The sequence below is a fragment of the Camelus bactrianus genome, chromosome 5, assembly GCF_048773025.1.
Source record: "Camelus bactrianus isolate YW-2024 breed Bactrian camel chromosome 5, ASM4877302v1, whole genome shotgun sequence".
Taxonomy (NCBI): domain Eukaryota; kingdom Metazoa; phylum Chordata; class Mammalia; order Artiodactyla; family Camelidae; genus Camelus; species Camelus bactrianus.
Window position 1 is genome coordinate 15,950,500 of NC_133543.1, and position 72,089 is coordinate 16,022,588.

The window sequence follows — 72,089 nt, forward strand, 5'->3', positions numbered from 1 at the left end:
TCAGCACTCATCTCTCCTGTGCGAGGTGTCCTGTGACTGCTCCAGGCTGCACCGTGTGCTCCTCTTCTCCACTCACAGCCACCTGCGGAGCCTCACCACCAGTGCTGGCACCCCGTCACTCTTTGATAACTAGGTGACAAATGAACGGAGGCTTGTTAGATCGACATGTCAGCATTCAGTACTTTAATTCCCTTCAGTTAATAAATACAGTTCATTTTCCCCAATTAGATGATCAGTTTCTCAGAGGTTTAAAACAGTTCTCTATGGAGATTTACAAAGTGCCTAGGCTAAGGCTGGACACAGTAGAAGAACCATGTCTCTGACCATTCACCGACTGACGAAAAGAAACAGAAAAACGACAAACTGCTGGGTGCGAGCTGAGCTCCTCATTGTCCCTAAAGGACAGACGCTGTTATCATCAAGAACACGTAGTTTATCCCTCCCACTCAGCCTTGCCGCACAGAGTGAGCTGGAAGACTGTTGGGTAGAAATGACATCTGGCTGGGCCCTTTTGAGGACACTGAGCCATTAATATTGCGAACAGTCCGTGTGTTAGACTTGGCCCAACGTGGGCACCAGATGAGTCCTTCCAGGCCACCGGGGGACCCTTCTGATGGCTCTTCCAGTCCAGGCACCTTGCATCTGCTTCCACTCAGGCAGCCTGGCTGCCTGGCACAAGGCAAAACTTCCATGGCAAGAATGAACCCCCTCTCAGTGTGACTCTGCTTCATGAAAAATGAAAGTAGCTGGGGGGTTAGGTCCTGCCGTCAGACCTGGCCAACAGATGGTGCGCTGCTGATGACAGGGGACAGCTTCTGCAGTCCCAGTACAAGGAGCTAAATTCAGCCAGGATGTGTTCACAATTGTGTGCTGCCTTGTGTCTAGCGCTGTGGTCAGGAAAATGGGAGAAGTCGAGAACCCTTCGAAAGATGCAATAATGGACTTGGACAGCGTGTAATCAGACCGGGAATTAAGTTCCCCTGTGGGGGTCAAGAGTTAAGAATTTTTAAGCTTTCTGCCAAGGGATTCACAGACATCATTTATTTTAATACTCACAACCATCCTGTAAGCAGATACTAATAACTACACTTTCCAGATAATGAAACCAAAGCTGAGAGGTTGTGGGACCCAAGGTCAGACGGGTAAGGTCAAGATTTAAACGTTTGATTCTGAAAAGCACGCTGTTAAATTTTACAGGAGATGCTGAAGGTTATTGAGTTCAGAAAAGGCAGGCTTAGCATGTGACTACTAATAAGAAACATTTACATAGCGCTCACGGACACTCTGACACCTTTCTCATAATAACTCATCTAACCTTCATGGCAGCTCCATACATTAGGTACTAACGTATTTTCCCTTTACAAATAAGGTAACTAGGGCACAGAGCCTTTAAGTAATTAAGCCAAAGTCCCCCAACTACGGGGAGTGGAAACTTGAACCCAGATGAGGACAGCGCCATTTCTTGCCCACTGCATGGTGCTGAATAGCCCCGGTAACGTTCTCACCTCCGCTCCCCAGAATGTGCCCTGGTCTTTTTGTTCAAGTGGATCATTGGTTAGTTTCATCTGTCTTGGCTCAAAACAGAAGTTCCCAAACTTCTGACAGTCTTCTCTGGCCTTGGTTTTCAAAACCTAGAATGCTCTATTTACAGCTGAGGCCCTAGGCTTGAGGGCACAAGGGTGCACCCTGCTATGTGAGGACACACCAGGGTCCCAGGTAGAGACGCTAGCTTTCCCCTGCTGGGAGCCCAGGGCCTTCAAGCTTAGGTGCAGTCGAAGTCTATAGATACATAAGTTGTAAACAGATGGTAGACAATTTTTAACTTCTGCACAAGCTGGGAAGCCAGTGTGGGAAGCAGCAGAAAATCCCACAGGGGAAAGGATCAATTACTCTGGCCCTAATTCAGCACCCAGAAAAGATGGTAGGACTTCTGATAGCAAAGCTGCATGGAAGAAGGACTGGGCATGAGACGAAAACCCTCCCAGCCTCACAAATGATCGCTTCGTACAAGTCTGACACAAAAGCATGCAATGCTGTCGACTTCAAGGAACCATGTCGCTTTGAGCGCAATGTGCTCCTGCTGACCATTGTGGACAGAAGACCACAAGGCCCCAACCAAGTGTTCTGGAACGTGGCGGCCCTAAGAGCTCTGACATGATTCTCGGGAGGGTAAGAGTTCTCCAAAACAGAAGGACAGTAGGTTTCCTAACTACTGTGACAAGAAAGGGGTTAGAGTCAGATTTAATTTGATTTAGAACACGTAAAGTAATGATGGGTTCTTGGATGTAAGTAAATTAGAACCCTTTCAGTGTGTACATATAATCTGGAAGGTCTGCAGATTAAATATTTGGTACAGTATTCGTTTGAATATATGGAAAATGTTTCCCTTTTATTTTCTCTAATTCACACGTGCGCGCACACACACACACACAATGGAAGAGAGGAATGGGAGGAAGAATAGCAAGCTAAAAGACTTTTGGTGGCAGATGCAAAAGTGAATACCAACTAGTTTTCCAAGTGATGGAATCAGATGTTTGGTTTAGCAAGAGTCTGTTGTGTATCTAATTTTTCCATTAAGACTTTCATAAACAGAGACCTGATGATCACTTTCGCAGAGAATACTGAGGAGGTGTGCTTGCTTGGTTGAAGGGGAGGAAAATGAATATGGGCATTTAAAATTTTTATGATTACATTTTTACGGAAGGGAGGAGGATGACTGTAGTTTCATAACGACTTTAATGCAATTGGTTCCACTTAGAGGAGATGACATGTTGAAATGTGATGTGTGAAGATATGCAGAATGCTTCCCAGTAATTGGATTCAAGTAAAAATAAAGCTGGGCATTGTCAAACCCTCTGCAGCCTTTTTCCAAAGGTCTCCTTCCTTCTTCTGGGGAAAAAACACACATATTACAGAGCACCATGACCTTACCCAACAGTTAAAAGGGAAATTAAAAATTATTTCACCTAAATGCATCTGCATTGGAATCAAGCATAACTAAAGTTTATGCAACTTCTAACTGCACAATTTTTTCTCCTCACTTCCTCCTGTTATAAAAGCACAGGATTTTAGAGCTGAATGATGTATTTTAGGAGTAATTTTAGTGTCACATCCTCATTTTGGAGATGAAGGAATAAAGGCCTAGGGAAGGAAAATTACCTGTGGGTGTATCATAAACTGATGGCAAAATCGGGACCATGCTTAGAACTCCTGATTCTGCCTCTATTATAGTCACAGAGAAAAGGGTCAGAGAAGCAGGGGTGAATGACAGAAGTCACGTGAAGAGAGGGTGCTGTGATCTAAACATTTGTGTCCCCCAAAGCATCATGTGTTGAAATCTTAGCCCCAGAAGGTGATGGTGTTTGACGGTGGGGTCTTTGGGAGATGAGTAGGTCATGGGGATGGGGCCCTCATGAATGAGATTATGCATACACACTAATAAAGAGACCGCCACAGAGCTCACTAGCTCCTCCCATCCCGTCGGGGTAAGTCTGTGACCTGGAGGAGACCCTGCTCTGGGACTTCCATCCTCCAGAACTGGAATCAATACATTTATATTGTTTACAAGCAACCCGGTCTGTTGGAGTTTTTTCTTTTTTCCTAGCAGCCCAAACAGCCCGGGCAGAGGGCTTCAGGGAACCAGGGACCAATCCCCTGGGGAAACACCAAGAACAGTTGACAGAGGATGAAAACTGATGAAAGGTTCTTGGGTTTTGAAAGCAGATCACTGATGATCTGTTTAGTCAGGACTCGGTCACAAGAGACAGAAAACAATCTAAAACTACCTCGCACTCAAGAAAAAAATGACTTCCTCATGTAACCAAAGGCCAGAATTTAGAGGCGATGTCAAGTACACCCGGACTCAGGTGCTCAAACCACAATCAGTGCTTTGTCTCAAGCTCTGTTGCTTAGCTCTCTGCTTTGGTCTCACTCTCTCCTCTATGTAGAGCCTTCTCCAGTATTGAGGACATGGACCACCTGTAATCCCATATTCAAAGCCTCTCTGCTTCCCAACCTCAGTTGAAAAAGGTTGATCACAGGGCAAAATGTGAATTTGCCCTGCGTGGGTCATACAGCAACCCTAGAGTCAAGAAATCAGTTAGTGTGATTGGCCATATTTAGGTCACATTTCTGTCCTATAGATGGCGTGATCTGGAGGAGTTTTATTATTCACTGGCAAACTGGGAGCACAGAAAGGGAAAACAGTAGCTTTACAGAAAGAGAAAATGTAAATGGAAGAAACAGGGAAGAAATACGCTAAAACATAAAAACAACATCTTGAGTTTTCCTTTAGGGACCAGCAAGCACATCCACCCTGTCAAACATTCACTTCCACCAAACAAATTACAAGCAGCCATGTACAATTAAATCACGCTCAGCACTTCCCAAGGAGTTACAGCCCTACGTCACTTCCAGGTGTTTCTATATTAACATCATGTCGTGAATCCACTGGGTTTGCCATCCAAGGGACACTCATCCTGCCTCTATGCCTGTTGAAATCCTATTTCAGTATTCTGTCGTCTGTGAATAGAGTAAGTGATCAATTTAATCATCCAAAACATACCAGCCCGAAAGGAAAATAACATAACAATCCAAAATATCCTTATTTAGAAAGCAGAGAAAGAGGAGTGACGTAGAGAGAGTCTTGATCCTAGGCAGATTGCGTCTCCTAGACAGAGGACGACTCTCTTCCTGCACTAGTCGGGGAGTCTTTGGCTAGTCAGTCCAGCTGCTCCACTTCCATCCTCCGGCACCGTTAGCACCGTGGCCATGCCGGACAGAGGCACAGACACAACTGACATTCTAGACGTTCTCTCACTTTAGGTACAATTGCAGGGATCTTCCAAGGGTTGCCTTAGAAACTAAGAAAACACATTCCTATTTGACAAAATTGTGTTTCTCTGCCAATATGACTATTTTAAAACCCCAGTTGACTGGAAAAAAAAATTATTACACTCCTATGAATAATGGTTAGTAACCAACACTGGGACATTTAAAAAGATATGATCCATGAGTGTAGGTCACAGCCTGGTCAGTTGTCTGTGATAGAAATTGGCCTTCATGCTCAGTGGTAGTGGATGTCCTTGGGCCCCCCCCAGAATCCCTGTCTGAGACTGAAACCCTCATTTCCCTACTGCTGAGAGCTTTAGCAGCTAATGCCTTTTCACTAAGTCTCTCTCTAGAACTTCGCATCAGCTCAAGAGAGCTGCCCTGCACAGGTTTTGCCCCTTTCTGGGTTTAGCCTACATGCACTGACTGGTCACGGGAGAGGAATAAATGTCCGATCTCGTTGTCTAATCTCGGACAGCTCAGAAGGGGAAACCATCTTGATAACTCCAGGTAGGACTGACTGAGGACTTCACGTTCCTGGATCACTCTGCCCAGGGCTCACTCTGCCCAGGGCTCACTCTGCCCGTCCTGCCTCCTGTGTTCCCCCCAGAGGTCTTGATTCTGAAAACACTCCTCTCAACAACTCCTGCTTGCAGTCCCCATCTCAGAGTCTGCTTGTCAAGGAACTCCACGTGTGCTAGATGGCACCAGGAGTGGCCCCAGAGAGAAGACTTGAAAATGAGATTTTGGAGCTAAGTGAGCTCACCTGCAGGCTGACAGGCAGTGAGGACCCAAAAAACAGTGGTGGGAGGAAGACCAATAGTCCTTGGCATGTCGGAGCAGGGGAACCATTAAAACATCCTCCAGGGATAAACCGGGATGTTATACCAGGAGAAGGGAGACCACTGATATATGTAATACATCAGATGATTGAGAAATATATTAGAACTAGTAATTATACAAACTATAGAGTTGGATGGATGTTGCTGTGGGCAATGAAGATAAAAATGAAATGAAAGGTCAAGGTGATTAATATCCAACAGTAGACTAAGGCCTGAGGGTCTCTCCAACAGCATGAAGAGACTCATCTCCTACAACGGGAGAGAAGGAAAGGCTGAGACAGGGCTCAAGACTCAGTTATAATAGCACCAGAGCTCGAGATGCACCTGAATTTACAACCTTAACAGGTCTGCTATGACAGATCAGGGCTTTTACTAGAAAGAAAAGGATTCTGGAAGAACCAAACCTGCCAATTTTTAGTAGAACTTTCTGTCAGTCAGGGTTCCACCAGAAAAGCAGACCAGTAGGATATATGTACATACATCATTTTGTGTGTGTGTGTGTGTGTGTGTGTGTGTGTGTGTGTGTGTGTGTGTGTGTGTGTGTCTCATGCAGGAACCGAAGCCAGAAACCATCATTTGTTCTCATATTCTTTTTCGTTATAGGTTACTACACAATATTGAATATAGTTCTCTTTGATGAACAGTAGAAAAACTTGTTGTTCATCTATTTTATATATGGTAGTTAGTATCTGCAAATCTCGAACTCCCAATTTATCCTTTCCCACCCCCTTCCCCCGCTGGTAACCATGAGTTTGTTTTCTAAGTCCGTGAGTCTGTTTCTGTTTTGTAAATAAGTTTGTTTGTCTTTTTTTTAGATTCCACATATAAGCGATATTATATGGTATTTTTCTTTCTCTTTCTGGCTTACTTCACTTAGAATGGCATTCTCCAAGTTCATCCATGTTGCTGCAAATGGCATTATTTTAGTCTTTTTAATGGCTGAGTAGTATTCCATTGTATAAATATACAACAGCGTCTTTATCCAGTCATCTGTTGATGGACATTTAGGCTGTCCATGCCTTGGCTATTGTAAATAGTGCTGCTGTGAATATTGGGGTGCACGTGTGTTTTTGAATTAAAGTTCCCTCTAGATATATGCCCAGGAGTGGGATTGCTGGATCATATGGTAAGCCTATTTTTAGTTTTTTGAGGAATCTCCATACTGTTTGCCAATAACAGCTATACCAAACTGCATTCCCGCCATCAGTGTAGGAGGGTTCCCTTTTCTAACACCCTCTCCAGCATTTGTCATTTGTGGACTTTTTAATGATGGCCATTCTGACTGGTGGGAGGTGACACCTCACTGTAGTTTTGGTTTTCATTTCTCTGATAATTAGTAATATTGAGCATTTTTTCACGTGCCTATTGGCCACTTGTACGTCTTCATTGGAGAATTGCTTATTTAGGTCTTCTATCCATTTTTGGATTGGGTTGCTTTTTTATTACTAAGTTGTATGAGCTGTTTATATATTCTGGAAATTAAGCCCATATCAGTCTCACTTTTTGCAAATAGTTTCAGGATTGGGAGAGATTTTTAATACCAGCCATAAAGAAGGAAAATGGCTAAGCTTGGTTCACTGGTGGGGCAGCTTGATAAATGGATAGAAGTGAAAAATGAACTGTCTAAACTATAGCCCCACTCAGGAGTGGACCTAAAGGCAGAGATAAATGTAAATCCTCAAAAATCTGTAATAGTTATCTCTTGCTGTGTAACAATATTACCACGATCTTAGTTGCTATAAACACTGTAGATTTATCATCCCACAGTTTCTGTGGAAGAATCAGGCACAGCTTACCAAAGTCCTATGCTAAGGTTTTATAAGGCTGTGAGCTAGGTGTTGGCTATGGCTGGTCTCATCTGAGGCCCAGCTGGGAAAGGCTCCATTTCCAACCTTACCTGGTGTTGATAGCATTCAGTTCCTTGCAGGTTCCTGGACCGCAGGCTTCATTTCATGGTGGCTGTCAGCCTCAGGCTGCCACACAGACTTTTTTTATTGACAGTTCATACTATAAACACCTGTTGCTTCAAAGTTAGCAAAGGGAGAGAAAGTGCTAATAAAATGATTATTACAATCTTATGTAACGTAACCACATGCATTTAATCACACACATCTCATCGCTTTTGTAGCCTTCTCTTGGTTAGAAGCAAGTATGGGGTCAATGAATAACATTTCCCACAAATTCATGCCTTTCCCACAGTCTCAGAATGTGATCATTTTGGAAATAGGGTCTTTACAGATGTAACTGGTTAAGTTGAGATGAGAACCCAGTGGAGTAGAACTAATACTACTGGAATCTTTATAAGAAAAGAAGAAATACAGACACCAAGACTCATAGGCTTAATGTTATGTGACACCAGAGAGAGACATCAGAGTGATGTGTCTGTAAGCCAAGGAATGCCAGAGATTATCAGAAACACCAGAAATTGAAGAAAAAAAAAAAAAGAAAAGAAAAAACAAACAGACATTGAACAGATTCTTACCCAGTCTTTAGAGAGAACATGGCCCTACTGACAGCTTGATTTAAGGCTTCTAGCCTCCAGAACTGTGAGATAATAAATTTCTGTTGTTCTAAGCCACACAATTTGTGGGAAACTAATACAATCACATGCTTAAGGGGAAGAGACTACACGAGGGCATGAAGTCTAGGAGTTGAGGACCATGAGAGACTGTCTACTGCAGTCCACCCTCTGACCCCATTGACACACTTCCCACATGGAAAATGCATTCACTTCCTGCTGATGTTCCCAAGGATCTTATTCCATCACAGCACCTGCCCAGGTCCCAGGTCTCATCATCTGCATCAGCTACACATGCAGTTACTGTCACCTGTCCATCTGTCCATCCAGAGACAGATTATCCTAATGTGTGTGGGAAATGGGAGACACAAAGGAATCACTGGTTCGCAGCAATTCTGGAATCCAGCTGAGAAATGCTGAGAGTTCCTGGATTAGGTTTCAAGAGCTGGGGATAATACTCTTTGGCCGTTGGCCCTGCCATCTGGACCCTGTTCGTCCTCAGTCCTCCTTCCTTTTTAAGGAAAGGCAGCACATTGTCCTGCTGTGTCTGTTTTGGGGAGTTTGTTTCATTTTGCTTTGGTTTTGTATATTTCTCTAATCAATCTGCTTCCTGCTAGTAGAATTTTTGAGAGATTGACAGCCCTCTTTCATTCTGTGCCCTCTCTGTCTCTTTCAGCCTTAGGTGGCAGTTTTTTAACTCAAATTATTTTCTCAAAAACTACGTGGGTCTTCTGTGAATTTCCTTGGATTTCAGTCCATAAGATGAAAGCTACACACACAGACTTTTGCAGACAAGCCATTCTCTTCCTTAGGCTTCTGCTAAGATGACTGGGGAACAACACTCCTAAACTTACTGGACACTGAAAACTTACTCTTAAACTTACAAAAGGGCCTATTATCTTCTTGTGAGGAATAGTGCACAATGCACATCCTTAATCTCTTGAAAAGACCCTTTCTGTAAATGAAAATTACACTGCCCTGCCAATATTTTTACAGTTTTAGCAACAGGTTATATAGTAATATCCTTGGCATCTTTATTTAGACCAGGGCTTATCTGTCACATCAGGTATTCAGAAGCCATTTTCAGTTTTAGCATCTTGTACCATCTAAGGAAGCTGAGATGTGGCCCAGTTCTAGAAAACATACTCATGGGCAGTGGTAAACGACCTGGTTGATCATTAAGTGAATTGAAGGAGAAAGATTGGAAGATTAAGAACAAGGAGGCCTTGAGGAGACTTTTGGTGGAAACACAACGAGACTCAGGGAGATGGTTGGTGAAGGCTCGTGAAAACGTGGCATGGAAAGCGAATAGTGTCTTGATCCTGCAGGGCCACACTGGAGAGACTCCGGGATCCTGGTCGACCGTGTCTGCTGAACTCCCAGACCACAGGCAGCACCAACTTCTGAATATGTGTGTGAGGGGTCGTGGAATGCTCAAGGATGCTGCCTGGTGCAACTTACACACAGGAAAGCTCTTGAATCTTAAGTTTTTTGGTAACCAGCCACTTTATTTGGATTTATTATCTTGGATTTTCGTGCTAGAGAGCCAGCATCTGAAAAAAAATTTAAATAATTTTTCCATTGTGCATATATTTCATTTTTCTTGTTCTGTTGACTTAGAGTAGCCAAAAATAGTGTTAAGTCAGAATATGCACAGCAAATGTCCTTGTCACGTTCCTACGTTATCAGTGTAACGCAAGGAAGCCTCGTTAACAGTAACAGCAGCCATCACTGGTTATTATTACATGCTATACACATAGTAATGGTAGATCCTAGTGTTTACAAGCAAAGAGCCAGAGTCCAGCTGTGCGGTGTTTACTCCCATCTCTGTTCTTACTGACTTTGACCTTGGACAAGTCATTTTACCAGTCTTCAGTGTGCTGGCCTGTAAAACAGGGGGAACAGTGATCCACTTAACTCACTGAGTCGTTACAGGGATTAAATGAATGAGTTAAGTTAGAATCACTTAGTGCGATGCCTGACCGTCAGTCAATGTTATAGGAGTGTCTATTATAATTAACCAGACTCTGGGCCAAGAGCTTTCGTACGTTGCTACACAAAGTGTTTACCAGCTGTCCATGAAAGGCGTATTTTTTCCTCATCTTCAGAGGGGGATCTGCGGCTCCAAAGGGTTAAGCAATGTCCCTCGTTGCTCAAAAGTAAATGGCAAAGGAAGAGTTTGAACTCAAGGCTCTCTGACCTCCTGGCTCAAGTTTTCTTCCAATGGTGTGAGTGGTATGCTTCCTGTCCTGGGCCACATACTTTTAAAAAAATGAAGAGAAATATCAGGCACAGCTCCCTCCCTCATGGGTCTTAAAACCCCAGGAATCAGTCAGAACCATCAGCAAATGCTCGGTGGCTGGGTCACTGCAAAGGAGGCAGAGGAGCAGCCGCAAGGCACCTGGCTCCGTCCAAAGGGCTACATTTTGAACATCAAGGAAAGCAGCTGCCTCGGGTTTCCCTGAAGAGCAATGACCCATCAGGTGCTGAGATTGCATCACACGAAGGGCCCAGGTTATCTCCCTGCAGGGATCTGATATTTGACCTCGGCTTGCTTTTATTCTGAAGCTGTAATGAGTGTCTGCGGTGAGGATGGCCAAGCAAAGGCCTGGCATGGAGGTTGGCTCCCCCGAACAAACTGCAGTGATTAGGGAGGGAGCACGTCTGGAGAGCTGGAAAGCAACGTTTCCATTTTAATGATACGTTATTTCAAACAGGCTCTCGCTTCAACCTTGACCTTCCTTATGATGCTCAGTTCCACATTTTCAGCTGCTCCCTTGATGGTCCCATTGGCAAGAACAATAATATCTTCCAAAATTGAAGTCCAGGTGAGAGTGAAGTCATCAACCATGTTTACCTTCCCCCCACCCCTGGACCTTACAGTCACTGACATTGTCATTCGTCTTGTTGTCCATGGTTAACACTCGGAAACCATTCTTGACCCTCTCCTACAGGATCATCACTGGCTTCTACTGAATTTTTTTTTCAATTACAGCTGTCTCTCTAGTTCACAGCCACATAAGCACACACTCAGATTGTGACTATTACTTAATGAAACTCCCTCCTTTCACTTCAAATCTTTCCTGCTCAGCATGCAAAAATAAGTCATTCAAAATACTCCTTAGTATTCAGGGTTTAACTACATCCTTTAGGAGGGAGGTGGGAAAATAGTACCATCACCGATATGCCATGTGGATGCCATGACCCCGTCATGTCATGTGACCAAAAAGCCTTCACCTCAGTCTAATCATGAGAAGAAGCACCAGAGAGACCCCCAGGCTGGGAGAAATTCTGCAGGACACTTGGCCAGCACTCCTTAATACTGCCAAGGTCATGAAAAGCAGGTAGAAACTGAGAAACTGCCACAGATCAGAAGGAACTCAGGAGGTATGACAATTAAGCACATGTGGTACCCTGATGCCTGCTATTCATCCTGGAACAGCAAGAGGACGTTAATGGAAAAACTAGTCAGATCCAAATAATGCCTGAAATCAGTCAGTGGTAAGGTACCAATGCCTATCACTTAGCTTTGACAAAGGTACCACGCAATCAAAGAGGATGATGGAGAAAACTAGTACCACACGTGGACAATAGCACGTGGCCCTTCTGTGGATGTCTCTGCCTTGTCTAGACATTTTATCTGTCAATGTCTGAAGTTAAACTATTTTCCTGAGACATATATTAGCGTTAAGATATCTTTTCTTAAACCAGCTAACCCTGAAGATAAGATTATGTCCACAGACGCTGAGCAAAAAATGAATTCTCAGCACGGGTGTCATCTAATTAACAGTGAACGCTGACATCTACTCAGCGCTCCTCTGCACTATCTCCATCCTTAAAGGCCAGCCCTCATTTACACAAATGTTCACATTTAGTCCCGATAATATTTATCTTGTCAAGCTATGAAAAATTGCTGAGACATTATTTTGCATATCTTTGAGCATTTCAGCCTGAGAGAAAAATATTTGAGCCTAACCAAGGATCCATTTGCCAGATAACATTTCACCAGGGGGAAAGTACTGTTTGCCAAATTCCGTGTTTCTCTCAAAAATTTTTAAGTAAATAATTTCTCCTGAACCTTCTGAGACATCAGCGTACCACTTTTCAAGTTGCGCAAAAGCTAAGACACCCAAACAAGAGAAATTTAGTTAGAGGGAAAAAAAATGTTGCTTTCGGGATCAGAAACTGGTAAACTATTCTCATGTCAGAAGTTCAATTTAATCTGAAAGGCAAGCAAATCCATCCATGTGCATTCAACTTGCTCACAGACCTGAGGGACGTTCTGCTGCCTCCTGCTTGACTGAGTGTTAGATGTTATTTGGTTCTTTCTATTCCTGAAACAGTTACTTTAAGGTGTACCGTGTAACTGAATTTCACATTCTTTTCCTTAGTCTGCACGCGTCTACATTGTTTTAAATGCTCCTTATATTTTTAACTGCAGGTAAATTTATTTAATCTTTTTTTCTTTAATGGAGGGACTGGGGATTGACCCAAGACCTCATGCATGCTAAGCACTATGCTCTACCACTGAGCTATGCTCTCCTCCTGGAAAATTTATTTAAAATGAGAGAGTGATTTTTTTTTTCCCCTCAGACAATGACATTCAGTAGCCTCGGGGAATCAGGCCACCTGGAGAGGGTTGCAACGAGTTTCCCTGCTTCGGATTTGGTGCCCCTTCCCGTACATGACGGGCTGCTGGAAGCTTTGCCGGGATGTGGTCCCTCGGCAATGCCCGCCTCGTCCAGGGGACAGTGGTCTGATGGAAACACATTGTGGGAAGAAGTAATTTTAGTGATGCTGACACAAAGACCAACGTTAGTAGCCGAGCCTGAAGTTCACTGTTTCCATTAAAGACGTAAGACTACTCAGGAACACAACTTGGAAACTTCCGTTTGATGAACAGATCTCAGCAAACCCTCAGATGAGCCCCACGTGAGTAGCAGTCCCGGACTCCCGAGGAAGGAAGCAACCTCCGTTTGTCAGACACCCGCACCTCCAAGGAACCACCCACTGACGGGCACTCTTATCTCCATTTTACTGAAGAAATTGAGGTTCAGAGAGTTTTAGTGACATCACCGAGATCACAGATGGTAGAAAAGTGAGTTAGGATTCCAGATCAGGGGTGTCACGCTCCAAGGCCCTTGATCTCTTTCCCTGAAGGTACTGAATGTTTGCACCTGACCCGCCACCCCAACACTCACATCAGCAGCAGTGTTTACACCAGCATCCAGAAAGGTGAGGAAACACAAGGCTGATTTCCAAGTACAAGCCATTCAAGAGCATGAAGAGTTGTTTTCGTTTGTTTGCCTGTTTCTTCTGTGACGATGTCCCTCACTGAAGAATTCAGCTCTAGGGACCAGGGGCTTTGCAGTCAGTCATGCCTCCACCAAGCCTCAGTTCTTTCCCCACCTGTGGCCGAGCAGCCTTGAGCAGGTGTCCCACCCTCCATCCCCACACCTCACTCTCTTCATTTGCCAGCTGGTGACAATGACTCTGGCTGTGGACCGTGTTTGAAGTCATCCTTGAATGTTGCCAGGAGTACAGGAGATGCTCTTAAACGTCACCTCAACTCTGTACTCTACACCATGTCCCTTCTCTCTATATAATAGGTTAAGCCTGAAAGCTTAGGCAGACTCTCCGGAGTCCAGAAACCCAGAAGAATCAGTTACCACGGCTAACAAAGTCCTCTTAGGCAGCCCCAGAAAACCCACCTGACTCTCAGTAGAGAATCTCATTTTAACTCGATGTCTCCTTTATCCTTTCAGGAATCAGCAGGAGCTTAAAAACACAAATGCAAAGTGAAGACACACAAATGCCCTGAGACTTGAGATTAGGTAGAATGTCAGCCCTGGAGTCGGAGTGGGAGGAGGCAGCCTTCCGCTTTGCCAGGCAGCTGGGCTCACCTTTCCCTCCCAGACCCTGGGGCTTTCCTGCAGGATTAATAGAGCCTCGGTGAACCCCTGATGGGTCTGACCTGTGGAGTGCTTCAGTGGCACCGTGCCTCAGATGCACTGAGCTCATCCCCTGTCCCTGCTGACATGTTTATTTCAGATGACAGCCAAGTGCACGGAGGGACCCACACCTCCTCAACTCCCCTCCCATGCGTTTTCTCAGAGATCCCGAATGTTTGCCAAAATAGCTGTTTATTTCTTGGCCAGTAAATTGGACCAAGTCTTCTGAATAAAGAGTCCACACCGTGGTAAGGAGCCTTTAGGTGGCCTCAGTGAGCCTCACCACTCAGAATTTATGTCTTCATCTTTGTCCCTTCCTTTGATAGAGGGCTAGACGTACTGACCTGCTTTAATTAATAAAATACAGCAGAAATGATAGGACTAGGTTACAAAAACGCTGTGGCTTTGTCTCTGGACGCCCTTTCTTCCTCTCTCTCTGGCTCTGACAGATGCTGACTGCTGTGGGTGAGCTGCCCTGCAGAGAGGACCTGAGGGAGGGCTTTGGCCAACAGTCATCAAGGGACCGAGGCCCTTGGTCCAAAAGCATGTGAGGAACTGGATCCTTCCGACAGCCACATGGGTAGACTCAGAAGCAGGTGCTTCCCGAGCCAAACCCTCTGATGAGACCAGAGTGCCCTCTGGCACCTTGACTGCAACCTGGTGAAGGTCAGAGGCACAGAGATAGCTCATGTCCAGAGTCATGACCACAGAAACTGCAATATAAAAAAATGTTTGTCATTTCAAGACATTAAGTTTGGGATCAATATGGCACATGGCAATAGAGAAAAAAATAAGTCACTCTCAGCAAATGCTCCCAAGATTCTGCTTACACAAAACAAGAGAATTTGCTTCAAATGAGTGCTTCCTCATCACCAGAAAGCAGCTCTAAATATGGGCAAGCATATCTCCATCCAGTTCCAGTGCGTGTTTTCTGAGGCAGGTAGAGTACAAGAATTAATTGCCCAGACTTCCTGGCCTTAAATACTGACCTCACTACACACTCACTCTGTGAATTTGGGGAAGTTCATGAGCTCTTCTGTGCCTCAGATTCCTCATATATGTAATGGGAATATTACTCAGCCATAAAAAGGAATGCCATGTGCAGCAACATGGATGGGCCTAGAGAGTATCATACTAGGTGAAGTCAGATCGAGAAAGACAAATATCATATGAACCACTTATATATGGAATTGAAAATATGATACAAATGAACCTATTTATACAACAGAAACACACAGACATAGAAAATGAACTTACATTTACCAAAGGGGTAAGGGGGAAAGGGATAAATTAGGAGTTTGGGATTAACAGATACAAACTATTATATATAAAATAGATAAACAACAAGGACCTACTGCATAGCACAGGGAACTCTATTCAACATCTTGCAATAACCTATATAATGAAAAAGGACATGAAAAGAATATATATGTGTATAACTGAATCACTTTGCTGTACACCTGAAACTAATACAACACTATAAACCAGCCATACTTCAATAAACATTAAAAATCATAATAATAACAAAAGAAAAGAACAAAAACATTTTTTTCTCTCTACTCAGCCCTGACTAGGGCAGGTCTTTGGTTCCATTTCTTTCAAGATCTTGCTCAAATCTGTCATCGAGATGTTGACTGTCAACTAATGTGAGAGCTAGTAAGTTTTAGCTTTTCCTGATATTATAAGCTTTAAAGGTCAAAAATCTTAAGACTAAATGATCTTCAACAGATAAATTAATAAAATCACCATTTCTTTCATCAAGAAGTATTTCTTTAGGGGTCATGAGTTACCCCCACCATAGTTAGTAGACGGTTCTGTTGAATCACGACTGCAGAGCGAAACAGACATTGCTCTGCACATTAACTCCTTTGGGTAAATAAAAATTCAACTGAACTCCAAAAAAAGAGAAATATTTCTTTCATTAATAAGAAAATGCATTGAGTACCTCATATCAGGCACTCTTTTAGGTGTTTGGAATAGATTACTGAACAAATTCACAAAGACCCCTGCCCTTAAGGAGTTTAGGTCGGGGGGAGGGGGCAGAAAAGGAAAAGGGAGAGAAAGTGGATAACAAACACATAAACCCACGTGTAAAATAGTGTAGTGGGTGGTGATGGATGGAAAACCACAGAGCAGCACGAATGGGACACTGCTGCTGAGCTGGTGAGCAGTTAACAGATTGACAGGTCAGGGCTGAATACGGTGCTCAGAGGGTCCTCAGAACCTATCATTTTACCTTCTTAATGCTCACCTCTTTTACTGTTTCATCAGGTCTCAGGGTTTCAAATATAATTTATATGCAAATGACTCCACAATGTATACTTCCAGTCCAGAGCTCCTCCATGCCCTCTTGATCTGTACATCCATCTTCCCCTCGGCATCTCCATTCTGGTATCTAACAGGCGTCTCCAGCTCAACTTTCAAAAGCCAGACCTGCAGCCCCACCAGCTCTCCCTGCCCACAGACCATGTCCCCCCATAGTCCTTCTTGTCTCAGTTGATAGCAACTCCGTCTTCTAGTTGCTCAGATCAAAACACCTGGGGGTCTTCATACCTCCTCTCTTCCTCCAATGCCCCTAACCTGATCTGATAGCAAATCCTGAAACTTCAAATGCTCACCCCAAATCCAGTCCTTATGACCACCCTGGGATTCCAGCCTCCACCCATTATGCTTGGATTATCACATGCTCTGCGGAGAACAATTTACTTTTATTCTTAACACCATCTGTTCACGACCCAGCAACAGAAGTGGTGTAGTTACCCATGAAGCCCCACCACCAGTGGCCCCACATCTCACTCCTCATCAAATCAAGTACTTCGCCCCAGTCTGTGACGTCCTTCAGGACCCAGCCCCACTGTCTCTCTGACTTCATCACTTTCCTTTTTCCACCTCTCATCCTTCTCCAAACACTGTATCCTCTGGTAATCCTGAGACACTCCAGGCAGGAGCCCACCCCCAGGAAGCTGCACCTGCCGCCCGGCTGTCAGATACATTCCCTCCAGCCCAGACATCCACCCTTCTCTACTCCTGGCCTCCACTGTAATGTCACACAGTGAGGCCCTCCTGGGTACCCAGTGCATCATAATTTCCACCTCCCAACTCCCTCTGCGTTAATCTTCTCCATGACGCATCATCAGCCCACACATTGCACATTTTATCACATCATTTCCAGAACGTCAGCTTCATGAGAGTGGAGGCTGGTGTCTGAATTCGTCACCGCTGTGCCCTTATTACCTAGAACAGCACCTACAACATAATGAATGATCCATCCACATCTGTCGCTCCAGTCACCTGTACTGAAATCAATACTGCATCAGGAAATGTACCTGCACGCATCATTTAATCCTTAGGACAACCTATGCAGTAGATCTATTGAGCCCTTGAGAAAATTGAGGTTCAGAGAACGTGGGTGACTTGTCCATAATCATGTACCTCCTACAGTTAGGTCTAGAATTTGGATGCATACTTGATGAACACTCCTGGAATATCCGCCACCAGGTTTTATGTCCCCTGGGTGAGCTGCAGCAGTTCCCTAACTCCCCAGGAGACTTTCCAAAACCAGCAGGCAGATCCAGCCCAGGTTCTTATGCAGTCACTCTCTCTGCCCCTGGACCTGGTGCACTTGAGGTCTCATGCATACTTCCCAAGAGAGTGAAGTCTCTGTCTCTCCCAGTCCTCTGGGGCCCCTGGAGTTAAGCCTCACTGGCTTTCAAAAGCAGATGTTCTGGATCTCCTCCTCCCACTGCCGGAACCCTGGGCTGGGGAGCCTGACGTGGGTCTCAGAACTCCCACCCCTGTGGGAGGGCCTTTGCGACTTAATTGCTCTTCAGCTTGTGGGTCGCCCACCCCGGGGGGCATGGGGCCCGACTATATCGTAAGTGCGCCCCTCCCACCTTCCTGCTGTGGTTCTCTTTCTTTGTTTCCAGTTCTTTTTTGCTAGGCTCCAACTTTTTTCTCAATGGCTGTCCAGCAGTCGGTTGTGGTTTCGTTGTAGTTGCCAGGAGAGGCGAGCTCGTGGTCCTACCACTCAGCTACCTTGACTGGAAAATCATGATTTTGGAGGCTGAGAAGTCCCATGATCTGTCATCAGCAAACTGGAGATCCAGGAAAGTCAGTGCGTAATTCAGTCTGGGTCTCCGGAATTTGGATGCATACGTGAAATGACTGAATGTGGTCTTGTAATTATCATGCTTTCTCATTTCTGTACTTGATGTTTTCACGTCTGAGACCTTGCTGATCCTGGAGGACTGCCCTTCCCAGGACTGGCTAATATCTAGGGACAGCAAACCACTCACCAGGGAGCACGCTTTTCAGGTGCAAAGCAGCCAGCCCAGAGCCCTGTGCATTCTCTCTGTTGCATGTTTGTTTCTTTTTAAAATTAATTTCTTTAATACGTTCTTCCTTCCACTTTCTTTGGTTTTAATCTGTCGTTATTTTTAAAAGATATCTTGACATCTATATTTAGACCATAAATTTTCAAACTCTTAGATTCTCTGATATGTGATTTAAGGCTATAAATTTCTCTTTAAGCACAACTTTTGCTATATACCACAGGTTTTAGAAATCATTTTAACCTCCATTGTGATTCCTTTCTGGAATCCATGACTTATTTAAAAGATTTTTGCTTAATTTACATAACTTTGAGAATATTTTAGATTTTTTGTTTTTAATTTCTACTTTAGTTCCACTGTTGGAGAACACACTCGAAGATTTCAATCCTTTTAAATTTGTTAAAATTGCTCTGTGATCCAAAATATGTTCAATTTTGTATAGTGTTCTATGGCCACTTGAAAACAATGTGCACTCTTTTTTTTAACATTTTTTATTGAGTTATAGTCATTTTACAATGTTGTGTCAAATTTCAGTGCAGAGCACAATTTTTCAGTTATACATGAACATACATATATTCATTGTCACATTTTTTTCTCTGTGAGCTACCATAAGATCTTGTGTATATTTCCCTGTGCTGTACAGAATAATCTTGTTTATCTGTTCTATGTGCATTCTACAGTTGTTCAAATTGTCTACACCATCTAATGAGACAGATTGTCTTAAAATGGTTCACTATGGTTGTAGGTTTGTCCATTTCTTTTTTAACTCTATTTCTGATTTATACATTCTGAGACTTTGTTAACCAGGTATATTCAGTTTAGAATTTTTATACATTCCTGGTAAATATGTAAATATCTTTTTTAATCTCTAGTGGTACTTTACTTCATAAAGTCTATTTTTCCTGATTTTAATGTAGTTACACTAACTTTCTTTTGGTTAGATTTTTCTGGATTCATCTCTTCTTCATCCTTTGAATTTCGATCTTCCAATAATCTTATATTTAAGTTGGATCTCTTCTAGGTAGAATGCAGTATTTTTTTAAATTCATCCTAGCGATCTGTGTGTTTGAGTCTCTAGGTGAAGTTAGAATTCCTCAAAGAGAATATACTATATTGAGGCCTCTGGGAGGCTGTTAGGGAAAGATTTCCTTAATCCAGTTAAGGATTGAGATGACTTAGGGCTGGATTTCAGTGCTTGTGGAAGTTGGTCTGTTTTGTTGCTGTTGTTTTACTGTTACCCTTGGTTATACCCCTTCAAAGACACCACCCCAAAACCTGGAGACTTTGCTTGAGCCTCTTCACCATGGAAGGTCCTGAATTCCAATTTTCAACGTCTCAGACCTATGATTTGCTGAAGGTTCTGCTCATGTTTTTACTTTATTAGCCTATGATGGCCATGTCGTGGATACAAAGTAAAGGGAACAATATGAGCAAAATCACAGTGGCAATAAAAGTACAGAATATTGTGCAAGGCAGAAATACAAGGGAAGAAGCAGAAGCTAAGGAAGGAAATTTAGGCAGATTGAGTTTCCAAGGGACTTAGGTGCCACAAGAAGCAGTTGGGGTTTTACACCATAAAATGAAAGCCAGTGCTGTTAGTGAAGTGAGTCCTTCTGTCCACACTTTACAAGTCTTCTGATGGACTGGTCCTCTACTAGTTTGGGTCAACTTCTCTTCCTTTTCCTTATAAAGGACTTAGTTGATTCAACGTGGAGGGAGCACCATGCCTTTAGGGCCAGCTCCTTTAGGGTTTCTTCAAGATAGGAGACAAGCCCCTACGTCAGAAGGCATTTTTCCACACACACTCCCGGAGATTATGTGACTGATACCTGAGAGAAAAGACAAAGAAGAGTCAGGATTTGCCTTTTGAAGTTTGAGATGTGAAATTAATCAGCCCTTTCGTAATTCCACTCTTGCCTGTGACAGATTGAGTTTTCAAACACATCAACTTATAAAAGGCAATCATTATCAGTAACGTTGAAATAAAGAGAAGCTTATTCTGAACATGTTCTGAACAGCAGGATTTTTTTTATCTTAACAACTTAATTATTTTGTACTTATTATTTCCCCAGGGCTGGAGATTGTCATTGTATCCTGCAGACATTTACAAGTTTGTTTTTTTATGTTGATTGGGTTAAAATCCCCCAACGCCTTTTCAGCCTGCTGCCAATCCCTTCAATTTAGAGAGATATAAATTAGTTATAATTGTTTCTGAAAACATTTATTTGAGTAAAAGATATTTAAATTTTTTTCAAATACATATGTGAGCTGAGATTTTTCTTTCATTGACAATAAATTACTTTGTTTCCCATCAAATTACCAACGTATTTCCTGTCATACTCTCCTTTAAAATGGTTTTTTAAGACTTTTTTCTGTGTGACACAGAAGGAATTGGGATCCCAAAACAGAAAGCTGTTCACCCTGGGACAAAGTTAGTGGAATAGTGTCCTTTATGCTTGGATCTGTACCTCTGGTAACAAGGATTCTAAATCTAGCAAGGTTTCTCTACCCTCAAATTTCCTCCAGATTGAAACAAAGTTTCTAAAAATGCTGATTATTTCTATGCCTACCTTTTGTATCATAAAGTCAGACAATTATCTGTAAGAACGATTGCAGGAGCTCCCAGCAGAATGAAATGGACAGGGAAACTGGTGACAAAAGATGAGTCTACTGTAATATGAACTTGGTAGAAACCTGACCAGGACTAGAGGATATGGATTAGAGCAAATGGGATGAAGCAAAGACACTGAGGACGAGGAGGCAGAATTCACTACGCTTTTCTCTCCCAACCCTCAGTGCAGTGTAGTTAGATGTCAGTGTGTCGGTTCTGTATCAGACAGAGCACGTGTTCTGTTTGTTCATGTCTGCACGCTCAGTGACTCTAACGAGCCTAGAACACATAGGATGCTCAACAAATATTTAAATAATTAGTGTCAGTTAAAGGGATAAGTGAGAGGTCCCATCATCCCAAGTCTTCTGTGCGTGTGTGTGGATGGTGTTTTAATATTCGTTTACTTTTTTTAAACATTTTTTATTGATTTATAATCACTTTACAATGTTGTGTCACATTCCAGTGTAGAGCACAGTTTTTCAGTTATACATGAACATATATATATTCATTGTCACATTTTTTTCTCTGTGAGCTACCACAAGATCTTGTGTATATTTCCCAGTGTTATACAGTATAATCTTGTTTATCTATTCTACAATTTTGAAATCCCATCTATCTCTTCCCACCCCCTACCCCCTTGGCAACCACAAGTTTGTATTCTATGTCTGTGAGTCTATTTCTGTTTTGTATTTATGCTTTGTTTGTTTGTAGATTATATTCTGTTTAAAGTTATTGAAAAACAATGCCTGTAAATCCTAGTGCTGTACAATATATATTTGTAGCTTATTTATTTTATACATAGTAAATTTGTGTCTCTTAATCTTAAACCTCTATCTTGCCCCTCCCTCCTTTCATCTCCCCATTGGTAACCACTAATTTGTTCTCTGTGAACAAACTAGCATCTGTAAGCTAACAAACACCTGTGAGTCCTTTATTATATACATTTATTTGTTTATTCTTTAGATTCCACATAGAAGTGATAACATAGAGTATTTGTCTTCTCTAAGTCTGTCTTATTTCACTAAGCATAATAATCTCTAGGTCCACCTATGTTGTTGCAAATGACACAACTTCATTCTTTTTTATGGCTAAGTAGTATTCTAGTCCTGGGGAAAATGTCCTGGGTTTTTTGATAAGAATTGCATTAAATCTGTGGATTGCACAGAGTAGAATGGACATTTTAATAGTATTAATTCCTTCAATCTATGAACACAGGATAGCTTTCCATTTCTTTTACCATTTTCAAGTTCCTTTAACAATGTTTTATAGTTTTAAGGGTACTACTATTGCTTTTTAGATTTTTTTCTGTCTGGATGATATGTCCATTGATATAAGTAGGTGTTAAAGTCCCTACAATTATTGTACTTTTGTTAATATCCCCCCTTATATCTGTTAATATTAGCTTTATATATTTAGGTGCTCCTATAATGGGTGCATACATGTTAATGAGTGTAATATCCTCTTCTTGTATTGATCTTTTATATCATTATATCATATCATTCTTTGTCTTTTGTTGTAGATTTTGTTTTAAGGTCTATTTTGTCTGATATGAATATTGCTACCTCTCACTTTCTTGTGGCTTCTGTTTGCATGAAATACATTTTTCCCATTTCCTCACTTTCGGTCTGTGTGTGTCTTTAGCTCAAGTGAGTCTTTTAATCCAATCAGGCACCCCATGTCTTTTGATGGAGCATTTAGTTTATTGACATTTAAAATAATTATTGATAAGTCTGTACTTGCTGCCATTGTATTATTTGCTTTCTGGTTGTTTTTATAGTTCTTCCCTGTTCTTTTCTTCTTATTTTTAGTTTCTTCTCTCGTGATCTGATGGTTTTCTTTAGTGACTTGCTTGTGTTCATTTCTCCCTTGTCTTTTTGTTCATATTGTAGGTTTTTTTATTTGTGGTTACTATGGGATTCATATATATTGACTTATAACTATATCTGTTTATCTCAAACAGGTAGTCATTAAAGTTCAGACACATTCCAAAATATCTACATTTTTTACTCCTTTCCACCACACTTCATGTCTTTGATGCCATCATTTACATTTTGATGTTTATCCCTTTACTGCTAAATGTAGTTACACATGATTTCACCATTTTTTTTTTTTTGTCTTTTAATCTTAGTACTAGCTTATTCGAGTGGTTGCTCCTCAGCCTTTACCCTCTATTTTCCTTTACTAGAGGCATTTTTTTTCTTTCCTATAATACTTACTTCTTGTTACAGCCTTGTCTTCCCCACTTAGAGAAGAACCTCTAACACTTCTTTAATGGTAGGTTTAGTATTGATGAACTCCTTCAGTTTTTGTTTGTTAGAGAAGTTCTCTATCTCTCCGCAAATTCTAAGTGATAATCTTGCTGCATAGATTATCTTAAGTTGTGGGGTTCCCTGTTTCAGCACCTTGACTGCATTATGCCCCTCCCCTCTGGCCTACAAATTTTCTGAAAAAAGTCAGCTGATAGCCTTATGGGGGTTCCCTTGTATATGCCTCTGTTTTTCTCTTGCTGCCTTTAGAAGTCTCTCTTTATCCGTAACTTTTTCTATTTTAATCATAATATGTCTGGTATGGGTCTGTTTGGGTTCATCTTGTTGGAACTTTCTATGCTTCCTGTACCTGGATAGCTGTTTCCTTCTTCAGGCTTGGAAATTTTTCAGCCATAATTTCATTCAATACATTTTTGACCCCCTTCTCTGTCTCTCTCTCTTCTCCTTCTGAGACTCCTACAATGTGAATGTTGGTATGTTTGATGTTATCCCAAAGATTCCTTAAACTGTTCTCATTTTTTTTAAAATTTGTGTTTCATTTTGCTGTTCCAATTGGTGGTTTTCATTATTTTGTCTTCCAGATGACTTGTCATTCTTCTGCGTCACCTGGTCCACTCTTCATTCCTTCTGGTTGTTTTTTGTTTTGGGGTTTTTTTTGTTTTTCCTTCGTTTCAATTATTGTATTCTTCAGCTCTTTGTTATATGTTCTAGTTCCTTGTTAAATTCTCACTGTGTTCATTTATTCCTTTTCCTAGTTCAGTTAACAGTATTACTTCTAAGCCTTTAAATTCTTTACCTGGGAAATCTGTTATTTCTGTTTTATTAGTCGTTTTTCAGGGGTTTCTCTTTCTCTTTCAATTGAGACAGACCCTTCTGTCTTCTCATTTGGCTTTTGCCTTTCTCTGTCTTCACAAAACTAGGCGAAGCAATTACCTATGGTGGCCTTGACAGGGTGTCCTTATGTGGGAACTTCCCTTTACAGTCTGCACATGCCCAGTGGCTTTGATGGGCAATGTCGACTTGACGTGAACACCGTCAAGTCTTTCCTCAGGGCGTGCTGTAGTTATCACTTTGGTAAGAGGTGGGGCTGGAGATGGAGGATCTAGAGCTAGAAATAGGTGTGAAGGGGGTGCTTTCCCACTGCTCAGTGGCCATCGCCACCCTTCTGAGGGTGGGATTGGATCCAAGTTGCTGGAACAGAAGCCCTGAAGTTTGGATCCAAGCTGAATCAGTTCTCTGTAAGTGTGTGTCCTTCCTCCTCCCAGGACTGATGCCCTCTCCTGGAGGCAGCAGTGAAGGAGCAAGAGGGGCCAATGTGAGTATTCAGCATGGGTCAGGCATGGGCTGTGATGGTTTGGTCACCATTAGAGATCTGGACTGCCCTTTCCCTGTTCAGACAGTGCTTAGGCTCTGAACCATCTCAGTTTCTCATGGCCAAGCTTTATCCTTGGTTGTGGCAGCCCTCACACATGTGTGGAGCTGTGATACAAGACCGGCAGCGCTGAAGCATTTGCTTGCCTCAGGTGAGGATGCACACCAGGGAGGTCGTGGGAAAAGTCAGCCACCTAAGTGGTGTCAGTTCACCCTCTCTGTCCTGCCTAGGGAGCAAGCAAGCATGTGCACAGTCCTCGTGAGCAGATTCCAAGCTCCCACAGCCTTCCTATTAGTCCCTCCGGTCCTGCAACCAGCAAGGGAGCTCGTGTTCCCCATGTCAGACTCCAGGCCTGGGGAGCCCAATGTGTGGCTCAAAACACTCACTCCCCAGGGAGTATCTCCACTGCGTGAGCCCCCTTTTCTTCTAAGTCTCCTCCCAGGGGCACTGATCCCAGCCCAGTCACTTCTTTTCCCTTCCTACCCAATTCTGTGTGAATTTTTCTTGTAGCTTTGATTATACAGGAGTCTTTCTGCTAGTCTCCAGTTAGTTTTCAGTGAGAATTATTCCACACATAGATGTATTTTTGATGTGTTTGTTAAGGGAGATGAGCTCCATGTCCTCATACTCTGCCACCTTGATTCCAGCCCCCATCATCACAATTCTTTAATTAGCTATTTCTAGTTGAATAAAAATATTTACACAATCTTAAAACTTTGTCCTTTAGAAAATTCCCCCAAATGATTGCTTCTCAGCCTTTTGGCTAAGATCAAATGTAGAAAATTTCCCAAAGAATTTACAGTTTCTTTCAGAAATGGACATAGACAGTCTTGAATGAAAGGCTGTGAGTTGATCATTGTCGAAACATCTCAGGATTCCCCCAGCTCCCAAGAGGCTCTCTCAGAACCCAGAAATTGCCTGGTTCAGTAAACTTTCTCCTTCTTGATTTATCTTGATAATGCCAAATCCCGTCTTTACTAAGTCCTTGTTCCATGAAGAATGAATTAGTAATGCAATAACCATTAGATTCTAAAAACTTTTTTCAGCAACTTTTAGAAAAAAATTCTTAAGTCAGTGTTTCCTGACAAGCATTGGGTCTTCAGTGATGATGCAATGAGGGGGAAAACAATGTGTTCTGGGGAGACAGAATTTTGAAATACTGAGTTAAACAGTCATAAAGTCTTTTTCTTTTGCCACTCATGCCCAAGGACCATTTAACATTCTAATGTCCAATGGGAGCTACAGCATTGCCCCTTACCCACTTCATCCACTTTGATAAGCATGTTCTACTGAACAGGACTCCATAGAACACCCTTGGGAAAACCCTCCTCTAAGGAATTTAAGCATCATATCTCTCAGTTAAATGTTTGATGAATATGAACAAGATTCTCCAATAATTTGTGGGCTAGTCAAAAACAAGTTAGAGTCATTCACTTATTTAAGTAAGTGTTGACTAAACGACTTATTTTCTGACTCACCAACTGACCATGTGATGAAAAGCCAAGGAACTGTACTTTGGGGAGGCCAGCAGGGAGTGTGTGAGAAGCTGCAATTCCTAAGATACCTGGGGCAAATTTCTCTGCTCTAAGTCTGCCTTGCTTCCTTCTGTAAACATTGAACTATGGTGTCAAAATCACTATTTTATAAAGTGAATTATTCCCTGAAGCAAGTGTAAAATTTCACTCAAAGAAAAATTGCAAAAGGAAGGCTATTTGTATCCTGTTTCTCTCAAAACCACACACAGATACACAGACACACCTGAGAGGGTACCTACACTCACCTGCTCAGGGAAACTGCCCATTTCTGAGTGAAGAATTCATTGCAGTGCTGGAAATCCAAAGTTGGGACTGAGGGATGGACCATCAACCCAGCAGTACTCAGGACTGCTGACCCTTCTCTGCACCTCCTGACCCCTAGTCCTTTCCGTGGTCATTCAGGGGAACTCCAGAGCAGGAAGAACTATAGAGCCATCTAACCACTGACATAGACTGTGGAAGGAGAGGATGATAAGAGCCTTATGTGGAAGAATTCCCACCCATTTTGTTCTCCCCACTGAGATGCCCACTGTTTGTCCTTACAGAGCCCCGGTTTTTCTTTGTTCTCCATGAGAAGTACTCCTTTCTGAAGGCAAGAAGGCAAGGGTGACCCCCAGGTGAGAAAAAGATGAAAAACTGAGAGGCTAAAGGTACTGAAAACAGACTTCTCTATTTATTTTGCCAAGATCCTGGGGGACTAATAATGTTCTTCCTTGTTGAAATGTTAGAAATTCTTCTTACTTCTCCTGCTAGTTGTCCCCTTATATTTTGCTTTAGGTGAAAAAGCAATGGAATTGTCTTAACGAAATAATTCTTGAAATGTTTATACCTTTTCAATACAACATAACATTTCTAAATAGTAAAAAACCAGGACAAAGTTCTAACAGCTGAGCCATAGAATTTCAGTGTTGACACTAACTTCTCAGTATCATTCTGAGACAGAGTAACTTAAGTGTGTGTTCAAGACAGAATAGGTTTGGGCAGCCTCTGATAACTTTCTCTGCTTAGATTGGCTAAGAGGAAATGCCCCGTGGACACCCAATAGAACTTCTCCCCACAGTTCTTCCATCAACACATAGGACCAGAAGGCTCGACTCCACCCAGGACACCTTCCTCCAGAGCATCCTAGAATATGGTAGCATGCTCACCCTCCCTTAGTCTCATAATAATAGTAACTAACAATCATGCTTATTATGTGTTGTGTTAAATGCTTTATGTGTGCAGCCTCATTTGGTCTCCATAATCACCAACATTCTTAATCTATAGGTGAGAAAATTAAAGATGTACGTGTCTTTCTCAATGTTAACATTGAAAGATTTAATTGCAACAATATACTGTCTCTTTCCCCGGGCTAAGCTATACAGCATGAACCTTAACAGCCATCATTCAAGCAGAATTTTTTCATTTTTACGTGAGGATTTGAGGTCTATCAACATTGAGTTCCTCCTCCAGAATCACAACCAGTCCACACATCCTCAGACTCCCATATAGAGTTCTTCATCCTACCATATTTGGCCATAATTCTTCTTCACTACGAACCTCTAAAATATTTATTTTAGGTGTCACCTTCTTGCTCTTGGCACCCTCCCATAGTAGCAAGGGGAATTAGTGCCTCAGAATTGCAAAAGTCAGTAAACGTAGAGAGCCCTGTGCTCTTTGTCTAGGCCCCAGGAGCATAGTGTGACTCAGTCTCTGCATGCAGCCCTGAATTAAATCAGTATTTCATCCCATTACCTTCAATGGGATTCTCACTGCCCTCCTAGAATAATTTAATTTCTCCCACTTCTCAAATTAAATGATACCTGCAAGGCTTAGGTGATGAACGTCTGCTGCTCTGCTGGAGGAGGTCTTCCTTCAGGAACATGAAACTTGCATCTTTTACTATTAGTGAAGACCGTTAGCTTCAGTGGATACCCTCTCCCTGACATCTACTACAGTAGTAATGCCCTCAGCCCCATAATGCAACTCATTTCCAAGGCTCTGGATGAATCAGAGCAGGATACCTGCAGTATTTTTTGACCGGGCATTTAAAGACAGTGTGTTGATAAAAAAGAGAGGAGCATTAGAAACTCATAGATTTGGCTCATTTATAGTAAATTTTTTTATTATTGTTGCTTACATTTGTAGAACTATAATATATTAAGGGCGACAATGATGCAATCCAAATAAATGGAAAAAAATCAGAAAACTAGAACTCATTCGAAATTCAAATTTTAAAAATGACATCGACATTCTAGGTAATGTTGGCTAATGTTTGCTGAGTGCTAGGCATTATTCTAAGTACTTTGCCAGCCTTACGTAACTTACTCTTCACGAGGTGAGTGACCTGCCGAATGTCACATGGCTAGTGAGTGGCAGAGCTGGGTTCAAGTCTGGAGAACGCAGAACCTGTGCTCTGAACCCATCATGTGTTGCCCTGTGGAGCCCAACTCAGGACTGAACACCCCACCGCACACTCTACCACATCTCCCCAGCTTGGGGAGACGGGCAGGGCTCAGCTGTGCACAGAAATCAATACACACAGTTTCAAACATGTGTGATGTAGTCCTGGTTTCTCTCAGACTGTAGAAACACACACACACACACACACACACACACACACCCCTTGTGACCTCAGGAAATTGCAAGCGGGATCAATGATCTCCTCTGGCTTAAGATAACCAATCAGTGAATCAGTCAGAAAAGCACTTGTTGCGTACCTGCTTTACACCATGATGCTTCGTGCCCTTCGATCTGAATTGGTAAGTGTGTCATATCCCTTTTGGGTTACAGGGTAAAGATATCCATATGCAAAAGGTTACAGCCGCTACCACGGTAGGTTATTGATGTTGGAGGGTGCTAACCAGTTACCTGCACCCTCCTGAAGCATCTGACGAACTGAAAACAGGCAAAAGAGCCAATGGGGATTTGAGTTCAGCATAAACTGGCTTAAAGGATTGGCTGATGCCCCACTGTACAGGGTGACACCGACTGTATGGTGTTCCCGGGTAAAGTTGGATTGGAAAACAGGATTTGGATCTGAAGGCGAAGTGAGGTTTTCTGTTCCCTTGGCCCCAAGTCCAGTCTTCGGGCGCTCTTTTCTGAAGCAGTTGTATCCACAAAAGGAATCAGTGAATGAATACACTAACTCATGGGGATCAGGGACCAGCCGAATGGAGAGCAAGGGGAGGGGCTGAACCTCCCAGTCTGCTCCAGAAGATGGGACCTGGCCCAGACCCTACCCCTCTTCTGCCCAGTGAGCTGGATTTCCTCCCCAAACCTAGATGCAGGCCGCACAACAGGGGCCTTGAGACACCTTTCCTGCTTCTGAGACAATTTCTTCAGCGAAACGTGGGCCACCTTCAGTCTCTCACCACCCTCTTCAGTCGGAAAAGGAAACTCTTCCTCCTGCCGAGTGGGGAGAGAAGTTGGAGGAAGCCCCTGATCTGAGAACCAGGAGGGAAGGTGGCCTGTGACCGCAGTGCAGGTCACAGGGCCACCACGGACGGGAAGTGCTCAGCCCACACGCCGGCGCTCACAGGGTCGGGGATACTGCCGGGCAGGTCCTGGAAGACCTTCATAGACCAGGCAGATGGGGCAGGCAAGATGACTCCAGAAGATCGCAGGATAAGAAGCTCAGGAATCAGCGGGCGTCTAGGCTACAGTCGGTGTTCAGGAAGGTTCTTACAGGACGGTGGTGGGAGGGGAGGGGCAGAGGCCCAGTGGAAATGAACCCAGAGTGCCCAGCCCCAACCTTCACCCGTCCTCTGAGGCAGCGCCTTCACTCTGAGCCCCTGAAGCCCAGGGTTGCTGGGAAGTCCCCCGGGATCCAGTACCTCCACAGGTAGACACCAACCAGAACAGCTGCCTGTGCTCAGCCAGGGGAGTTCCTTTTTATAGGAATTAAAAATAAATGTATTTCCATAGAAACAAAGTGCTCTGAAGCCTGAAGGGTGGAGGGGGTTGGAGGGGAAGGCAACCAGAAAGCACTACTCCCTGGGCCAAGGACCCAGAGCCCTGGGGACACATACTGGTGTTATAGGCATGCTTCATGGTCCTAAATAGAGTGCCTGCTCCTCGCAGGCAGGAATTGCATCCAGACTGTTTGGGAGGAAGGACTGTGCTCCATTCACTGTATAGAAGTTTCTTAAATCCATTCCTTTCTAACCTCAGGGTGGGTGCCCTTCCTGAGACCACGTGGTGACAATTCTCTGTCTCACTGACCCCTCCCAGCCGTTCCCCCTTTTCTTCTCTGCGATGAACTCTGGTTTCCCCTCGTTTTCCTCACTTTAAAGCTCCCTGTCTCAGTCTTCTCCCTCTTACAGAAACACGAACATTAGGACGCCTGCATACCTGTCTGTCCGCTCACCTCCCCATCACCCACCTGCCCCCAACCTCTAAGCAAACCTTTGTGCTGCTCAGACAAGACCAGTCCAGGAGCCGCAGGGAAACCGGAGGCGGTGATTATGTCCTCTGGGGACCAAGGGGAAGGAAAACAGCTGGGAACGGAGTGAGAAAGCACATAAAGTAAAACCATAATACTGTTGCAAGTGAGATAAAGGTCAACGGCTTTCAAAATGTCAGATAAGAAAAGGATCATTTCCCCTCCAGTCTTCAGTTAGTGCCCTGTAGCTGCTGCCAGGTTTTAAATGCTTCCGACTTCATGAACATTTTCAGTGTCATATTAGCAGTTTATTATCAAGGTGTGCAAGTTTATATTCACCTCCTCATACATGTCAATCAGCACCTGAAGTGCTGGGGGAAATTTGAGCAGATAGATTACATCTCGGGTATAATGACTGTATTCATTGTATTGTGTTGTATTGTGTCGTGTTGACCCGGGTGCATAGGTGCTCAAAGCTCTGTTGAGGGGTGGTGTGGAGGCGGGGTTGCCGGGAGGTGAAGGTGGCAGGTGGACACGGAATTCTTCGGCATCCCTGCTCACTGATTCTTCCTGGACCATGAAAATGTCCAAATCACAAATGATGATGTTATTCAGAATCTTTAACAAACTTTGATCAGTTTCTGCGTGTGGCAGGGCTTGGACCGCCTATACATGTGGAGGGAGGGAGGGAGTGCATAATGTTTGTCACTTTTTCTTAACATCTTTACTCAGTAATCTGTACAAAGGTTACTCTGGTAGAGTGACGCATTCCTTACCTGAGCACATATATTCACACAGTGCGTTCATTCGTGCATAAATATAGTTCACTTGCTATTGAAATTTGAATTTCCAGCTTTATGAATAGTGTACATTCACGTTATATAAGTAATCCCACTTGAGCTCACAGAGCCTCCTGTAAAACGGTTTGCAAACATTAATAGAAATATGTGAGAGTAAAACAATTCCAGAGCAAGTCCTCCAAACAGCAATATTTTAAATAATCAAAATTGGTGGATTTTAATCCCATTTTGCCCTAGAAAGGCAGTTTAGCAATGCAGCTACTAACATAACATTTCCAAAAAATTGAATGCGGAAAACTCTATGGCAAATCGTTAGAATGGACTTCAGCCTAAACTTCAGAGGAGAGAAAAAAAAAAAATTCTTGCTTAGGCTGAACTTCCCTCAGGAGAAGAAAAACAGAATCTACAATAAGGTTTCGACTCAGATGAATGGGATTAATAATAACAAAAACAACAATTATAACCAATTAGCTGATTTGGAACAAAAGGGTATAAAACAGGCAGTTTTTAAGTGCCTGGGGCCCTGTAGGGTGCAGGAAGGGGATAAGGTATAGACAACTTTTACTGTGGATCAGAACGGAATTAAGTCTCTTCATCATATATTATGCCATCCAATGCTCATAGACGTTCTGCGAGACACTCTGGCATCTATCTGCAAAGTTCCCTGGGAACTGCCCCTGAATTGGCCACAAATGAGTTAGGTAATAACCAGGAACTCTGCCTTCGCCCAAGAGGAAGAGGCTGTATTTTCCCATAGTTTCACTGTATGTCCAGAAGTGTTAAGCAGACAGCATCTTCCATCAATCTCCTGAGCAGCTGGGATCTAAGCTGTTATTACATTGTAACTACACTCAATACCAGGTAAACTCATAAAGCATTGTGTCACCCACCCTGAAGTCTTCCCGGTGTTCATCCCATTAAAGGGAGACGAACAGACTGCAGGGTGCCTTCCCTGGCAGACAGACACGGTAGGTCTGGCAAGCTCCAGCCCCAGCAAGCATCTCTGCAGAAAGCCGGGTGATCCAGGTAACTTTGCACCTCTTCCTGTTGACGATTCCCTTGTAAGTTTCCCTTGTATCTACACCATGTGTCATTGTGGGCTTGGCGAGATTAAGTAACATTAAAAAGCAATGAGAAGTGTGAGAGCTAGGCTACAAATGTTGGTTAGTAAATTAACATATCCAGTGAGTTGTGAGGCTAGAAATTCAACCAGGTTTGTCAATTCACAAGTTTGTCAATCTTCTTCAAAGGGTGAATGAAGACCATTTGCACCATAATGACCTTGGGTGCTTATTACTAGATCAGTTTTAGGGGGCCTCCCCTAGATCCACATAACCATTATCTCTGGTGGCAATGACCTCCAAATCTGTGATTCTTCACATGAATCCCAGGTGATCCCAAAGCACTCAAAAATTGAGATGTGTTGCTTTTATAGAAATTGCCATGAACGTCCCATAAGATCCTCCACGCATGGGGGGTTCTAAGGTTCTGCAAGGCAATGCCAGACCACCTACCTTCCCTCTGAGTTGAGGAGGTCGTGGAGAATAGAGCTGGTGTGCCAGGAAGGAGTCCTTTGTGAAGCCTGGCCTCCTGGCATCAGCAGTAGAAAACAAGAAAGGCAGCAGTTTTTATGATACCACAGGGCTTTTTAGACCCTACAGGAGGACCCACGTGCACCTCTTAAAATAATCAATTTCTGATACATGGATTCAAGGAACATCCTTGACTTCGATGAAGAGAAGTCCGGGAACTGTATGTACCATCCTAGGAGGTCAACAAAATTACCCTGGGCTCTTCCCAGCCACACTGAGGCAGGCACAGAGGAGTACCAGGAAAAGTTTAAGGAAAAGAGCCGCAGTTTCCTTCCTTCCCTGGAAAAGTTAGCAGAGGCGTTAACCTGCTTCTACAATCCAGAAGAAGCCAGTGATGAACCAACAAAAACACGGGCCAGACGTGCATTGTGGCAAAACCGGGTAGAGGTCCCACAAACACGACGTGGGTAGAAAATTTACTGGTCTGAGGACGACGTTCCTGTTTATCTCATATTTTATTCACCTTCTCCTTCGTCTCCAGTCTCACCAGGGAGAACGTGGGCTTCACTTCAGAAGGAGCTTGGCCAGAAGCCTGTGACTGAGCAACATGTCACCTAATTCATCAGTGTTAAGCATGCCAAAAGTCAAACCTTCCCACGTGCTGTTATAAATCTCTCTGCCTAAAACAATAGGAGACATGCTATTCAAATGCAACAACTCCTATGAATTCCAAATGACCAAGCGAAAGTCAAATAGAAGCCTTGGAGGGAGATATAATTTCATGGTACTTTTTGAGGACCTATAAATTTTGAAGAATGAGGTGTGGTATATCTAATGTAGTGGAAAGCCAAATAAAAGATGATTAGACACCAGAAAAGAGTCAAATAAAAAACATATTTCATTCATTCTGTATAGTGCCTGGAACATAGAAGATGTTCGGTAGTTTTTCTAATGAATCCATAAATAAAATCCAAGACTCCCAGTTATTTCTGCAGATCCTCAATATAGTTAGCCCCCACCTTCAACATCATAAGAAAATACAAAATCAGTGAAAGCTCATGGTTATCTGTCCTGATCACTGGACTGCCAAAAGCTCCCCATCAGGGCTGTACATATTCAAATTTGGTGATTAGCCAATTTACTCCCTTATTAGTTAGTTGGGTGTTTTTAATTCCTTGCTTAAAAGGAAGAATATGACATTTTCTCCTGAGATGAGTCACTAATGCAGAGAGAGAATGAGAGTGGGGGTGACCGTGTCTCTGATGGTTTAGGGTAATGAAATTCCAATAAATAGATTAGGGAGACTTCGCCCAGGATTGCTATCAATAGCCACGCAGTATTTAGATCAAGAACAAGGTGCTTTCTAAATAAGGAGCTTGCAGATGCTTCCATCAGGTTTCGGCATCAATCCGGAATTTTTGTTTCACTATAATTATGTTATCACATTGAAAGATGGCTTAATGAGAAATGCCATAAAAATGATTTGCTAGAATTATGTATTTATGAGAGAAGATATATATGGATTCCTTTGTTTACTGACAATAGGGAAAACATTGAATTTCTATTTTGCAACCTTTAAAGTCCTTCAATTGCAAAGGACCTTTCCCTTAATACCATCTTTGCCAGAGTTTATCAGATCTCTTAAGTGTTTCTTTGAGAAGGTCACTTTACGCCTCTGTTTTTATTTCAGCTCCTAATTTATTAACATGTCCAAAACAAGATTGCATGCCTATATTCTTCATGGCTCATTTTTCCTCATTTAATCTCTTTTTGGAGATGGCAATTAATGTTCCTAGACTAGAAGCCAATGGAGGTCTGTTAACACGTACATGTGTGTACACAGACACAATTATTTTCTAAACAATGCTAATAGTGTCATCTCTGGTGATAAAGAAACAAACAGGCTCAAATTTATAAAGATTATTTTAATAACATCTATGGGAGGAAAATTCTGTCTTAGTCTTGTGTATAACCAGGCTCTAGAAATTCTGACCTTTTCCATCTTTTCCTATTAATATTCAGAATGTGTTTTCTTGTATTTTTTAATGAAACTATAAGTAATAAAGTTCTCCCCCCAAAACCATAGCTCTTACTTCTACATAAAGTACATATGTGTATGTTTATAGGTATGTAAGCCTATATGCATGTATATGTGTACACATATGTGTGTATACACATATATATATAGAGAGAAAATCTTGGTCTATTTTTCACACAGCACTCAAAACAATTATATAAATAAGAAAACCAGATCCTATCACTGCCCTAATGTGTTCTTTAGCTACTTCCAAATGTCTATATTACCATCGCCTATTGTTAAAATGGGCATACTACCCAAACCAATCTACAGATTTAAAGTGATCCTTATCAAATTACCCAGGATATTTTTCACAGAATCAGAACAAATAATCCTAAAATTTATATAGAATCACAAAAGACCCAGAATTGCCAAAGCAATGTTGAAGAAAAATAATGAAGCTGGAGGAGTAACCCTTCCAGACTTCAGACAATACTACAGAGCTACAGTCATCAAAACAGCATGGTATTGATACAAAAACAGACATATGGACCAATGGAACAGAACAAAGAGCCCAGAAATAAACCCACAAACTTATGGCCAATTGATCTTTGACAAAGGAAGCAAGAACATACAATGGAGTAAAGACAGTCTCTTTAACAAGTGGTGTTGGGAAAACCAAACTCAAAATGGCTTAAAGACCTAAACATAAGACAAGCCACAATAAACCTCTTAGAAGAAACCATAGGCAAAACATTATCTGACATACATCTCAGCAACGTTCTCCTAGGGCAGTCTGCCCAAGCAATAGAAATAAAAGCAACAATAAACAAATGGGTCCTCATTAAATTTACAAGCTTTTGCACAGCAAAGGAAACCATAAGCAAAACAGAAAGATAACCTAAGGAATGGGACAAAATATTTGCAAAAGATGATACTGACAAGGGCTTAATTTCCAGAATATACAACTAACAGGTGCCTATCTACAGAGAAATTTTTTTCATTTTCACGTCACCTCTGTGTCTTCTTTGTAAAATAAAGAGTTTTTCTCCATCTGTTTAACTATTAGGGATGCTTTCTTCCACCGTCAGATTCTAAGCTCTCTGGCATCTTCTCTGGGAGAGCACAGCAATTTCTTAGTTATGTTTCACATTTTAATTATTTTCTTTAAAAAAATTTTATTTGGGGTTTTTTTAGGGGGGCAGGTGATAATTAAGTTTACTTATTTATTTATTTGTTTTTAGAGGAGGTACTGGGGATTGAACCTAGGAAATTGTGCATGCTAAGCATGTGTTCTACCACTTGAGCTACACCCTCCTCCCTTTTAATTACTTTCAAAGTGTTTCTGTAAACCTACCATCGTAGTCAGCTCAAGCTGCAATAACAAAATACCATAGAATAGGTGGTTTAAACAACAGAAGTTTATTTCTTACAATTCTTATGGCTGGATGACCAAGGTCAGGGCACCAGCACAGTCAGGTTCTGGTGAGGGCTCTCTTTCTGGCTTGCAGATGGCTGCCTTCTTGCTGTGCCCTCAAACGGTGGAGAGACAGTCTTCTGGTGTCTCTTCTTCTTCCTATAAGGACATCAATTCCATCATGGGGGACTCCACCACCGTGAACTCATCTAAACCTAATTGCCTCCCAAATCTTCACCTCCTAACGGCATCACATTGGAGGTTAGGGCTTCAACACATTAATTAGGGGGAGGGATGCATTCGGTTCAAAACACGTATGAATGCTTGTATATAACAGGCCGGTGGCATGACTACGGCATACCAGTCTGAAAATAACTGATCTGGCCATGTCTCAGATTGCTTCCTGTATGCTTTCTGAGATAATTCCTTCATTTCTTTCTTTGTGTCATGGACCCAGGGTTGAGTGACTAGCAGGGGAGGCATATAAACTAAGCCAGGTGGGCTGCAATGATCTGTGATAACCAAGTCTGTTACTCCAGAAGAGTTTGATACTCTTGTATATCATACACAACCTCTCCTATGTGGACAAGGGGTTGTTCAATAGAGTTCTATCATGAGCAAGACCTCAGGTGAAAAAAATCCAAGATAGCTGATCTGAACCCAGTTCCACAGGACCTGGGTAGCAGCTGTGTGTCTCTGGATAATTTCTCTAACTTTTCTTGGTGCCTTTTTTCCTCCTCCGTTAAAAAGAATAAACCCTAAGGTCCCTTCAAACTGAGATCCAGGGATGCAATAAATATGATCCGTGTTTCTGCTGTTAATGAATATGTTTATAGAAGTAAAATCAGGGCACTAGAAAGAGGAAAAATAAATCTTCAAAGATATCAAGTAATCCAAGATAATCCTAGCAGTGTGTAGTTACTCCAGACACCCTTTACAAAGATAGATGTCTCTATCCCCAGACATGACCCAAATCAACCTGCCAAGTGTGATCCTGTAAGGAAGAAGGAAGTAGACAGACCCCCAGCACCCGCAAGCTCTTCCTTCCATGGGTGTCAGAGTTAGGCGGACCTGAGGTTCAGGTACCCGCTCAGTTATCATACACCACATTTTTAATCTCGCTAAAACATTTTGTCTCCTTTGTATTTTGGGGTTGATGGACTGTAATGGAGGAATTGACATCCATGAAAAAAATCACATTAGTACTTGTAGAATTATGGCTCTGACAAAGGCTGAGAACCCTTAGGACAATGAGCCCTGACTTAGGTTTTAAGGTCAGCAAAGCTTTGGAAGCAATTTCAGAGCTGAGGTAGGAAGATGAAGAAGACAGTGTTCCAGGCTAAAGGAGCATACATGTTAAGGCCCAGAAAGCATGAAATGAGCCCAGGGAAAGAGAAAGTGCAACAAGAAAAAGAAGTAAAGTGAAAGATGTGGTTGGAGCTCTGGGTATGGCTCAAACCAGGCAGGATGACCATGCAATTGTCACCCAAACCAAGACATACCTGAATGAAAATGGGAACAATTTTAATAATTAAGCCAGGGCAACAGGCGTCAATCAGGACTGTCCCTCACAAACAAGAGAACTGGAGAGAGAGGAGCCTACTGGGAAATGACTGCAGAAAGTGGAGGGGGTACAAACTGCTGTAAGAGACGGATGTGTTAAAACTGAACGCCAGAAGGTTTTGGTGAGCGGGGAAGTGGGGAGTAGATAAAAGTAAACTTCTTTCCTCTTTGGCAGGAAACATGCCGTGCCTTCTAGCAGGAAACCAATGAATCGTCTCAGCGGTCCAGCCTGATTAACACGTGAGCTCTTTCATTAAAGAAGTGAAATAGATGCGAAGCGTCCACACTGGGGTGCCGGTGAAGACATTCAATCAATACTTCTGTATGTGTCCATTTTACCCTAAGAAATATTTATCTAGGAAATGCAATTACTGGGCCTTCCTGCAGGTTCCAGGGGCTCACAATATCCCTCCAATTTTCAAATAAATTGCAGCTTCCTTTAACATAGGAATCAGCAGTCATTCACACCCAGAGTCGGTGTTAATTTCAGAGGCAAAGACAGCTTCAAGGTTAATGGGTCCAATCTGTTTCGCTCATCTGCTTCTACCTAAATCTTAGCTATAACCTGAGAGTTGAAAAGGAAAAGAGAACAAGGCAGAGAGAGAAGGAAGGAGGGAGGGAGGAGGGGATGGAGGGGTGGAGGGGGAATTCACCCACATACATCAATTTGTTTGCCCTTGTGTTCCCATAAGGAAAGGTGAGCTAGGAACCAGACCAGAGTCACCCCAAAGTGAGCCCTCTGTGCTTGGCTTCTAGAAGGCAATCAGAATGCTCCCGTGGGACTGAGTTGCACAAAGTTGCATTAGCATCTCTTCTGGAGTCAGACTCCAAATTGTGAAAAAGAAAATTTAAATAAGCTTGAGAAAAATAAATGAGCATGTTGTTAAGACTGGATATTTTTGGTAAGTGGAAATAACTAGGGATGTACTTATTTCAGAACAAGTTTTAGGATGAAATATTGAGCTTCTGTTACAATCTCTCTCTCTCCCCCTACTTCCTTCCCTCCACCCTTTCCTTCCTCTGTCTCTCTATCTCTCTATCTCCCTGTCTCTCTGTCTCTGTCTCTCTCTTCCCCCGGCCTCCGCCACCATGCACCCTTCTTCTCTTTCACAAACATCCACAAACAAGGTTAGCCCTCAATCAAAGGTGAGAAAATAATTATCTGTTTTGATCCCTCCCACCTTCCCTTGCAGGTCACAGCTGGTCACACGTCTCAGAGCTGTTTGGCTGCCCTGGGCAGGGTCAGTCACATCTGAGGCCCTCGGGGCAAACCTGCAGTCCAGCACGAGCCCTTCCCTGCATCATCAGAGTAGTCGTTTCCTTAATAGCCTAAGACCATTTACCAGGAAAGACACTGACTAAGAAAATATTTCCTACTAAACCGGAAGTGTGTCATGTGCCACCCTGCCCCATCCACTGCTTATCAGAGGAATGTACATTGTTTTCATTATCAATTCATTTATTCATTCACCAAATATTTAATGAGCTCCTACTGCACCCCAGGCACTGCTCTAGGCCATGGAGAAACAGCGGCGAACAAAACAGAGTAGCTCTTACCCTCCAGGAGCTTCTATTCTAGTGAGGGAGGCAGATGATAAACCAAATGCACAAGGGATATACCTGCTGTAAGTCAGGTGGGACGACCACGCATCCCACTTGGCTGGGATGGTCACATGCGTGTCATTACAACTGTCAATAGAACCCCCTTCTGCTCTCAGAAGTGTCCCAGTCTGCATGATAAGCTAGGTGGCCACCCTGAGTTGGTTCTGATAAGAGTTTTGCAAAAAGAAAGAAAGAGAGAAAGAAAGAGAGAGAGAAGGGAATGAAAGAAAGAAAGAAAGAAAGAAAGAAAGAAAGAAAGAAAGAAAGAAAGAAAGAAAGAAAGAAAGAAAGAAAAGAAAGAAGGAAAGAAAGAGAAAGGAAGGAAGGAAAGAAGGAGGAAAAAAAGGAAAGAAAAGAAAGAAGGGAAGGCAGGCAAAAAAGAGGGAAGGAGTGACTGAAGTGGGTGCTGTTGTATCTATTTTTCATTGAAGATAGTTTGCAGTAGCAAAAAATTAGAAACAACCTGAATGTCCATCAGTTGGAGACTGGTTAATAAATTAGTTACATTCATGCAACAGAATATACTATGTTGCTGTCAAAGAGAATGAGACAGAATTGTGTTTACTGCTGCAGAACAACCTGTAAGATATACTGTTAAGTAAAAAGAGCAGGACAGAACAGCAGGTGTAGTTTACCACCACTGTGTATATAAAGGAGAAGAGTGCATATATGCAGGTGTGTTTGGCCACAAACAGAAAAGCTCTAGAAGGGCATAAAAATCTGGTAACAGTGGTTGCGTTCAGAGAGGGAAATTGGGACACTGAAGATTAGGGATGGGGGATGATTCACTTTTCGCAGTATAACTAGTTTATTGATTTTTAAAAAGCTGAAAGGAATGTATTTTTTTTTAAAAAGACTTAAAGAAAAGTAAAGCTGCAGAGCAGATCTCAAATTTCAAATTTGGAATATCAGACACTGTGAAATTGAGTGGAAAATTATATATGCATATGTGTGTATATATATATATATATATACACATATAATATATACTATCCATAGAGAGAGTACAACAAAAGTGATACAGAAAATACTAATTCACGCGTGTCTGCTGCTCCAGGACCAACCTGGACCATCTACCCTGAGTAATGGTAGGGAGTGAAGTGGAAGTGCTCTCCACCCTGAGAACAGTCCAGCTGAGAGTGTCTGCTACACAAAGCTCCCTGTTACACATGGATGCTCCTCCCCTGGAGAATGGCGATATAACAAAGGGTATCTTGTGGTTACTAAATGAAATGACAAATGCAACATGCTCAGAAAAGTGTCTGCCGCTTCGCAGGTGCACAATAAAATGGCAATTGCTCGAATTCCTTATGATTACTATTGTCCTTACTGTCTTTTCATATATTGACGTCTACTCTATGTACAGAAATCGAATTACTCATTTCTGGAGGAGAGGAAGAGGTGCTATTAAGATGAAGTGTAAGAACAAAGGATCTGTAATCCAGATGGGAGATTTAAGGCTTAGATATTTGAAAGTCTCTTTAATGATGCAGCACCATGTTTGATACAAGATAACTCAGGCCACGTGTAGTAAGTGATCATTTCAGTGGAGAGGAGGGCAGCTCAGAGCTGAGGGGGGAGGGAAGACCAGGTGGATTTCATATATACCTTTGTAGGAAAAGAATCCTTCATAGGAAAAGATGCAAAGGAAGGAAAAGAGAACACACAGGCTCTAAATTGTTCATATTATTTCACATGGGAGAGTGAGAGGCGTATGGAAGGTGAACAATAAATACACTGGTGGAAGGTGGGGCCAGACAGGGTGAGGCGTCTGGACTTTATCCTGAATGTCCAACCACAAAAGATCACAGGTGGAACTGTCACCAGCCACCCACAGCGAGGTTTTCCTTTTGCACAAGGTAACAGTGCTCAAAATAAAGCAAAGATATGTCTAATTTGGTAACAAGTATTCATTGGAAAGTTGGAAATAAAATAGTTCTCTTAAAAAAAAAAAAAGCAGTTCATGTATTGTTAATCCAAGCCTCCCTTTTGTTTAGGGCACAAATGTTGATTTTCCTTTTTTTTTTTTTTAAGTATATCTTACATTTATTTTGCTCTTTAATTTTTCTCATTAAGTGGTTTTCAGTGTACAAATATTATTCATCTTTAACTTATTCCTACATATGTAATATCTTTGATGATATAAAATAGTGTCATTTAAAATATTTTTTGAAGTACAGTCAATTATAATGTGTCAATTTCTGGTGTACAGCACAGTGTCCCAGTCATGCATATACATACAGATATTCATTTTCATATTCTTTTCATTAAAGGTTATTACAAGATATTGAATATAGTTCCCTGTGCTATGCAGAAGAAATTTGTTTTTTAATCTATTTTTATATGTAGTGGTTAACATTTGTAAATCTCAAACTTCCAAGTTTATCCCTTCCCATCCCCTTTCTCTAGTAACCATAAGATTGTTTACTACATCTGTGAGTTCATTTCTGTTTTATAGATGAGTTCATTACTGTCCTCTTTTTTTCTTTTTTTAGATTCCACATATGAGTGATATTATATGGTATTTTTCTTTCTCTTTCTGGCTTACTTCACTTAGAATGATGATCTCTAGGTCCTTCTATGTTGCTGCAAATGGCATTATTTTATTCTTTTTATGGCTGAGTAGTATTTCATTGTATAAATATACCACAGCTTTTTTATCCAGTCATCTGTCGATGGACATTTAGGTCGTTTCCATGCCTTGGCTATTGTAAATAGTGTGGCTATGAACATTTGGATGCATGTCTCTTTTCAAATTGGAGTTCCCTCTGGACATATTCCCAGAAGTGGGTTGCTGGATCATAGGGTAAGTCTATTTTTAGTTTTTTAATGAACCTCTATACAGTTTTCCACATCGTCTGTACCAAAGTACATTCCCACCAACAGTGTAAGAGGGTTCCCTTTTCTCCACACCTTCTCCAGCATTTATCGTTTGTGAACCTTTGAATCATGGCCATCCTGACTGGTGGGAGGTGATACTTCAGTGTAGTTTTGATTTGCATTTCTCTGATAATTAGCGATATTGAGCATTTTTTCATGTGTCTCTTGCCCATTTGGAGACATCCTTGTTTTTAGGTGGCCGCTCACTCTGCTGACTTCCACCGCACTCTGCTTGGCAACGTCTTACTTGTCAGCTTCAGCTCCGCTCCTCCAGGACCCTTCACTGCTCTTCAGCCCTAGTCCACATTGGGTGACCCTATTCTGTTCTCGGCCATGGCTCAGTTATACTGTGCGGTGACCACTTCCTCACTTGGCCTTGACCTCCTTGAGGGGAGGACTTGTGACTTCTCACCACTGAGTCCCTATCACAGTGGCCTGGTGGTGACAGTCACTCAGGAAATGTTTGTGGAACAAAGGGACGAATGTATTCAGTCGTCTTTTCATTCTGATATTTTGGCATCTGAAGCCTCACTGTCCCTGAGGAGACTAATTCCTAGAACTAGAAATCACCAACCTGTGAGTGTGACTTTCAGATCAAACTAACAGATCCAGAGCCCACAACCCAACCACCTCATTTATTGAGTTCTCCCTCTGGGCTTCCATCCACCTGCCTACCCTCGTCATCCCAGGGCCAGGTACCAGATAGCTAGCGACACCCCCAGCTCCGAGAGACTCCTGAAGTTACTCAAACCAGCCCATTCTACATCTGCTTACCCTCCCTCACCCATTCTTTCCTGCAGGAACCACAGTAACACCTCCTCGCTGTTTCCCCCCTCTCTCCTTCTGCCTCCTGACCAACCCTGTGCCCCCTGTGTGACCCCCTGTGGCGTGGTCTGCTGTCTCCTCTTGGGCACTTGAGTAATAAACTGTCGTTTCAGTGGCCATCATCTCTTGGTCTGTTGGCCTTGCTGTATCTGAATAATAAAAATACGTACATTTCCATAAGACCTACATGATAAAACCATGAATAGGTGACCACTAAGGACCTGCTGGACCATCAAACACACCTGTGCTCTGGTAGCTGTCTCGTCTGGGATCAAATCAGTTTCACATTTCCTTGAACCAGACACTGTGCGTGACACAAGGAGCCTGCAGATGAAGTACACCCAACCCCTGCCCGCAAGTGGCTGATATCCCGGAAGAAGTTCACACACCAGCGTAAGGATGCTGGCACAGACCGATCACCCTGGACTCAAAGTTCCCCATCGAGTCAAAATGTCGTTGAGCTCCTCAAAGAGTAAGACTGTAACAGCCAAGTCTGCATGTTGGTTTAGGGCTGCAGGGCAAGAGGGAGGAACAGAAACAAGAAAGAAGGCAGACTCTTCAGTTGAGAGTTAATATCTGGGCTCATTCCATAAATCTTTGTAACTTAGTCACGCTCTTTGTTTGTGTGTTGGGAAAAAAGTCTTCACCAAATATTGAACTCAGTGAAGTTCCCTCTCTTCTTTCTAATAAAATTGCATTTCCTTTGTTCCTTCATTTGCTTACTCATCTGGTGAATTTCAACTGAGCACCTACTATGTGCAGGGGTTAATGTTAAACTGTAGCATTCTGATTCTGCTCTTCCCGGGGAAACAAGCATGCAAGAAGGTGAAATTTGATCAAAGAGACAAGTTCAAGGGCTGGAAGAAGCGAGAGGAGACAACAAGTCAACATGAATAAGGACAAGGAAGGCTTCCAAGAGGAGGTCATGCTCAAGACGGTGCAGAAGGGTAGCAAACGTTTGCAGGGAGAGGCTTTCTGGGGAGAAAGTTGCATGCCCAGGTGCTGCAGGCGTGCTGCCCCCTGGTGGGACTCAGTGGAAAACATGTATCCAGGCTTTTTCATCATGTCTACTTGCAAGACGGGGGCTTTCTCTGTCTTTGTTTGGAGGAGCACTGTGAAAAGTATTGTAGGGCAAACATTCATATTTATGCTGTATTTAACTTTTCGTTAATAATAAATTCAGGTGAAGTAGCACGGTTATTAATATTGATCAACGTTCCAATTGAAAGCACAGATGTCAGAGATTTTTTTTTAAATGGGTTCAGTTATATTTAATAGTGCTGTTGATGAGAGAAAACCTAATGAAAACCGACAGATGGTCTATTTAATATCGCTCTCGGCTTTGAAACATGTGCCAAATGTGATGCACACAAGGACCTGACAGGGCTGTTACTGGAAGCCTTTAATTACAACTGTTTGCACTGCCGGGTCTGCTGAAATTGCTAACATAGCACTGCGACTCGAACACCAGCCAAGCCAGAATTTAAATAATATTCTTTTTGTGATATTGTTTGTCGCATTGTATTTCCCAATGACCTCTAGCGAGAGCTTTCCTGACAGGTTTCAGGGGTTTTTTTTGTTTTGTTTTGTTTGTTTTGTTTTTGTCAAGGAACTGGAGCCAGCAGCCAGGATGGGGTCAGATGGCCCCTTCCACACATCAGCATACTTCGTCTGGAATGTTGAGCTGCAGCTCCAAGGTCAAGAGGGGGTATGGATCCTTTATTACGAGGGCTGACTCCATCCCAGAGACAGCGCCACAGAGGCAAACTGCCGGAGCAGCGGCCAAGCAGCTACTAATGATCACGACAACAGCCCTGGCCATTGTGGACGTCGCTGGGCAGCTGGCACACATCACCACGACTTCTCACAACAACCGGAGACGTGGAGATGGGGACACTGACACCTAGAAGGGCTCTATGTCAGGCGCAATGTCACACGGCTTATAAGTGGTTAATTACTGGTTCATAGCAGGTTAATTAACCAGAGTAAGAGCAAGATAGACCAGTCAATTGGCAGAATAGCATGTCACAGAAGAAGGAAAAGGAAGAGGAGAAGAGGAGGAAGGAGAGGAGGGGAGGAGGAAGAGGAAGAAGTTGCTCACCCAGCCTATACACAAAAGGAGAAAATACCCTATTTTTGCTATAGAAGAAGATATCAGGAAGCGCTGGGTATCTGACCCTGGCATCCGCCCCTCTGCTGGGCTGCCTCCACCCTGTGTCTGCTGCTAGAGTCGGGGCTGGAGCATACGTGCTTGTCCGTGGCATCTCAGTGGGTGATAAGGCAAAGAAAGAGCCTGGGACACTACAGATGGATGGTGGACCCCCACGGGCTCATGGGGGGTCCCTCAGAGTAGGGACATCTGCAAGGCACCAACAGTACTGAGAGGGTTACATCACTGAGAGCAGAGTGGAAGACCAAAGAGGGCTCTCTTTGTAAGCCTTGTGAGAAGTAATGCCGATTGCAAGCCTGACCCTCTCTGAGCACTGCAGAAAATGGTCCTGGGGGCAGGGCGACAGCTCGGCACTGCAGCATGTCCTTGGTGTGCATGAGGTCCCGGGTTCAATTTCCAGTGCCTCCGTTAAAGGGGAAAAAGTTAATTTAAAAAAGAAATAAAATTAATTCATTAAAAATTAATTAATTAAAAACAGAAAAGTAAATGGTCCTCCTCCCCAGCTTGCTCTGATAGGCTCCTCATCTGAAAAGAGAAACATAACAGGAAGGAGTAAGTCTATAGAGCATTTTAAAATAAAGAGAGAAATCTGCATTCTATACACGTAATAAACCAAGTAGACTCAACCAAAAAAAAAAAAAAAGATCAAAAGAAATTTACCACTTCGAAATTAGGAAATATTCTTCTAAACAACCCAGGTTCAAAGAGGAAATTTAAGGTGAAATTATAGATTTTTTTTCCTTCATTTATTCATGTCCCCCAAAAGTGCACCAGAACCTGGGCAAGGCAGGAATAAAAATTTATAAAGAAGAGATTGCTTTATATCCCAACATGTGGAATAAATAGTACTCAATGGAGAGTTTGTAGTCCTAAAAATATTTATTATTCATAGGCATGCTATTAATAAAGAGAAGGAAAACTGAGGAGGAAAGAATCAAATAAGCTAATATAACCTAGGAAAAAGAATTAATGGAGATAAACTTGAAAGTAATAAAGTAACAAAAAAATTAAAAAGAAAGATTTTATAAAACCTAGCCCTTTTTAAAAGAGAAAAAAATAAAACTGTAAGTTCCTGGCTATTCTGATCGAAACAAAAGGAAAATTAAAATATTCAACACCAAGAATAGGAAAGTCCCATACATGTACAAAAGTCATGGTCATGGAAGAGTATGCACTCAACTCTATAAAAAGAAGACTGTTAATTTTATGAAAATGTAAATTTCTAAGATTAATCCACTTTTAAACATTGACAGATTATAAAGATCTACTAGTTTAAAAGTACAAAATACAGAAGATTTTATAGCAGAATTCTAACTTTGTGAAATCATCATCTTCATCATTGCTGTCACCAACATTGTCTTTTAATTATCTCAGCTATCCCAGGATATAGAGTAAGGTATCAAAACTTGACAAGGATGGCATGGAAACCATAGCAAACTTCTCTTATAAATAGTAGAAGTTCCTGATAAATTATAATCACACTAGATATAGCACCGTATTTTAAAATGTCACATTGTAACTAAGAAAAATGCATTCCATGACTAGTGACACAATATTAAGCAGATTTACCAATGTAACTTATTATAGCAACAAATTAAAGAGGGAAAAAAAGCATAATCCATGACTGTATTACCATGTTGTAAAATAACATTTCATAACATGTAGAAGCTCTTTGTAATGAAAACTATCAGCAAAACAGGGATAGAAAGAAATTCCCCAGACACGGCCAGGTCTAATTAATGATATCCAACAAGGGACATAGCAGTAATAGTGACATATGAAAGTTTCATGATTTTTGTCCTGTTTCCACAGGTCATGAAACTATTCCCACAGGCACTAAACAAAACTTTCTTTCTTTGATGGTTTGTTAGAAAATGCAAAAGACTACTAAAAACATATTTGAAATAATGAAACAGTTTTGGAAGGTGGCTGAAGACAAGTTCCATAAGCAGATTTTAATGCTAACAATTCCATGTTAGACATAGGTATGTAAAGAGGAAAATCCCATTACACAAAGTTGTAAAAACCACAAAATACAGATTAAATTTAACCTAAAATCACTGTGCCTATATGAAAGAGCTATAAAGGTTTATAAAGGGACATAAAGCAAAACATAAGTAAAGAGAAAGTTGTGGCATGTTCCCAGGTTGGAAGACTTTTAATATCATAGAAAAGACAATTCTGCCCAAACCAATATGGCGTCTCACTTTGCCAGCAATCAGAATCCCAGTTTTTTTTAACTGGAAAATGTTTAAGGTTTATGTGGGTAAATAAATATATGGGAATTTCCTAGAAAAAATTGAAATCTAAGAGTGACAGATAATTTGCCTTTCAAGGTTTGAATCTACACAAAGTTATTATAATAGTGGTATTGACACAAATCAGTAGATGAGTGAACAAAACAAACCGCACTGGTACGGAACAAAACGTGTAATTGGAAATGAACATACAGTAAATGTGACGTTTTAATTAACAAGAAGATTGTGATTTTTTAAAATAATGACATGGAAATAATCACCTGTCCATTACCTAAAACAAACTTTTTTGTGTGAATAGCCAGATAGTAAATATTTTCAGCTTTGCTGTCTAAACAGTACCTTTCACAAATGTCTGCCTTTGTAGGAGGAAAGGCAGCAGCGACAATATGTGAACAAATGTGCCAGTAAAACTTTATTTATAAAAATGAAGTGGGCCAGAATTGGCTCATGGCCCATAGTTTGCCAACCCCTGAGCCAGAAGAAATTGAAGGGAATTTCCTATCCCACAAAAATAGATGGAAGACAGCTTAAAAATCTACTGCCAAAAATGAGAGCAAAAATATTCATCCTAACAGTAATAAAAGGAGAAAAGACTCATCATCTCAGAGGGGAGAGATCTTCTTGAACAGGATGGGAAACCCAGATAAGAGAAATAAAACGATTCACGTATTTGCTGCATAATTATCTAAAAGTAAAGTAGAAGGAACCATAAAAGAAGTCAAAAGACAAGCCTCAGACTAAGAATAAGTGGCCAGGTGAGTGGCCAAGACAGGATAAATATATCTCATATATAAAGAGTTTTTGCAAATTGATAGGCACAGTGAAGATGGTCCAATTGATGTGTCCGTGAAGGTCACAAGCAGACAATTCTCAGAATACCAACAGACTTAAGACAAGGTGCTCTTCACAAGGAAGGTCAGGGTGCTCTTAGGCTCACTCGGCTTGGAACGGGCTGACATTGCCCACCAGATCCCTTATATCTCGACCACTTTATGAAAAACCGTGTGCCTCCCCCAACACATACACCCTCCCTTCCCCACTTCTCTCACTCTGCTTTTTCTTACCATCTGCCTTTTACCTCACTCTCTAATTTATGTGTGTACATTTTCTGAGTCATCCGTCTCCTCCCCAAGGATGTAAGCTCTGTCACAGCAGGCACATTCGTCTGTCTGATCACCAGTGTCTTCCGATCACCTGGAACGCTCTGGCACACACAATGCTCTACTACTAAATGTTTAAGAACTGGTGGGAGCAGTGGGAAGCGTTTGATGATTATAAGGTTTAGGTCTCCTGGCAGATTTCAAGCAACCAAGCTGACAAGGTCACTTAACATGAGATCAGAAGGAGCTACGCCCAGTCAGCTGCCAGGAGCCAAAAGGAGCCTGCTCCAGCACACCACTTGGCATAGAGTAGGTGCTCAGTAAATCTCTGCTGAATGAAAAAAAATGCTAAACCTCACATGTAAGTGTGGGCGGGCAAATCAAAGCAAAAGGCAGTTTTCACAAATAAAACTGGCACAAAGTGTTAAGAGACCAGTAACTTCCAAATCAGTGACTCAGCAATCTTACCTCTAGGAACAACTCCACAAAAATAAAAATATCAGTTCCCAGAGGAGGTGTGTATCCAAATATGCTTATGGCTGCACTGTTTGTAACGGCAAACAAAAAGTCTGAAAATAATCTAAAAATCCCATGAATAGAAAAATTATGAATAAACGATGGTGCATCACTTATCGAATAATTTGAAGCCATTAAAATAATGGACTATATCTTTAAATATTAACCTGGAAAGCTGCTTATGATATGTTTTAAGTGAAAAATGTGAGTTGCAGAGCAATGAGTAGGATGAAATTAATTTTGTTGAAAAATATTAAGAAAATAATTTTTAATGTTTATTTTATTTGCAACATCACAAAAATATTTAAAATGGTTAATTTAGAATTAAATTTGAAGCAAGTTGGTATGAATCTTTATATTCTTTTCCATCTATGCCTCAGAGAAGTTAGAAAAATATTTATATAGTTTTCTATGCTACCCCTAACAGAATAGTTTCATATCTATTGAGGATTTTACCTGTAAAGTCTCTTCTTTAGCAAAAGACTTTGTGAATTAGTTCCAAATTATGTGTTGAGCATCCTGTTTCATACTGTGCTGTCTCAGTTCCCATTTCACTGCAGCACAGCTCAAACCTTCCAGGCTTAAGCTCACAGTACCAAACGCTGCCAACAAAACCAACCTTGACTTGAGACAAACTTAGTGCCGATGACCCAACATCACCCAAAAGTGTGACTCAAAACAGTGTTTCCAAATAAAATTGGAAAGTGGTGGTGTATATTAATAATAATATAGTGACCATTTTTGAGATCCCAAATCTATGAGTAAATAAGTTGATGTAATGGATAAGACCTAATCCATGTGGTGAGTTTGAGAATCAGAAGATCAATGTGGCTGTAGTTAGGTGGGTGAGGATTGGGTGGTGTAAGAAAAGGGACAACGGAAGATATAGAGGTCACGTTAGGGAGAGAGGATTCTATTTCAAGGGCAGTAGAAAGCCATGGCAGGGTTTGTGTGAAGGGGTAAGCTCCTATGACTTATGCCCTTAAAGGATCATCTTGGCGGCTGCGTGAAGAACCAGTTTCAGAAGAGCAGAGCAGAGGCAAGGTGCCCATCAGGAACTGGCCACCGTGGTGCACCCGATGGCTTGATGCGGTCTGGATGAGGGTGCAGGTGGGCGTGGGTCGTGAAGAGTTGTCAGATGCACCACAGAGCACTTACAGCATTTAGCGACGGCTTCAGCGTGGTCCTCAGAGGGCTGGCGGAGAAAAAGAATCCAGCAGCAGAGAATGAAAATGTAGGCCTTCCTTCAAGAAGCAACTAATGGGGAAAGTCCTAAGTGATATAAAGAAAACTAGGAGTGCTGAAGGACACAAACGACAAGAGAACAATGTTTCCGGAGGGGACGGTCAATTACATAAAATGCTGCTGACAGGTCATGGAAGATAAGGGCAAAAAAACACGCATTGACTGTGATCGTGAGGACATGAAGGGTACTTTGGACCCAGGAGTTGGTAGAGCAGTGGGGACACAAGCCCGTATGAAATAGGGAGGGGGAGGATGTAAGTCAGGAAGACAGTAGCAAGTGTGTCAGCTCCTTTGGAAAGACTTGTTGAAAAGGACAACAGAAAAATGAAACAGTAGATAAATGGGGGCATTGGGTCACTGAAGGCTTATTCACAGATCGTGCTGGTGCTTATAAGACCCACGGAGAAGAAACGAAAGCTCCAGGAGAGAGAAGGAATCCGACGGAGCAAAGTCCTCGAGTGTGGAGGACGACCTGAGCCACCTGCCGTGGAGGTGAGGCCATGCTGGCACCCTTGGTCCAGGTCTCAGCGGGACCACAGAGGGGAAGCTGTGAGCACAGATGCCAGCGTGGTAGGACACGGAGTGGATCAGAGACTAGGGCTTCCCCACTAGAATATTTCCTTTCCCGCTGAAGTGTGAGGCAAGGTCTCAGGTTGAGAACAGATGTGGGGCAGCAAAGGGAGTGGTGAGGAATCACTGTGGAAAGAAGAGCAAATTTTGTTAACAGGAAACCGTGCAGTCTGAGGCAGAAGCAGCTTGACAATCGTGATCATTAACGGAAGCCCGATTCGCCAGCACATGCTTGTTTTTCTGCAGGAACATTCAGCACTCCAGGCACTGGATGAAGATTGACTATTGTCTCCATTTTACGGGTGAGGGATGCAAGTCCCACGGATGCTGGGTAACTTAACAGATTCACCCAGTTCGTACATGATAGAGCCAGGATTAAATACAAGTGTGATGACTTCAAAGCTCTTTTGGTAAGATAGTAATAGTAACTGCTACCTGTCTTCCACCAAAGCACTTGGAAGCAGATAGGGGTGGTAAGGAAGAGTGTTGTTAACAATACCTCCAAGGTCATAACAGATACGCTTCAGCAGAAATAAGGGGGAACTATCTGAAAGCAATCCACTGATACTTTTGGAAAGCAATTATCCCATTAAATATTGATGACGCTGAAATCTTTGTTCAAAGTTTACTTTTTAATAGACTTTCTTATCTTCATTCCTTAGTAGAAATCCAGATAAGATGATGATCTACAAAATGACTCAAAATAAAGACACATACTATGATAAGCTTGGCAATGTTTATTCAAAATAAATTCTTACGCATCAACCAATTAGTAAAGCCAGCAATGGTCACGGCCTTGGGTAACAAGAGCAGTCAGGGTCGAGAACCAAAACAATGTCAAAGAAAACAAATGTCCTGTGGGAAATGTCTTTAAAAGCTCATCACCTTATAAATCACCCCGAGCAAATCAAATATAGCAATTAGCATGCACGAAGTCTGGATTTGGTTCTTGGAAAACGGATGCAAGAAAATAACAGATTTTTTCCTTCTTGAACAACATAAAGGAAAACAGAAATAGTGGATTTTGCTGATCAATTGATACCAAACAAGTCTAATTGCTTCTGGATAAGATTGTGGGATATGTAGATGGAGCATGGGCAAGGTTGTGTGTGTTTGTGTGTGTGTACATGAGTGTGCACAATATTTGTGTGTACACAACTGCATGTCACCTTGTATGCACACTCATTTGAAACATGACATTTAGAAGTATGAAAACTCACAAAAGATTTCATTAAAATCAAAGAATAAAATAATGCCATTTGCAGCAACATGGATGGACCTAGAGATCCTCATTCTAAGTGAAGTAAGTCAGACAAAGAAAAATACCATATGATATCACTCATATGTGGAATCTGAAAAAAAAAGACACTATTAACTCATCTATAAAAAAGAAACAGACTCACAGACATAGTAAACAATCTTATGGTTTCTGGGGGAAAAGGGGTGGGAGGGGATAAATTTGGGAGTTTGAGATTTACAAATGTTACCCACTATATAAAAAAAATAGATTTTTAAAAAGTTTCTTTTGTATAGCATAGGGAACTATGTTCACAATCTTGTAATAACCTTTAATGAAAAAAATCTGAAAACGAACATATGTATGTATACGCATGACTGGGACGTTGTGCTGTACACCAGAGTTTGATACATTGTAACTGACTGTACTTCAATAAAAAAAAAAAATTATTCCAAAAAAATCAATTTGGTACACTCGCAGATTAATTTAAACATGTTTAAAAGACCACTAACATGCGACATTATAACTCAGGGAAAACCACAGAGACACTTACTTTGGTCAGTATGACGTGAAGTTTGTACTAATAACCTAGACACTTGAGATAAACACCATATTTTTAACTGGCAATGTGAAATAGGGGTTTTCTTGGGAGCTAGAGACTTTACACTGAAAGAATTCAAGTAAGTTAAAAAAAATCGCAGGCAAGCACTATCTAATAAAAACAAACCTAGGAAAATAACATGTATAAATGCATAAATTTATAAATGCTCTCAGTCAGCTGTCTTGTTGATTCCAGGCTGCTTGTTACATTAAAAATCTTAGACATAATGTGTCCACAGCATTTAAACTTATTGCAATCATAATAATAATAGCTACCATTTACCAAGTTCTTACACTGACACATGGTATTAGGCTCTTTGTATTACCTTAAATCATGTAATAAAAACAACTCTATTACCCCTTTTAACAGACAAGGAAACAGGCTCAGAAAACTTGAACTTAAGTTGTTTGCGGGAGTCAAAGATCTAGAAAATAGTGAGATGAGATTAAACTCTCCCCAAACTTTTTTTTTAATTGAGATATAGTTGATATACATTATATAAGTTTCATGTGTACAACATAGTGATTCAGTTTTTAAAGATTATATTCCTTTTATAGTTAGTATAAAACGTTGGCTATAGACCCTGTGTTTTACAATACATCCTTGTCACTCATTTATTTTAAATATAGTAGTTTGTACTTCTTAATCCCCTACTCCTCCCCTCTTCCCTCTCCCCACTGATAACCATTAGTTTGTTCTCTGTATCTGTGAGTCTGCTTCTTTTTTGTTATATTTACCAGTTTGTTGTATTTTTAGATTCCACATATAAATGATATCATACAGTATGTATCTTTGTCTGACTTCCCTCACTTAGTATGATACTCTTTAAGTCCACCTATATTGCTGCAAATGGCAAAATTTCATTATTTTTTATGGCTGAGTAGTATTCATTTGTATAAATATACCAGCTCTTCATCCAGTCATCTGTTGATGGACACTTAGGTTCATTCCATAGTTTGGTGATTGTAAACAATGCTGCTGTGAGTGTTGGGGTGCAGTTATCTTTCCAAATTAGTATTTTTGTTTTGTTCAGATATACACCCAGGAGTGGAATTGCTGGGTCACATGGCAGTTCTATTTTCAGTTTTTTGAGAAATTTCCATATTGTTCTCCACAGTGGCTGCACCCAATTTGCATTCCCAACAGCAGTGTAGGAGGGTTCCCTTTTCTCTACATCCTCACAAACATTTGTTATTTGTGTTCTTTTTTGTACATATATATATATATATATATATATATTATATGTGTGTGTTTTTTAATTGAAGTACAGTCAGTTTACAATGCTGTGTCAATTTCTGGTGTACAGCACAATGCTTCAGTCATACATGGATATACATATATTCATTTTCATATTCTTTTTCACTGTGAGCTATTACAAGGTATTGAATATATTTCCCTGTGCTGTACGGTATCAACTTGTTTATCTATTTTATATATATATATATATATATATAAATATAGGAATCAGTTAGTACCTACATCTCTTGCTGAATTGCTGTCTGTTGACAACCTCCGGAGTCTGTTGACTCCGCCCCGGAGCCCACCAAATCAAGGTAACATTTCCTAACTCGAATCTCAGGAGCCCCAAACCACCCTTCCTGACTTAACGCTTTTGTACCAGGAAAAAAAAAAAAAAAGGTTTCAGTTTTATGAAATGAACCAGCCTCCTCTATACGCAAGTGTTTATTTTTGTAAGGTAGCGTCAAGATGGATTTTCAGCTCCATGTCAAGGGTCTCTCATAAGATGCTCAACACAAATTGGTACAAAGACAGCGGGAAGGCCTACAGCAAGAGTGTCTCCGGTGCCGGGCAGGTGTGGGATATATTTAGACGCCGACTCACAGTGGAAGGGCCCACGTTGTTTGCACGTCTTTCCTGTCTCTGAGTGGCACAAGTGTCTCCCCGTGGAGATGTTGAGGTTGCCACCCTTCCCAGCAGGCTGCCCCTCCCATGGAGATGGACACTCGGAGGACGAGGCTCAATGCCTGGATGCAGTAGAAACAAAAAAGCTCATTATTTAAGCATCTCTCCTGTACCTGGTCTTTTCCTTAATTCATGCTGGAGGATCACCACTACAGGTTTGCCCATCTCTGCCTTCATTGTATAGAGGTCTAATTCTACATTCCCTAGGTCTCCTCAAAATTCCAACTATGTTGACTCTTTAATTTTTCAATTACTAAAAAAAAAAGTATTTTTTGTGCAGTACAGTGAAATCACTTGAAAGAATGCTTTGTTTGGATAAGAAGAGACCAAAAAAAAAACTTTTTGAAGTAAATGAATGTCTGTTATTCTCCAAAGAAATACTGCATGTAGTATATAATGACGTTCATCATCAATGAAGGACAACTTAAATATCAAAAATCATGGTGCTCTTTTCAGCCATCACTGTAAAAGTACTGTGCACAATTTTCAGTAATTTTTTTCAGAGGGAGGGTTGGCGTTCTCTGCCTCATTCGCTTTCTGCTGACAGGAATGCAGACAGAGAGACTGGAGCTCAAGCGTTCAAAACATTTTAAGGAAGTTTTTAGTACATTGAAGATTACTTCAAATAATCCTCAAAGTGTTAAATACTTAGAAACATCAAGTAAATAAATTTATTAAACACTTCAACATTGACTGAATGCTCAGCGCTCTATTAAACAAATCATAGGCAAATGGGGAAGAGGTCTTTAAAAGGGGCCCCTGGCCAAAATTGGAGATAACCATAATTTGCTGGCAGGGCTAGCATGTGATCAGAATTCTCCTTCCCCGGGCAAAACCACTGACCACGATCTCTTATGTTTGCCCTTCCTTACCAGAGTGTCTATTTTATCCCCTCAAATAGACAAACACGTGACATCAACTTGTGTCACGTCCTTTAGAGATTACCAAAAATGACTTCCAGGTCTCCAAGCATCAAACCAATTTTATACAAGAAAATAAACTTTCATGGAAAAAAGCAGCTTGTCACTTGAAATTTCAGTAAATAAAGGACCTAAGAAGTGGAGGCTTTGTTCCCAGGCTGACCCACGGAAGCAAAGAAATTAAAATATTCTGCCTTCATATGGAAAAGCACAAAAAGTGTCTCTTGTTGAGCCTTTAACTGCTCTACGTGTTAAAGGCCTGCTGAATTTGTTAGGTTAGGTCTGTCTCTGTGTGTCAGAAAACCAATTGAGAAGTTGATTTTTTTTTCTTAGTTTCTTATTATTGAAGTCTAGTTGATTTACAACGTTGTGTTAGTTTCTGGTGTGCAGCATAGTGATTCAGTGACATGTATATTTTTTCAAATTCTTTTCGTAATAGGTTATTACAAGATATTGACTGTAGTACCCTTTGCTATATTTACTAATCCTTGTTATTTATCTATTTCACATACAGTAGTGTGTACAGGTTAATCCCAAACTCCTAAATTATCCCTCCCCGCCTTCCCCATTTGGTAACCGTAACTTTGTTCTCTGTGTCTGTGAGTCTGTTTCTGTTTTGTAAATAAATTCATTTATATCAGATTTTAGATTCCACATGTAAGTGATGTCATACGTTTGTCTTTCTCTGTCTGACTTATTTCACTCAATATGATCATCTCTAGGTCCATCCATGTTGCTGCAGGAAGTTGATTTTGTTTTTCTCCCCAGAGGTACAGCAGGAGATGGAGCAGGTTCATAAAAGTATGAAAGGGCACATACTCCTTTCATCCTGTGACTTGTCATCCTCAGAATGTGCCTTTTGTCTCATTGTTCAAGATGGTTGCTTGAGTTCCAGCCATCACTTCTGCATTCCTGCCATCTGAAAGAAGGTTACAGAAGGAGACCTGATTTTATCTCTTTGCCAGAACATAGTCACATTTCCACACTTAGCTGCAAGGGAGGGTGGGTCCCTGGGTCACCCTCCCTGTGGCAGGGGTAAGGGTGGGGGCTGGACAGCTTGGCTGTGAAGGGAGGACAGGGCAGGCAGGGAACCAATGGCAATTCACACGTGTGTCCACATCATCCTAAACTGAATGTGTTGAGCCAAAGATGAAATAGTCTTGTCAACTGGGAATACCTGTGTGAAGATTGTCTGCTTTTTAGACTAATAGGTTTTGACTGTAGTAACATACTCCATTCTTACTTTTGTCTTTCTCCTGTCCTCCTTTTTCATACTTTCCCTGTGAAAAAAGAGGCTAGCAAAACATGTGGTCACATCCAAATCTGTTATTTTTATACTATAAACACACACACACACCTCACTTTGGAAGTCAGAGAAACCTTAAGAATATTAACACCCCTAGTATCACCAGCAGAATTCTGCATTTGCTAGTATGCTCTTGAAGGTGCTTAAGTTATTTCTCTGCAAATGTATTCCTAAGAGTCTGAGATAGAAATAAGCACACTGAAGCACCCCACTTTGCTTGTGCCCTAGGTGAATGGAAGCTGGAGAAGGGAAGTCACGAAGAGGAAAGGCAGATCAGATCACGGTGTGACCAGAGGGGGACTGCTGGCCCTGCCCCAGCTCCTCCAGGGATACATGGGGCACCAAGTATTTCCATTTTCCTCCCTTATAAAACATAGGGATTGGATTAAACCATAAAGTCACTGGACTGGATCAGGTCCCCTCAAAATTCTTGAGAACTCAACTTCCAATATGACCATACGTGGACTCAGGGCCTTTAAAGGGAGTAACTGAGGCTAAGTGAGGTGGAATTGGTGGGGCCCTGATCTGGTAGAACTGGGGTCCCTACAGGAAAAGGAGGAGGCCCCAGGGATGTGCACCCATGGAGCAAAGACTGTGTGAGGGCGCAGCAAGAAGGCAGACTCTGCAAACCAAGGACAGTGGCCTCAGGAGAAACCAGCCCCACCGACACCTCGATCTTGGACTTCCAGCCTCCAGAGCTGTGAGAAATAAGCTCTGTTGTTTAAGTCACCGTCTGTGGGACTTTATTATGCAGGCTCTAGCAAACTAGTATCGTCACTGCAAGTTCTAACACTGTTTTATTAGGGACCTAGAATGTCTTCATGTACAGAGATCAAAATAGATTCACCCAAATTTTTAAACAGCATCATATGAATAATCACAGTATTGGTGAAAAAGTTCTACAAAGGAACTATCAGCTCCTAGAATTTTAATCAAATAAAAGTGATAACTTCCAAAGGGCCTGAATGGTTTACAAAATGTTCCCACATAAATTATTTGATCATATCCACTAAAGAAGTAGGCAGTTTGTAGGTCACAAGATTAACCGCAAGCCCCACAATTTCTATCTGTACACAGAGATCTCTTCCTTTTCCTTCATAAAGAACAAAAGGAAAAAAAAATGGTCCAAGTAAGTTATATCGAAAATAGGTGTGCAGTGATGACCATCCTCCAAAAATGTCATTTCAAGGTAATTGTTGCTTCGCACCCAACTGACCAGCACCCCGTTAGTGACTGCTGCCTGCAGGGAACTACATCAGCACGGGGGAGAAACGCAAAATCCAGAACTTGATTCCTGTTCTCAGGAAGATCGCAATCAGTTAGGGAAATGAGATGTAAGCAGGAGGGTCTAAAATAAGAGAGATGGCTGTAATGATAGAAAACACGTCACAAACGTGTGTCATCTAAAAAGATGAGTGAAATGCAACAACTGTGGAGGAGAGGAGAGAGTTTCAAAGACTTTTCACTATAATATCTAGAAAATAAAGTGAAATCAGTTTAAAGAAACATCGCCTCTGTTTGGGTGGAGGAAGGCTGATGGGAAGGCTGTTAGTCCATGTGGTTGGGAATTTATTAACTAACCAATGGCCTGCTTAAAGTTATTGGAAATAGCTTCCTGGGCCCCAGTGATTGTGGCTTGATTTTCGCTGTGTTCTTATTTCACGTGTTATTTAAAATATCTGTCATTCACCTGACTTTAGGTAGCTTATCAGCCTGGGTATCTGGGCCTTATCCAATTACTTGAATTTATCTCCTCGGCTGGAGATGGTTCCGATACGCCAACACTGTGACTCCTTCACGAAGGGTGAGAGTCACCTCCTCGGAGTGAGAGACATTTACAATAACAAGATATTTGTCAAAGTCACGGCCATCTCGTCTGTGACGAATGACCTATGTTTGGTTCTTGAGCCAAATTCACTTTCAATCTAGGAATTGGAATGTTTCCTCCAACTTTTGGCCAACAACTTAGTCCCCTGTCTGGTTTCTCCCATCTGCTTGATTCCTGCCTTCTCAGCTGAGTGTGCCTCACAGACAGCACTGCTGGAGATGCAGCTTTGGGCAAAGCATCCACCTGGACACGTACTCTTGTTACCAGTGCTTCGTAGTTCACATCACACTTCTGCTGACTCATGGCAGGTACAATGTGAATCGATTCTTTGTGTTGACGTCTTCTGCCGCTGAACCACCACAGACTGTATACAGCTAAAACAAGAAATGTGCACCAGTAACACACCACCTCCAAAGGCAGTCAGATGGCAGAAAGGGCATCAGAACCTCTCCTGTCTCCTCAAGTCCTAACGCCTCCCTGGGGTGGGGTCCAGAGTGTGCGCTAATGTGATTGGCAGAAATAAGGTGGCCCATTGATTGAGACGATGAAGCTGAGAACTGCGTTATAATAATTAACTATTTGAAAGTAATTATTTCACTTAAGTTCAGAGTTACCAGGCAGTAGTTGACTGCTCAAAATATTTCTGGGAAGGAGTTCCTGAATCTCATGGAATAGAATCTGTGCTTCTCCTAATTTTATCACAGTTCCACTACTGAATGAGCTTAACAACATCTCATTATTTTCAAATTCTTTTTCATTAAAGGTTACTTCAAGATATTGAATATAGTGAAACGAATACATGTATGTATATGCATGACTGGGACACTGTTATACACCAGAAATTGACACATTGTAACTGACTGTACTTCAATTAAAAAAAAAATCTCTTTATTAATTAAATTCTCACAAATATAGTCCACACAACTTCCCTCTTCAATGTCCACTTCCTTATCTGGAGAAAGGGACCCCAAAGTTATAATAACCCAATTATGCTGATATTTGGCTGAAATGGAAAGAGGCAAATTACTCGAATAGGAATTTACCGGGGCCCGGGAGGTTCACCGCACCGTGTTTCAAGTGTCTTCTAAGTGTGAGAATTGGCAGTGACAAGATACTATTTCTTTAAGACTGCAAAAATGTTTCCAAATAAATTATAATGATTGACACGTTCTAGGGTTTGCAGGGTTTCCTAATACCTAATATCTCTTTCCACTTCTTCAAGCTTATATTCCTTCCTATTTTCAGCCTCTTTTATATCATTTAGATTATTTTTTTTCTGTCTCCTAAAAAAGATCTTTCCAAGTGATACAGAATAATCCATGCAGTGTATTCATAGCCATGTAAAAATAGAAGAAACTGGTTAAGGGAAGAAAAACTAAAGAAAATAAACCGAATTGCTTATGATGGATTATAGATGAGGGTTTTTTTCTTCCTATTTCTTTCAAATTGCCTACAATTAGTAAGTAACACTTTGTAATAATAATAATACAATGATGATAATAATAAACCCAATAGCATAGTGGAAAGAACATGAATTCAGGAGTCAAAGAAATCTGATTTAAATTATTGCCACGAGACCATGGGCAAGTCTCATCACCCTGTAAGTCACTATTGTCACCTTTTCATCAAATTCCTTGTAGAATCTCTTCCTCCCAGAGTTGTGAGGATTAAATAAAATAAGCTCTGTAAAATGCCTCATATGAGACATGTTTCTAATATAGTGAAGTGTATAAGTATATAATTTTTTATTTCTAAATCAAAAATGCTGTTTCTTTGTCTCTGCATATGCATGCAGACGGAAAGTTGGGTATCAAACTGGAAACATCGTCTACGTGATTACATCGGCCCCAGGTAACACAAAGCTTGTGACTCCAAGCTTGCGACCCTAAGGCCAGCGGCAGACAGGTGTGCACGTTGCCAGCTTTGCATCAAGGTTTCAGCATTTTCTACCTGGATCCAGGGTAGTCATTAGATTCTTCAATCTAGTTTCTGTCTAGTTTCTCAAACACCTGGTACAAATAAAATGCCTAAAGACTAGCAAAGGATATGTTCACAGTACATGGTATACTCCGTGCCATAAAACGAATTATCTGAAGGGTCTACAATTCTCTTGTTATCAGAGCTGGTGCGATCTGGCTTAGGAAACCATCTCCCTGATTCCTTGATGTCATCCCTGTGTGATAATAGTTCCTCTCAGGAAACCTGGGGTAATTAGACCAAATTGTTCTTTTTCTCTTGAGAGAGGCTAGTAACAGTGATTGTAAGAGATTTAACCATTTCAGGAAAGCTCCATTTGGAACCTCGGTGATATGATTTCTGGTTAATAAAGTCATTTGTATAAGAATTCGCGAAAAAGAAATTTTTCTCAGTGAGAATATATTGTACAAGAAATTTTTGCAAAAAAAAATTTTTCTTTTGATCCAAAATGAGTTTATTTAACAAACCAGTTCTGAGTCCCTACTACATGCCAAGATCTGGAGATACAATACAAAATGAATTCTGTCCCAAGGGTCGACCCTTAACAAATCCTATTTGACCCTTGATTTTCATCCCACTGCCGTGTTGTTGGCCAAACCTTCACCTTCTCTCATTTGGACAGATGACAACAGCCTTCTGTCTAGGTTTTTGGAGGTTTGAGCTTTTTTCTTTTTTTTTTTTTTTTTTTTCAATGCAATTTTTTTACCATACTTAATTCATCATCCTCTCACCAAGAGTCCTGCCCGCAGGAGAACATCCAGGCTCTTCCTGACTCTGGTTTCCCCTTTGTTTGCATCTCTCAGCACCCCTAATCTACTGCAATTCTAGCTTTAAATATGAACTCTCCAAGGACACACTGTGATGTGCTGTTCACACTTTATCTGCTCAAGCTTTCTGTCTTCTTGGTGTGCCCTGGGCCAGCTATTGGATAATTCTCTCTCATGACCCCAAAACTCACTGTGTTAATCATGCCTTTTAATGGTCCGTGTTTCCAAAGCTTTGACATCCAGGGCTTACTGACTGTGGAGAGACTACTCACCTGAGGGCTGTCCAGGTCCGAGAGACATTAAACTGCCCACCTGGGAGTGCGTCTTTCATAGGAAACCTACCCATTCCCAGCCCACACCCAGCCGACTCCTTACCAGCTCTCACACCTCAGACCACTATTGTGCAGCCCTAAACACCCCTGACCACGCAACAAACAACTAGGGACAGCCCTTCCGTCCCAGAGCCTGTTGAAATTATTCAAACCAGCCAGTCCTAAACCTGCATGCCTGCTTCACTAGTTCCCTCCTGCGGGAACCCAGGAGAGGTTCCTTGCCATGTGTTCCCCTCGCTCCTTCTGCCGCCTGACCAGCCCTGGTGCTCCACTGGGTGGTCCTGCAGAGCATGGTGTGTCCTCTCCTGTGGGGAACTGTGAGTAACAAAGTGTCTTTTCCACAGGAGTTGTCTCCTTATCTGTCAGCCTCAGCTCATGTGAATAACAATGAAACACTCACCTCCATCATCACCTCCTGCCTAAACTCCTTCTCTCTCAGGCTAAACAGGACACAGTGTATCTCATCTATGCTTCTGTTGGCCCCAGACATACCACCATCTGAGTTCTTACCCTCTTGTCCTGAAATTGACTGATAAAATGACAGGTTTCCCCACAAAGCTCTCTGGCCACCACTATGTCTTGTACACATGCTTCGTGTACAGAGTACGTGGCAAGCTTTCTAGTTGAACTAACTCAACTAGAAAATGACTTCTGCCCTCAAAAACATCAATTTGCAGGAAGACTCAAAGCAGCAACCAGATCATTCCGACGCAGCAATAAACACAGTGCACCGTGGGAGCTCGAAGCACGCATGCGAGACCCTCAACCTGACATACAGCGGCTTGGAAAGCTTCCTTTGGGTTGGCTTTTTGGCTTGAAAAGCCAAGGGGGCTCCTGCTTTCAACAGAGCTTGTGCATTATTTCACAGTCAGTTTAAAAGCACTAACAGAATGAAAAACGATGGCCTCAAAATCGGTCACCTTGGAGCTCTTGACTACTGGGACGGATTGCCTAGCATATTTACAAAGGAAGGAGAAATTTGTGTATCAATTAAACTAGCTGTCTTGGGCTTCACCTTCCTACTGTGCCTTCACTCTGCCCTGTCTCCACTCCCCCTGCCACACACTTTGTCATGGTTGACGCTGGTCTTATACCTCCCTCAGGAAGGAAGGACCCACAGTGATTCTGTGTCCTGAGTTAAAGTCTCAGCTTGGCCACCACTCTCCCACCTCGGACAAGTTATTGAAGCTCCCCAAACACTTATCTGTCTTCGGTGCATCAGCATTAATCCCGATAGTAACCACCATTCCAGATGACAGCGAGGATTAAATTAGTCAATCCGTATAATGATGTCCTGCCCGTGCTAAGAACTCAGCTCATGTTTGCTAACCATTACGGCTTTTGCAATAGCCCGCTCATTAGTCTTCTCGTCTCTGACTGCAAACACTCCATCAGTCTTTCCTCTCCATGGACACCTTGCTAACATGTAATCCTGGCCACCTTTCAATTCTACCTTTAAATCATTTCCCAGAGCTTATCAAATGAAGTCTAAACTCCCAAATAGGACATCAGAGACTCCCACAGTCATTTCTTGTCTGGCCAGAGTGAGCCTCTACCAGCAGCTACTCAAGGCACCAGGCTTTTCCAAGGTTCCACTTTGTGCCCTGAGCTGTGACCTTCGCCTGGAGTGCCCTCACTGCCCTCGTACCCAGAAGTCGCCACTTCTCTACTGTGTGTTGTACTGACCCCCAGGAAAGCACCCTGGACACTCAGTGTGTACTGATATATACACGTGTGTCTTCCTCCAGCAAACTGTAAGCTTCCTGAGATCAAGGGCCGTGTCTTAACTCAGCCCCACACTGCCGGTGCCTGACATGAGGCCTGAAACACAGCTGTTGCCCCCTAGATTCCTGTAGAATAATGAATGAATCAGCTCAGTAAAATCAGTCAAAACACCGACATTTACTTCCTCTTTGATCTACCAACTACTTTTGGAAATTAACAAAAATAATCAGTTTCTATCATCATCAGATCTGGGTCCCATAAAGAAGAGGATGTGCCAGCCTGAAATGCTGGGGGGCCTCCCGCACGCCATTCCATGTCCAGGTGCTGGGCTTCGCCCTTCTGAGGCCTGAGGTCTCCCCCACCTCCCTACTGCCACATACAGGCTGACGGACTAGACAAATGGATTCAACAGATCTTCTCGCTGGACTGATCTTTCTACATTGCACAAGTTAAAAAAAATTTGAGCCAACTGGTCTGCATTTCAGCCCCTCTTTGCCTACTTAATGGACTGTTCAACAGGCGTCATGGGGATGCAGCCGGACCACTGCCTCTTCCATCTTTTACTTCAACACATTCCATCATGACTTCTTATCAAAGTGTGACATGCTGACTCACTGACACCTCCATTTTAGGCATAGACCCAAAGCCTGTGATTTAATAATTCACTCTCCTCTCCACATACATAGTCATTATGTCTTGGAAGCATGTTATACTGCATTGTAATTTTCCGTAAAATTGCAACGATGGTTAGCCTTCAGCCACGACACCAATTCTGGTTAGAGCCAATCAGGGATCTGGACGGAGCCATGGAGCCTTCGAACCAGTAACTCAAAACCAGGGAGGAAACACTTGGCCTAACTGGATTGTCCTCAGTTGTGTAAGCTGCTTCTAAAAGCATGTGAGCAATGACATTTTCCACTCTCACTGCAATAGTATTATTATTTATTTTAGAGAAGGCTGTAACTTATCCTCTCTACACACGGATTTACTTTTTCAATGCCCTTTAGGCCCCTTAGATAACATACTTACTGAGATGACCTTTCCAATAAAACCCTTCATTAAAAGAAACTCTTAATGCAATCTCATTAACACTGATTTTTCGGGGTAGGGGGGTGGGAGTCTTGAAAGAAATACAAAAAGTCACAGGTCCAATTTCTGAATAAATTATGAAGTTGATTGCATGGATTGGCATCCAAATTTCTCATGCAACAACAGGCTAACTTGGAATACTGAAAACAGTACAGGAACTTCGATGGAGGCTTATGGAGTTTAATGATTCTGATGGCTTGGTTGAGATTAGAGTAATGCTAAGAAACATTTCTGTTACTAAAATGTTGACCCTCTGCAGTACCACTACACAGTTTTAGAAATAGGGCTGTTTATTAGTTTGTTTGTTTGGGCCCTATAATATAATCCATATGATGATACACTAACTAAGCAAGCCCTGTTCCTGCTGCAGTACTGTACCTGCAGTACACAGCCTGCTTGACTCAACCTCAGACTCTGAGAAGGATTCTGCCCTTTTTCCTGGGAGAATTTAACATTTCTGGGTTCCACAATTCAGGTCACTCAGAGTCAAGGCAACCTGGTGGAGAGTTGGGCACTGAGATTACACACCATTTTTCCTCCAGCTTTGCTGAGAAATAACTGACATATAACAGAGTGCACATTTAAGGGGTACAATGTGTTGATCCGATCACTTATATATTGCAAAGCGATTATCACCACAGCCTTAGCTAACACTTCCAACACATCACACAACTGCCATTCCCTTTTCGTGGTGAGAACATTAAAGATGCACTGTCCCAGCAACTTTCAAGCACAGGTGGTCCCTGACTGACGATGGTTCTCATTAGAGTGTTTTACTCGCAGTGGTGCAAAATGGACACCCACTCAGTAGAAACTGTCCTTTGAATTTTTAATTTGTTTCCAGAGCTGACATCATGAGTACATATCCTCCCCCGATGCTGGACAATGATGGTGAGCAGCAGCTCCTGGCCCTCCACGTGGAACAACTGATACAATTACAACCACTCTGGGCCCAGACACCCATTCCGTTTTTCACATTCAGTGCTGTGTTCAATACATTACAGGAGATCTTCAACACTTTGTTGTGAAAAAGTCTCTCTATTCGATGAGTTTGCCCACCTGTATGCTAGAAGAGGGTTCTGAGCACACGTAAGGTGGTCTGAGCTAAGTCAGGATGCTCGGTAGGTTAGGTGTGTTAAATGCATTTTTGATTTAAGATACAACCCTGTCCTAAGTCGAGGAGGATCTGTATAAAATACAACATAATCGCCGTCTTGTGCATTGCGTTCCCGGCACTCGATCGTCTCGTACCTCAAAGAGCAAACCCTTCATCCTCGGCCACTTGACTGGGCGCCTCCCGGCATCTCCCCGCTTCCCCAGGAGCCACCTCTTACCCTCTATTTCTGGTTTGGTGTTTATTTGTATTCCACATATAAGTGATATGGCATGGTACTTGTGTTTCTCTGACTTGCTTCACACAGCATAATGCCCACAAAGCCAGCCATTTTGTTGCAAGTGGCAGGACTGTCTTCTTTTTATGGCTCAGACCTATTCCATGATATATATATACCATATCTTTTTCATCCAGCTACAGTTAATGGACACCGAATAAGGCTGCAATGAACAAATGGTGCAGGTATCTCCTTGAGATACTGTTTTTTTGTTTCTTTAAGATACATTCCTAGAAATGGGATTCCTGGATCATATGATAGTTTTATTTTTCATTTTTTAAGGAACTTCCATACTATTTTCCACAGTGGCTGCACCAATTTACATTCCTACCAGCACTGCACAAGGGTTCCCTTTTCTCCACACCCACACCAATGCTAGCAAGAGTTGCTTTTTTATATCTTGTCATTTTGATGATAGCCATTCTAACAGGTGTGGGGTGGTATATTACTGTGGTTTTGATCTGTGTTTCCCTCATGGTGAATGATGATGAGCAGAGAAATTTTCATGTATGTGTTGGCCATCTGTTTGTCTTCTTTAGAAAACTGACTCTTCAGATCCTTTGCCCTTTTTGCAATTGGATTGTTTGGGTTTTTTGCTTTTGAGTTGTATGAGTTCTTTGTAATTTTTTGGATTTTAGCCCCTTATCGAATATATGATTTGCAAATATTTTATCCCATTCAGTAGAATACTTTTTCAGTTTGTTAGTTGTTTCTTTTGCTGTGTAGAATATTTTTAGTTTGATGGCATCCCACTTATTAATTTTTTCTTTTGTACCTTGTGCTTTTGGTATCATAGCCAAAAAATCATTGCCAAGATCAATGTCCATTGGGGTTTTCCCTATGTTTTCTTCCAGGGATTTTACAGTTTCTGTTCTTATGTCTAAGTCTTTAATCAATTTTCAGTTAATTTTTGTGGGTGGTGTAAGATAGAGGTCTAATTTCATTCTTTTGCATGTGGTTTTCCAGTTTATATAATTCCATTTATCAAAGAGATTTTCTTTCCCCTTTGATTGTTCTTGGCTCCCTTGTTAAATATTAGTTGACCATAAATGCAAGAGTTTATTTCTGAGCTCTCAATTCTGTCCAGTTGGTCTATGTGTCTACTTTTATGCCAATACCACACTGTTTTGATTACTATAGTTTCAAAGTATAGTTTAAAATTAGGAAAATGATACCTCTAGCTTTGTTCTTCTTTCTCAGAATTGCTTTGGCTATTTTCTGTCTGTGTGATTACATACAAATTTTTTGATAGTTTTTTCTATTTCTGTGGGAAATACCATTGGAATTTTGATAAGAATAGCATTGAATCTATAGCTAAAAGGCTTAGGGTAGTATGTCTTTTTTAACTTTATTAAATCTCCTTATTTATAAACGTGAGATACCTTTCCACATATATGTGTCTTCTTCAATTTCTCCCATCAAAGACTTGCAGTTTTCGGTGTACAGATCTTTCACTGTGGTTACATTTGTTCCTGAGTACTTTATTGTTTTTACTGTTAAAAAATAAAATACTTGTTATATTTTTATTGTTTTCTTTATTTCTTTTTCAGATGTTTCATTGTTGGTATATAGAAAACCCACTGATTTTTATATGTTGATTTTCTGTCTTGTAACTTTACTGAATTTGTTGATTAGTTGTAAAGGGTTTTTTGGTGGCATCTTTAAGATTTTCTATGTATAAGATTATATCATTAATATTTTTCTATGCATAAGATCATATCATCTGCAAACAAAGACAATTTTGCTTCTTCCTTTCTGATTTGGATGCCTTTTATTTCTTGTTCTTACCTGAGTGCACAGGCTGGGACTTCCAGGACTATGCTGAATAAGAGTGTTGATAGTGGGCACCATTGTCTTATTCCTGATCTTAGAGGAAATGTTTTTAACCTTTCACTGTGGAGTATACTGACAGTTATGGTCTTGCCATATGAAGACTTTACTGTACTGAGAGACGTTCTTTCTATACCCAATTTGCTAAGTATTTTTATCATGAAAGGACATTGTATTTTGTCAAATGCTTTTTCTGCATCTATCGAGAACATTGTATGATTTTAATCCTTCATTCAATTAAATGTGTTTTATCACATTTATTGATTAGTGTATGTTGAACCATCCTTGCATTCCAGGAATATCACCACAACTCTTTTGATGGTCTTTGTATCTCAATTCCTACTTCATGTGGTATGTGGCTGATTTAAACACCCCCTGTGACAGGGGTTGAGTCCATTTTTAGGAATCTGGATCAGACTAATCCCAAAGATAATATTTCAGTTGCAGCCAAGTCAAGAAAGTCAAGCACAGATTAGTTGACACTTCAAATTCTGGCCATTTTTGAACTTCAGCTCTCAGGGGCTAAGTCTTCTACTGTTTCTTAATCATAACTCTAATATAATTATCCCACCATGTTACAGTATAGACTATTTCCCTTCTAAGACTGTGAGGGCAGAGAATGCATGGTTCTTTATATCCCTATTGTCCAGCACCATCTCTGACATTCAGCGCACAGTTGTGGAATCAATGAAAGCAATGAATGGGGATGAACACCCTGGCACCCTATCGAGACTGTGAGTGAGCCTCACAGAGATGTTGTTGTCACACATCAGTCTGCGTGTCTACCTAGTGTCAAGAGTCAGAGTACGAAGAGTAGGGAAAAGAACAAAGGACACATGACGATAGAGATTGAGAAATAGGTTCGTAGCTTTCTATGGATATAGAAATGACCGAGACCAGATATCTTGGTAAAAACTGAAATGTTCTGGCATTTTACTCACTATACAGAAACCCCACAATTGGCAATAGAGAATGCACAAGCCTAAGCAACTAAAAAATGTTAAATAACAAAGAGTCATATTTCTGGTAAGAGAACAGGAAGACCCACCAAAACCTGAGCCTCTTCTACTGTTTTCCAACAAATATCCCAAGGTGCACCCAGATGGCCAGGTCCACAACTTTTCATCTTAATCTTTTTTTTCAAAACCTTCCATGCTTTCCCCACCCCTTTCCTTGCACCACATCCTTCAAGGCCAAGTTCAAGTCACAGTCCCTCCGAGAATCCATCTTACCCACTATGACTCATTGTACTTTAGAACCCAGCAGAGAAAAAGAGGGAGTCTCCAAGAACGATTGTCTAAGGGATCACCATGGTGGTTAAAAAAGGATAAGGTGGTAGAGTTCAATTCCTTCAAAGCAGATTCACTTTTATCTATGTGTTTGAGCCTCAACAGAAGATTCCCAACACCACTCAGTATTGTCCTGCTTTATTACATTAGTGCTTCACCTGCATTATATTTTTCATCCTCAAAATTATAACAGTTATGTGGGGGTTGGGGAATGAAACAGCAACTGTGATTTAAAATCCTCTCATTCACTCCCTTCCCCATCATAGCATCTAGCAAGCCCAGGGTTAGGCTTATAATAGATGTGTGATAATTGTGCTCAATCAAAATAGCGTCCTATGAAGAGCAGTCACTTTGTTTCATTAAGTCTCCTTCAAACAATCAGAATGTGCTGCAAGCAGTTTCATCTCTCTTATGAGCCTGCCATCCATAAATGTATGTATGGTATGAGATCACAGCAGAATTACTGGCTAAGCAAATATACCTACCACCTTGCCCATTCCAAATTCCTAAAAAGGACAGATCACATTCAAAAGTAATAAATCCACAACATTACAGAATATAAGATATAGAAAAGACAAGATCAAGTTGATAGAGGAAAGTACAGCCTGAAAGCACATGGAAAAAGAAATTGCTCAAATTGTGTAAGTGGTGGGTATCATTCAGGATGGCCTTGGTCATGATGTCACAGCAAACAAGTCTAATGCTCCCCTATGTTACACGTCCCCTGTGGAATTTACACAAATGCACTCAAGGATCCAGGCTGTGGGAGGCTCCATTACCTTTTAGAAAAAACATCCTTTTTTATAGCATGCATCCTCCTCAGTTGCTGTAACAGGGAGAAAGACCAGCAAACTGCAAGTGGACTTTTTACTTCCTCAGCCTGGGATGGAGATACATCACCTCCCAACAGCGCATTGACCAGACATCATGACCCTGTAGCTCACTGACCACATGACCCTTTCTAACAAATGCAAAAGAGAAAATTCAACATTTGCTGAATATTACTGCTTCTGCCACTTCATGTAAAAACATTTCCTGAGAGTCTTCTAATGACGTGGTATGGCTTGATTTCCAGAACCTGGTACACCCTAACTTACAAAAGGCTCCTGGAGGAAGAAGAACCCGGGGTAAGAATTACCAAGGAACCATTTCTTACTTTGGTATCAACTATCTAAAGGACTTCTTTCCTGCCTGTTTCTTTTCCTGTTTATCTAGCACGTTTCCTCTTTTTTAAAGACAGAGACACTGGAGTTTAACTTTCTTCTTAAGAGTAAGGAGGAGTCAGTCCCACCTGAAAACAGGAATAAACCCTTGGAATAGAGACTCTTTAAAGGTCCAGTGGATAGAATGTCAACTAAACATTTCTAAATTCCTTCTAGATGTGTTCATCCAGACATGCAGTCAGAAAGTATTATACGGGATGCTGCCTATGTGCCAGGTAACACGCTCGATGTTCTGTCTCTGGTGCACAAAGTCAAGTAAGACCTGGTTTCTGCACAAAGCAGAGGCGTTAGATAAACACATGGAGTCAAGTGTCCAGGGCGTTCTTGCAGAGTCCTCCAGAGTCTAGGGATGAAAGAAAAGAGGAGGATTCGTTCTGCAGATAGACATGCCACTAAGGGTCCAGAAGGGCTTCATCATGCAGGTGACATTGGGAGAAATCCAGTTTAGGTGTGATTACAAGCATTAGGAAAACATCCTATCATGTTTTCAATCTTTTCTGGCTAGAGTTACTTCTTTTTAAATCCATCTTCCCATTTACTTTCTTTGCAGAAGCTGCAGGAACCCAGAAGGATGCCACCTTTCCCTGCTCAGGGCATTTTTGCCTTTTCCAGCCGCCGTGCTGAATTTGCATCTGCAGAACCGGCACCAGAAGGCAAGGCAATGAAGCCTGTCCGTTGTTGGACTGCTCCTCCCCGACTCGGGGGTTGACTCAGCTCTAAAACAGTGCTTCCCTTACCCGTTAGTCTCTCCCTCCCTAGCATGACTGCCAGCAGTACTTCCACTCCACGTGAAGTCTGGTTGGTTCCAATTTTCCACCTTTCTGACTCTAATCCCACACTTACAAATGGAATCCCAGGCTACACTAATGTCTCCTACTTGCTGGCGCTGAAGAGATCAATATTTCAAAATGCCATATGTTTTCCAGATCAGCTACAGCATACATACAAATAAGTGATATTTGAACCATGACAGGTGTCTGTAAGTTACATCAACCACCAGCCACAAAAAGGCAAGCTACCTCTTGTGGCTAAATTTCCAAAGGCCACCTTGATGGCTGACCGGTGAGCCACCTGTTCATGTGTCTTCAGCATTTCTCAGAGTTTGAGGACGAGAAGGATCACCAAAAGGCCAGCAGCATGCCAGGCAATTTAATGTTGAGGGTCCCCACGGGTGATCAGACGTCCCCCAGGTCCAGCATGAGCCTCTACCCAATGGCAGCACCCAGGTCCTGAAAATCTTTCTCTGTATCCATTCCTTCACTCATTCATTCAACAAATACTCAACAAGTACCTTTGTTTCATGGCCTGAGCTGTGCTCCCAGGGTAAAAGGACAAATAAATCACTTCTCAAGAGGCTCCTGTTCCACCTGAGGAAGAAGACATGCACACAGGCAATGAAGTATAATAAGTATAACGACAGAAACTCTTAGTGCCTGGGGAGCGGAGGAAAACCCCAGGAGTCTTCCAGGAGGAAGTGACGTCTGAGCTGAGTGTTGAAGAACAAAGGAGTCAGTCAAAAATCTAAAAATGAGTATG